At 35.9% G+C, this 72,089-nt stretch overlaps 1 protein-coding gene and 1 long non-coding RNA gene across 2 annotated transcripts; one reads left to right on the top strand and one right to left on the bottom strand.

Annotated features, from left to right (window-relative positions):
• Positions 1-20,770: 20,770 nt before the first annotated feature.
• On the bottom strand, positions 20,771-37,453 carry LOC108713467 (mucin-2). The gene is made up of 12 exons (XM_041589612.1): positions 37,418-37,453; positions 36,497-36,648; positions 34,578-34,716; positions 33,958-34,068; positions 31,906-32,085; positions 30,635-30,874; positions 29,899-30,055; positions 26,947-27,075; positions 26,039-26,183; positions 25,429-25,472; positions 22,859-23,377; positions 20,771-20,967 (listed from the first exon to the last, which is right to left on the bottom strand). The coding sequence occupies exons 1-12, from the start codon at positions 37,451-37,453 to the stop codon at positions 20,771-20,773; spliced, it is 2,049 nt and encodes a 682-aa protein (XP_041445546.1).
• On the top strand, positions 37,454-47,325 carry LOC108713858. Its single transcript, XR_005966891.1, has 3 exons — positions 37,454-37,601; positions 39,222-39,354; positions 46,633-47,325. It is a non-coding gene; the product is annotated as an uncharacterized LOC108713858 (long non-coding RNA).
• The last annotated feature ends 24,764 nt before the right edge of the window (positions 47,326-72,089 follow it).

Raw genomic sequence — 72,089 nt, 5'->3', positions numbered from 1 at the left:
ATAGAAAAAATAGTAGCCCATCAAAAAAATTTTGACAACCATAGACTTGCATAGAATGCATTTCGCCAATTTTCGATATTTTTGCGAATTTTTGGTGAAATAAAATGGTCATAGTCGCCCATCAGTCCCTGTGAGGTCCTCAACTCATGTAATGACATTATATACAATATAGTGTTTGTTAGCAACCAACATTTTGTACTCACAACAGTCCATGTAGGGACAGCAAGGGTCTGCTGAAACAAGCTGCACTAGCTCATAACCTGGCAAATCACAGGTAACAGTCACAGGGTCACATGTAACAGGTGAACAAGATATTTTAAGGGTGTATGGATTGCATGCACAGTTTTGACAGTTTTCAGTCCATGTGCTACCAGGCTGAAAGAGTAGACACACATATTAGTTTTAAAGGTATAAACAAAGTGGGCCTCTACAACAATGTGCCCATTCATGCAAATAAATTAGCTTAATACAAATAAGAATTAAAATTAGGCTACATAAAAGATACATAAAAAAGATCATTTGTTTTTTTAGATGGGGTCAGTGACCCCCTTTCAAAAGCTGGTGTCAACAAAAAAAGGAAAATAATTAAAAACTATAAAAATAAATAAATAATGAAGACCAATTAAAAAGCTACTTAGAAGTGGCCATTCTATAACATACCACCTCTGCTACCTTTCAGATTAAAAAAACTAATGACCCTCACATTTAAAGCACTTCATAAATCTGCCCCACCCTACATCTCTGATCTCATCTCTATATACTCACCCAACCGCTTGCTACGCTCCTCTACTGACCTGCTACTCAACATTTCTCTCATTACCTCCTCACATGCTCGCATTCAAGACTTTGCAAAGACTGCACCCCTCCTCTGGAATGCTCTCCCACGTTCTGACTTTCTCCCAACCTTTCTGCTTTCAAAAGATCTCTTAAAACGCACTTCTTTAGAGAAGACTACCTCCACTCTGCTTAACTACCAAATGCAATACCACATACAATACCACATCTCTCACCCATTCAATTCTGATCTTGCCCACTCCCACACCTTGTGTCTTATTATCTTCCCTTTAGATTGCAAGCTCCTTTGCACAAGGCCTTCCTCACTTTTTGTACCGGTATTGGTTGTAATGTATATAACTCCATATGTTCTATGTATATAATTAATGTGATTTAGTTGTATAAACACATTTACTTTACAGTGCGGCAAAATATTCTGACACTATATAAATAAATGTTAATAATAATAATAATACTAATACTTATAAAAATTCTCTGTATTTCACCAAAGTTGCTGCTAACAAATCAGGCATTTGAAAATATGGGGTCTGAGCAGTTACCAACACAATCTATGGGCACTACTGGTCATTGTTTTGTCATGGAGAAGTTTAGTTGGGCTTCTTGTTTTTCTTATTATGTATGCTTTTTATTTATGGACTCCTCCACATGTTTGCTGGATAGGAAGGTTCCTCACTGGAATGTGCTGCTTTAGAGGCCCTGAAAACACAAAGCTTTAGCAATACGCATTCTAGTGCTTAGCCATTCAGGCCATGTCCAATGGTGATTAAATTATGAACAGAACCAAAGGGGTTACTGAAGGTGCCAGGGACTGTGGGGAGGAGCCATATTTAAAGTCAAACTAAACCCTATGCCTTCCCCCTCCACTGCCCCCCTTCAAGCTCCCTCCCACAGCCTCTATTATATTTAGAAGTCTGCTGAATTGCACTAAATCTGCAGAGTTGTGCAGCGGAACTCAAAGAGACCATCTTCCCATGTCTTCTGTTAGAGTGGGGACACAGATCTTGAAGGAACATGCACAGTTCAATCCATGCCCTGAATTGGCTTCTACTACATATAGTATGCTCCCGCAAGATCAAGATCGGCAACTGACAGAAAAAGACAGAGAGAAGATGGCTCCTTTGAACTCCACTGCTCAACACTGCAGATTTATTGCAGGTCAGTAGACAGAGAGACTTCTGAGCAGAATATCTTGTGCAGGGAGGAACTTGGAGGGGGATGAAGGAGAGTTTGAGTATAGGTGGGGTTTTGTTCTCCTTTATTGGGGAAAGGATTTCTGGAGTCTGTAGTCCTTCCTTCTTCCCTCAGGATCCTGGAGAGCTACTGGAGATCTCCCACCCTCTCTTCCTTAGGTTTCAAGTGTTGTGCTGTTGTATATGTTGGGGTTGCCATTATGATGCCTGTTGCTATTCATTTCAACTGTACCTGTTTTAGGTGTTAGTTATTGGGAATGGTTTCAGTGTTGTCACAGCAGTTAGGGTGGGTATAAATTGTTTTCATACCATTTGGTATATGTTATCTTGATTAACTGATATGCCCACCATGACAGTGGTGGCTGGTATCTGGTTAACATATGGATGGATATGTCATAGCAAGGACAACCTCCACCCCTTAAAGGAAACTATGGGCCCTGTGTCTTCTTTATTATTTTTTCAATCATCATATAAGCAGTATGTAGCCTTGGCTTTCACCCCGGAAATCACACAAAAAAGAAAGAGCTTATGGTAATTGCCCCACATTTTTAAAAGAAGATGAGTGAAACCTGCTAAGAATTGTTGTGGTTCTTATGGCTATGGTCTTTTTGCTGGCACTTAGAGATGAATTAACCACACCTTCAGGCAATTTGTTAGTTGAAATTCCTGTAGAGGTTTGCTGTTCATGACTTATGTGTAATTTCAAATTAATTTATTTCTAAAATTGATTCAAAATGAATTTGCAAAATTCATCTTCAACTCTTGATCGTAAATGCCCACATTAACCTACAATATTGTCTTCTAATTAAAGAAGGTTAAGAATACGGGAAAAGGTTAGAAAAATCCTGTTTCTCTAAAACAAACAGTAGGAGCCTTACATATTTGATTTGCTCCATTCAGAACAAAGACAACTAGTTGTTGTCCACCAGCATTAGCATCTTAAGACCACCAGCACTAGCATCAGTAAAGAGTATGGTACTATAATGAAAGTCATACTGTATATGGTATTTATATGGTAGATTGTATGTAATAATAATGATAATATAGGGGTATATAAGATTACTGATTAATACAATATACATGCTATGATTTCAGGTACTGTGAGCAATAATAGGTGTATAACAATTTCAGAACAAGCCTCACTCACTTGAAATTAAATTGAAGGAAAAACAGTAGACACCTAATATATTTTAGCTAGAAGAGCTCTACCAAATGTAATTCAAATATTGACAATACAATCAATTTGACTGTGAATATTATCTTGATATTCAGTGAGTATTATTGATTAGTTGACCAAATAAAGGCTACTTAATGCACTTAAAGTCATTCACCACCAACATACCTTTCTGTAGACTAAATCAGGTCCCAAGCAAGCTATAGCAAAAAAATTCAAGAAGTTAATAATATTAATTACATTTTCAGAGTAATTTGAGTAATTTTCTGTAATAACAAGAAATCTTAAACAGGACCTATATCTGCAAGCACCTGGCACAATGTGTCCAGAAACTATCACCTCACTTTGTGCAATGGTCAGTCAAATTCATAGAAAATTATTATTTTGGATAAACAAGTCTCTGAAGGTGTGATGGAGAGAGATAACATACAGATAGAGTACACTCTACATAGACATTTAGATGAGTTTCACGTGTTTTTGATAGATTTTAATTTGATTTTTGATTATTTTTACATGCTTTTCCATCAGAATGGAAATTATGATACAGTATATTGTGCCAAGGTGTGCTGAGTTTTGCAGAGAAATGAGGTTTGACAACAAAATAAATAATTTACAATGTGAAAGGCAGGGTGCAATATGCCAAAAAAAATGGCACAATGCACCATGTTTTTACACTTTACTCCCTTCTTGCCACCATTGATGAATTGCCTATCTGCACATTATTTCAAAGCCCAGAGACCTGCAGCCATCTCCATGAATACAACGCTGCCATGCTGTATTCAAGAGGGGTTGGCAGTGGCAGGCACATTTGCTTAAAGTAAGCATGGGTTTGGTAGCCAGCAAACAAAGCCTTAAAGCAAAGTATTGATGTTCATTTTTATTGCTGTAACCAACCAAAATGTATAGAATTTTGACTGCTGTTGCCCCCAGAAAAAAAAACAGACTGTGATTTCAGTTTTATTTTTATCTTATTATTTATTATTCTTTGTTTTCAGGCCCTCTGCTATTAATCTTTCCTTCTGACTTCCATACTGAATTTATCTCATATTTTTATAAAACCAAGCTTGACCAAACTCCCATCCATGATTGTATCTTCATCAATCAAATAATTCGAAAAAATCAGGAAAAAATTGGTAAAATCGAGCAAAAACTCAAAACCTACAAAATTTTCAGATTTGACGTGCGACACGCTCATTTTAAACCCCATTTTTTGGGATAATCCGACAAAATCCAGCACAGATCACTATATCTTCAAATTGTAAAAGGAACATCTGACATTGAATTTTACATGACCTTGGCAGGTTTAAAATAGCAGATTCTTTTTGCAGCTTCGGGGTATAATACATCTCAAAAAAAAAAACTCAACCAGAAAAAATCGAGGTTTAGTAAACAACCCCCTTAGAGTCTTTTATTACATTACCACCTAAGTGTTCAGTGTAAGTGGTCCGGATATAACCGGGGGGCCTTAAAAAAGTTCGATCAAACTAGAATCCAGGATTGGACCTTATTTATTATAAAAAAAAAAACACAATTTATTTGGATCTGGGACAAATATGAAAAAAATCAAGCGCAAATCAAACGTACAATTTTTTTGGGGCCGAAATAGTTGGATTTTCGGCCTAATTCCAATACAGACCAAAACAAAAAATAGGATATGGACCTCTCCCATTGACTTATATACAACCTCGATAGGTATGAGATGGCGGAAATTTTTCTATAATAATAAAGCTTTAAAAATTTAAAAAAATTTCCACAAAAAAATTGGATTCTATAGTAAAAAAAAAACTGAATTTTTCAAGTTTTTGGCATTTGGACTTAATAAATAAATAACCCACTAAATATAGTCACAAGCAGTTGAAAATGAAATGGCAGTTATAGAGGCTTATGTATGCATCAACTTTCACAACTGAAAATTCAAGTATCATAGAAAATATTTCAGTTTAGATGCTAGGATGGGTTTATCTAAAAACATTTGGTTTATTAATCAATGTAATTCCTACTAATGCAAGTGAGCAGTGCTATAAAATAAAATTATGAATGTTAAAGAGGTGGCTCACATTATCACATTAGTCAAGCAAAATGAACTTTAATTACACTGTATAAATTATTTGAATCTTGTTTCCATCAGTCTGGGAATTCATAATTATTGAAAGCAGGCAGGAGCCATTTTGTGGACACTGTTATTAAGGCAAGCCTTGCATCATCTCAGAATCTACACAATTTAATGCTCAAGAGAACAGGGGATTATGTGGAAAGCAGTGACATCTAAGAAGTGCTGAATGGAAAGTGAAAGTAATTGTCTGCCCCGCCTCTATGCTATTGGCATAGAGGAGTGGCAGACAATATTTGATTGACAGCTGAGATTTTTAAATGAGCTTACAACAGTGATGAATGCTTTAATAAAAAATAGAAATTGGATTTCATGTTTAATTTGAAAAGGACTTTTATTATCCAGATTTTTGTGTCTGGGTGACAAGTCCATTTTAAGTTAACTTTTAATATGTTATAGAATGGCCAATTATATGCAACTTTTCAATTGGTCTTCATTATTGATTTTTTATCTTTGTTTTTAATTATGTGCCTTTTTATTCTGACTATTCCCAGATTTTCTAAATAAAAAAATGCTCTGTAAAGCTACAGATTTTTTGTTATTGCTACTTTTTATTACACAGCTTTCTATTCATGTCCTCTCCTATTTATCTTCCAGCCTCCTATTCATAGAAATATATGGTTGCTAGGGTAAATTGGACCCTAGCAACCACATTGCTGCAATTGCAAACTGGAGAGCTGCTGAATAAAATGCAAAATACCTAAAAAACTACGAATAATACAAAATGATAACCATTTGCAAATTGAATCAGAATATCACTCCCTACGTCATACAGATAGTTAACTCAACAGTAAACAATCCTTTTAATATATAACCTCCACAACATTTGCATTGTAAGCAAATTGAAAATCAGATATAAAATATAGTGTAATTTATTTTATAGGACAATGCTTTGAATCTAGAACTTCAACATATATGAGCTTACGTGGACATTGGTAGAAGAAACAGCATCCTTTCTCATCATAGATCCTCTGCGGCTCCTGATTACTTTCACATGTTATTTTTATTTGAGCTTCACAATACTTAAAGTTAACAGAAATGCCACCACTGGGAGTACATGATGCATTAAAGCATTCACTGATTACAAAATTCTGAAAATTACAAAGTTGAAAAATCAATTGCATGAGGAATACAAACATTAAATTAATTACTAATAAAGCTACATCAGGTTAAGACCAAATGGTAACCTAAGCAGATCAGAGATTTAATGGCCCATTTATGTAACTGAAAATTTACAATTTTACTCCAGGATACCAAATGATACAAAGCAAGAAGCCAGTACTTTAGTGCTTCTAGTGCAATGATCTTGTAGAACCGAAGGAGCCCCATGTGATAAACTTGGGACAGTAGCTTTTTACTTACTCCTGATCTCAAACCACAATAGAAAATTTAATGTATTGCAACAAAAGGAAACTCATTCCAGTTATTGAAGGCTACCAACTGCGTAATTATAAATAAACTGAAAGAATAAATCTGGCCATAGACGCAAAGTTCTGATCGTACGAATCGAGGATTCGTATGATTTTCGGACCGTGTGTGGAGAGTCCCGACATTTTTTGTTTGGCGGAGATTGGTCATTTGGTTGATCAGACAGGTTAGAAGAGTTCTGTCAGCTGCCGATAATTTCTCTGCATGTATTGCGGATCGTACAATTTTCAGAGGGAGACTGTCACTAGCTTTTGTCGGACATAACTATCGTAAAATTACTGTCAGGGGCAGAACATTAGCTGATCTGTTCTTTTGTACTTTATTTGATCGGAATGGTTAGTGGCAGGTCGGGAGATGGGGAAGTCTGATTCTACGATGATTCATGCGATCGGATCTTTGCGTTTATGGCCAGCTTTAAGGTAAAATAAAATGTTGTGGCAGTGTACCAAATTAAATGTCTGCCCTATGTGAGGGTGGGGATACATACCGCTCTGGATATGATAATTACATTTGTGCAAGATGCAACATTTTAATGCAAGTTACCATGTATTTTATAAACAATGCTATATTTTCCCCTAGAACTCCAATATAAACCATCTTTACGCTTCTAAATTGACTGCCCGGATTTCAGAAGTCAAAAAAATGGGTAGGATTGTGACCTGGTTGACAAACAATTCACCCAAAACAAGAAAAACATTTAAAAATCGTATGCACTTAAATGCTATTTGCAAATAAGCCTACCCTGCAGCTTGGACCTAATGCCAATATGTGTTCAGACTAATTTGTTGAATCTTGTGCAAGATGCACTGAGAAGTAAAAGGGAGTCCTGCCTTTGGTAGGTGTTATTTCAAGAATTCCATTGACAATGATAAAGAAAAAGATCAGCTCTACAATTTGTGAATGATTAACCAACACAAAAGTAATTAGGACTGACATTCATAAACAGTGCTGGGCATGGCCTGAGTATGCATTGTTAGTCAAATAAAACTATTTCTACTACTACTGCTACAACTTCTAATAATAAAAAAGTGCAGATTTGCTGATTTTATGCATAAGGTGCATAGTAGTGATGGGCGAATTTATTCTCCAGGCGCAAATTCACTGTGAATTTCCTGTGAAAATTTTCCGGAAATTTGCGCGAAAATTCACTAACGAATTTTCGCCAGCGTCAAAATTTTTTTGATGGTGACGACAATTCTGTTGCTGGTGACAATTAAAGGATGGCCATTGACTTAAATGCGTGTCAAATTGTTGCATCGCCTTAATTGTCGCTGGAGTCAAAAATATTGACTCCAACGACAATAGTGGGAATAATGTGAATTCCAATCCCACCGACAGTACAAAGTTGAGCTAACAGAATCATACTTAAGTGACAGTTGTTAATTTTATGCTTTGAGGCATAAGTAGCTCCAGCACAATTATGCTGCAATGCCAGCTATGAATATTGCATTATGGATCAAAAAAAACATTTCAATTAGCTCCTTTTTCACTAATTATGAGCTTTAATGCCAGTTGGAAACTAATATAATAAAAGTAAAGGCAAAAATAGACTATAAATACAGTTGCCCTTAATTGCTCAGCATGTAGCATTATTGTCTTAGTAATAGATCCCTTCTTAAAGGAGTTGAAAACTCTACTCAAAAGTTCAATCTGCACGTCTGCCATTTACTTAAATATAAGCATTGTTAGCTTAAGAAAAATGTATAATGTTTAGAAGGCATAAAAAGATTGGAAATATATGGAAGTAGAAAATTACATATAGATGAAGAGAGCAGAGAAAATAAACAAAAGGAAAAGGAAAGAGAAAGAAAAGAGGTAGTAGAAGTGACAAATCAGCAAAAGAGGACAACATAAAGGGAGAAAGGAAGGAAAGAATGAGAAGTTCATGGGTGAAATTTTGGTTAAAGTAAAAATTTAAAAAGAAAGACAGGAGGTGGAAGAGAAAATAAAATTTATTGTTGTTTTCTATTTTCTGGGACATTACCTGGGTACTACTGGGTAAAATGTAATGAATAGTGATGGGCGAATCTAGTTGCCTGGCATGGATTTGCAGCGTATTTCCGCATTTTGCCACCTGCAAATTTTTTCAGGAAACTGCTGCCAAAATTTGTTCAGACAAAAAACGTTCTCGTGTAAAAATTATCAAGCATCAAAATAATTTTGACACCCATTGACTTTAATGCATTTGGACAAAAAAGTCGCGCATGTAAAAAAAAAAAAAAATGGCGCTCGTTTAAAAATTGTCGTACCTCAAAATCATTTTGACACCCATTTACTTCAATGTGTTTCACAGTGACGTTTGCAATCTTTTTGGTGAAGCAAAACGAGACAGATTCAACCATCACTAGTAATGAATAGGCCAATGATTTTATTCTACACAAAACTAGTCAGCAGTAGGCTCTTGAAGCACAGCAGTGGAGATCTTAACTATGCATTAAGGACAGTTTTAAATTTAGTAACCAGTTCTGCAAGGGAATAGGTAACAATAGGTTGGCCTCCAATGCAAAAAAGTAAAAAGTCACTTTAGGAAGGGCCCATCACACAAAGCTATACCCAAAGACAAGAAAAGACCCAAAGTCTGGCAGCACTGCAGAGTATTTTTGAATGTAAAGCTTTTTTTTGCACCACAGTGTCTAGTGATGACCTCACTATGTGCATCACAGAGAAAGATGAACAAATTTTGTCACAGAAAGCTGGAGCCACACTGAGTGGCAGAGGGGATCAGTACACTCATTACCAGGGATGTAAATACAGAGGAAGCAGACCCTGCAGCTGTAGTGGAGCCCAGGAGGTATAGGGCCCCATGAAGCCAAAATAATGAGCGATTTCAACTTATATTGGTTAAACAGTACAATCTCTTGATATGTTGGGGCCCTAAAATTAACATTTAGTTACTTCACTGCTCATTACATCCGCATGCACATTAACTTATTTTCCACACCCAACTATATAGCCACAGCTTAAACAATTAAGTATTATGGACTCTAAAATATCAGGTTGTGTATATGACTGTAAAGAACCAGATTCTATAATGTTTGCACCACCTAGTAGCTTAGTCAATGGTTTATGTGCATTGCTATAAAAATGTCTTTCTTTGCTTCCTGTACCTTTACCATGTGATCATGTGTAACACCAGGAAAAGATTAGTTTAGCTGCCATCTTTATACTGTTCACAGCTAGGATAACACCATCTGCAGTAATCCTACCCCATCCAGCCTTGTGGTAGCATCATTACTTATGAATTTATAAATGCTACTATCCACAGTTTTTAATGTATTTGTCAGGATATGACATACTGTACAGCTTTACTAAGAACTGTTATTTTCTATTTTCTCCACTTTTACCCTTCACTTTGTAAATAAACTGGAGCTCACCAATTACCAATCTCAGTGGATTAATGAAGGAGTTTAGCTGCATGTCAAGCTACACACTACCCCAGAGTAACACGTAGTGAGTGAGGACAGAACATTAACAATTGACAAGATTCAATTAAAAATAACTTACTTGTTCTCTAGTAGTAAGGTTCTGATCTCTAAAAAACTCTGTGGTTTTTGAAAGAAAAGTTGACTCTCTAACCGATGGTGTCATTGTGAATACAGTGCTGGCTGATGTCTTTGTTGGTGTTGTGCTACTTTTGATTGTTGATGTCACAACTGCAGTTTTTGTTGTTGGCATTGTTGTAGAATGTGGGCTGACTGATGTTTTCCTTGAAGTTGTTGTTCTTACTGACACTGGAGTGGTAGATTTTGTCATGGTTGGTAAAGTGGCTGATGTTTTTGTGCTGGCTGAAGTCTTTTTTGTTGTGGTACTTTTGATGGTTGATGTTATAACTACTGTTTTTGTCGTTGGCTTAGTTGTAGAATGTGGGCTAATTGATGTTTTCCTTGAAGTTGTTGTTCGTAATGACACTGGAGTGGTAGATTTTGTCATGGTTGGTAAAGTGGCTGATGTTTTTGTGCTGGCTGATGTCTTCCTTGGTGTTGTGGTACTTTTCATTTCTGATGTCACAGCAACCGTTTTTGTTGTTGGCTTAGTTGTAGAATGTGGGCTAACCGACGTTTTCCTTGAAGTTGTTGTTCTTAATGTCACTGGAGTGGTAGATTTTGTCATGGTTGGTAAAGTGGCTGATGTTTTTGTGCTGGCTGATGTCTTCCTTGGTGTTGTGGTACTTTTGATGGTTGATGTCACAGCTACTGTTTTTGTTGTTGGCTTAGTAGTAGAATGTGTGCTGAACGATGTTTTCCTTGAAGTTGTTGTTCGTACTGACACTGGAGTGGTAGATTTTGTCATGGTTGGTAAAGTGGCTGATGTTTTTGTGCTGGCTGATGTCTTCCTTGGTGTTGTCGTACTTTTGATTGTTGATGTCACAGCAACCGTTTTTGTTGTTGGCTTAGTTGTAGAATGTGGGCTGACTGATGTTTTCCTTGAAGTTGTTGTTTTTACTGACACTGGAGTTGTAGATTTTGTCATGGTTGGTAAAGTGGCTGATGTTTTTGTGCTGCCTGATGTCTTCCTTGGTGTTGTGGTACTTTTGATGGTTGATGTCACAGCAACCGTTTTTGTTGTTGGCTTAGTTGTAGAATGTGGGCTGACTGATGTTTTTCTTGAAGTTGTTGTTCTTATTGACACTGGAGTGGTAGATTTTGTCATGGTTGGTAAAGTGGCTGATGTCTTCCTTGGTGTTGTGGTACTTTTTATGGTTGATGTCACAGCTACTGTTTTTGTTGTTGGCTTAGTAGTAGAATGTGGGCTGACCGATGTTTTCCTTGAAGTTGTTGTTCGTACTGACACTGGAGTGGTAGATTTTGTCATGGTTGGTAAAGTGGCTGATGTTTTTGTGCTTGCTGATGTCTTCCTTGGTGTTGTGGTACTTTTGATGGTTGATGTCACAGCTACTGTTTTTGTTGTTGGCTTAGTAGTAGAATGTGGGCTGACCGATGTTTTCCTTGAAGTTGTTGTTCGTACTGACACTGGAGTGGTAGATTTTGTCATGGTTGGTAAAGTGGCTGATGTTTTTGTGCTGGCTGATGTCTTCCTTGGTGTTGTCGTACTTTTGATTGTTGATGTCATAGCAACCGTTTTTGTTGTTGGCTTAGTTGTAGAATGTGGGCTGACTGATGTTTTCCTTGAAGTGGTTGTTTTTACTGACACTGGAGTTGTAGATTTTGTCATGGTTGGTAAAGTGGCTGATGTTTTTGTGCTGCCTGACGTCTTCCTTGGTGTTGTGGTACTTTTGATTGTTGATGTCACAGCAACCGTTTTTGTTGTTGGCTTAGTTGTAGAATGTGGGCTGACTGATGTTTTTCTTGAAGTTGTTGTTCTTATTGACACTGGAGTGGTAGATTTTGTCATGGTTGGTAAAGTGGCTGATGTTTTTGTGCTGGCTGATGTCTTCCTTGGTGTTGTGGTACTTTTGACTGTTGATGTCACAGCAACCGTTTTTGTTGTTGGCTTAGTTGTAGAATGTGGGCTGACTGAAGTTTTTCTTGAAGTTGTTGTTCTTACTGACACTGGAGTGGTAGATTTTGTCATGGTTGGTAAAGTGGCTGATGTTTTTGTGCTGGCTGATGTCTTCCTTGGTGTTGTGGTACTTTTTATGGTTGATGTCACAGCTACTGTTTTTGTTGTTGGCTTAGTAGTAGAATGTGGGCTGACTGATGTTTTCCTTGAAGTTGTTGTTCGTACTGACACTGGAGTGGTAGATTTTGTTATGATTGATAAAGTGGCTGATGTTTTTGTGCTGGCTGATGTCTTCCTTGGTGTTGTGGTACTTTTGACTGTTGATGTCACAGCAACCGTTTTTGTTGTTGGCTTAGTTGTAGAATGTGGGCTGACTGACGTTTTTCTTGAAGTTGTTGTTCTTACTGACACTGGAGTGGTAGATTTTGTCATGGTTGGTAAAGTGGCTGATGTTTTTGTGCTGGCTGATGTCTTCCTTGGTGTTGTGGTACTTTTGATGGTTGATATCATAGTAACTGTTTTTGTTGTTGGTTTAGTTGTAGAATGTGGGCTGACTGACGTTTTTCTTGAAGTTGTTGTTCTTACTGACACTGGAGTGGTAGATTTTGTCATGGTTGGTAAAGTGGCTGATGTTTTTGTGCTGGCTGATGTCTTCCTTGGTGTTGTGGTACTTTTGACTGTTGATGTCACAGCAACCGTTTTTGTTGTTGGCTTAGTTGTAGAATGTGGGCTGACTGAAGTTTTTCTTGAAGTTGTTGTTCTTACTGACACTGGAGTGGTAGATTTTGTCATGGTTGGTAAAGTGGCTGATGTTTTTGTGCTTGCTGATGTCTTCCTTGGTGTTGTGGTACTTTTTATGGTTGATGTCACAGCTACTGTTTTTGTTGTTGGCTTAGTAGTAGAATGTGGGCTGACCGATGTTTTCCTTGAAGTTGTTGTTCTTACTGACACTGGAGTGGTAGATTTTGTCATGGTTGGTAAAGTGGCTGATGTTTTTGTGCTGGCTGATGTCTTCCTTGGTGTTGTGGTACTTTTGACTGTTGATTTCACAGCAACCGTTTTTGTTGTTGGCTTAGTTGTAGAATGTGGGCTGACTGACGTTTTTCTTGAAGTTGTTGTTCTTACTGACACTGGAGTGGTAGATTTTGTCATGGTTGGTAAAGTGGCTGATGTTTTTGTGCTTGCTGATGTCTTCCTTGGTGTTGTGGTACTTTTTATGGTTGATGTCACAGCTACTGTTTTTGTTGTTGGCTTAGTAGTAGAATGTGGGCTGACCGATGTTTTCCTTGAAGTTGTTGTTCTTACTGACACTGGAGTGGTAGATTTTGTCATGGTTGGTAAAGTGGCTGATGTTTTTGTGCTGGCTGATGTCTTCCTTGGTGTTGTGGTACTTTTGACTGTTGATGTCACAGCAACCGTTTTTGTTGTTGGCTTAGTTGTAGAATGTGGGCTGACTGACGTTTTTCTTGAAGTTGTTGTTCTTACTGACACTGGAGTGGTAGATTTTGTCATGGTTGGTAAAGTGGCTGATGTTTTTGTGCTTGCTGATGTCTTCCTTGGTGTTGTGGTACTTTTTATGGTTGATGTCACAGCTACTGTTTTTGTTGTTGGCTTAGTAGTAGAATGTGGGCTGACCGATGTTTTCCTTGAAGTTGTTGTTCGTACTGACACTGGAGTGGTAGATTTTGTCATGGTTGGTAAAGTGGCTGATGTTTTGGTGCTTGCTGATGTCTTCCTTGGTGTTGTGGTACTTTTGATGGTTGATATCATAGTAACTGTTTTTGTTGTTGGTTTAGTTGTAGAATGTGGGCTGACTGACGTTTTTCTTGAAGTTGTTGTTCTTACTGACACTGGAGTGGTGGATTTTGTCATGGTTGGTAAAGTGGCTGATGTTTTTGTGCTGGCTGATGTCTTCCTTGGTGTTGTGGTACTTTTGACTGTTGATGTCACAGCAACAGTTTTTGTTGTTGGCTTAGTTGTAGAATGTGGGCTGACTGAAGTTTTTCTTGAAGTTGTTGTTCTTACTGACACTGGAGTGGTAGATTTTGTCATGGTTGGTAAAGTGGCTGATGTTTTTCTGCTTGCTGATGTCTTCCTTGGTGTTGTGGTACTTTTTATGGTTGATGTCACAGCTACTGTTTTTGTTGTTGGCTTAGTAGTAGAATGTGGGCTGACCGATGTTTTCCTTGAAGTTGTTGTTCTTACTGACACTGGAGTGGTAGATTTTGTCATGGTTGGTAAAGTGGCTGATGTTTTTGTGCTGGCTGATGTCTTCCTTGGTGTTGTGGTACTTTTGACTGTTGATGTCACAGCAACCGTTTTTGTTGTTGGCTTAGTTGTAGAATGTGGGCTGACTGACGTTTTTCTTGAAGTTGTTGTTCTTACTGACACTGGAGTGGTAGATTTTGTCATGGTTGGTAAAGTGGCTGATGTTTTTGTGCTTGCTGATGTCTTCCTTGGTGTTGTGGTACTTTTTATGGTTGATGTCACAGCTACTGTTTTTGTTGTTGGCTTAGTAGTAGAATGTGGGCTGACCGATGTTTTCCTTGAAGTGGTTGTTTTTACTGACACTGGAGTTGTAGATTTTGTCATGGTTGGTAAAGTGGCTGATGTTTTTGTGCTGCCTGACGTCTTCCTTGGTGTTGTGGTACTTTTGATTGTTGATGTCACAGCAACCGTTTTTGTTGTTGGCTTAGTTGTAGAATGTGGGCTGACTGATGTTTTTCTTGAAGTTGTTGTTCTTATTGACACTGGAGTGGTAGATTTTGTCATGGTTGGTAAAGTGGCTGATGTTTTTGTGCTGGCTGATGTCTTCCTTGGTGTTGTCGTACTTTTGATTGTTGATGTCACAGCTACTGTTTTTGTTGTTGGCTTAGTAGTAGAATGTGGGCTGACCGATGTTTTCCTTGAAGTTGTTGTTCGTACTGACACTGGAGTGGTAGGTTTTGTCATGGTTGGTAAAGTGGCTGATGTTTTTGTGCTGGCTGATGTCTTCCTTGGTGTTGTCGTACTTTTGATTGTTGATGTCACAGCAACCGTTTTTGTTGTTGGCTTAGTTGTAGAATGTGGGCTGACTGATGTTTTCCTTGAAGTGGTTGTTTTTACTGACACTGGAGTGGTAGATTTTGTCATGGTTGGTAAAGTGGCTGATGTTTTTGTGCTGCCTGACGTCTTCCTTGGTGTTGTGGTACTTTTGATTGTTGATGTCACAGCAACCGTTTTTGTTGTTGGCTTAGTTGTAGAATGTGGGCTGACCGATGTTTTCCTTGAAGTTGTTGTTCTTACTGACACTGGAGTGGTAGATTTTGTCATGGTTGGTAAAGTGGCTGATGTTTTTGTGCTGGCTGATGTCTTCCTTGGTGTTGTGGTACTTTTGACTGTTGATGTCACAGCAACCGTTTTTGTTGTTGGCTTAGTTGTAGAATGTGGGCTGACTGACGTTTTTCTTGAAGTTGTTGTTCTTACTGACACTGGAGTGGTAGATTTTGTCATGGTTGGTAAAGTGGCTGATGTTTTTGTGCTGGCTGATGTCTTCCTTGGTGTTGTGGTACTTTTTATGGTTGATGTCACAGCAACCGTTTTTGTTGTTGGCTTAGTTGTAGAATGTGGGCTGACTGATGTTTTCCTTGAAGTTGTTGTTCTTACTGAGATTGGAGTGGTAGATTTTGTCATGATTGATAAAGTGGCTGAGGTTTTTGTGCTACCTGACGTTTTCTTTGGTGTTGTGGTACTTTTGATTGTTGATGTCACAGCACCAGTTTTTGTTGTTGGCTTAGTTGTAGAATGTGGGCTAACTGATGTTTTCCGTGAAGTTGTTGTTCTTAATGTCACTACAGTGGTCGATTTTGTCATGGTTGGTAAAGTGGCTGATGTTTTTGTGCTGGCTGATGTCTTCCTTGGTGTTGTGGTACTTTTGATGGTTGATGTCACAGCTACTGTTTTTGTTGTTGGCTTAGTAGTAGAATGTGGGCTGACTGATGTTTTCCTTGAAGTTGTTGTTCGTACTGACACTGGAGTGGTAGATTTTGTCATGGTTGGTAAAGTGGCTGATGTTTTTGTGCTTGCTGATGTCTTCCTTGGTGTTGTGGTACTTTTGATGGTTGATGTCACAGCTACTGTTTTTGTTGTTGGCTTAGTAGTAGAATGTGTGCTGACCGATGTTTTCCTTGAAGTTGTTGTTCGTACTGACGCTGGAGTGGTAGATTTTGTCATGGTTGGTAAAGTGGCTGATGTTTTTGTGCTGGCTGATGTCTTCCTTGGTGTTGTGGTACTTTTGATGGTTGATGTCACAGCTACTGTTTTTGTTGTTGGCTTAGTAGTAGAATGTGGGCTGACCGATGTTTTCCTTGAAGTTGTTGTTCGTACTGACACTGGAGTGGTAGATTTTGTCATGGTTGGTAAAGTGGCTGATGTTTTTGTACTAGCTGATGTCTTCCTTGGTGTTGTGGTAGTTTTGATGGTTGATGTCACAACTCCTGTTTTTGTTGTTGGCTTAGTTGTAGAATGTGGGCTTATTGATGTTTTTCTTGGAGTTGTTGCACTTGACAGTGTGGTGATAAATTTTGTTGCAGTTGGAGGAGTGGCTGTGGATGTTTTTATGCTGGTTAATGTCTTTCTTGTTGTTGATGGTGTGGTTGATTGAGCAGTACTAGTAGATAATTTTGTGCTGAGTGTGGTTGTTTTTGGAGTAGCAATGGTTGTTTTGGTTGTTGAAGCTGCAATGCATGTATTAAAAGAAAGAAAAGAAAATAATAATTTAAGATTAAATAATTAAATATTTAAAACATAAACTGTTTATGTATGTGGAAAGGGAAAGCCAGGCAAGTACATGTTTAAAAATGCTGCTACATCCTATTCAAACTACTACATCTGGGATTGATGACTCAGTGTCAAATTGATTCCTTTCTACTGTGGGTGTAAGTGGTAGGGCAGTGGCACATGTTAAGAATTTTCCCATGATTAAGCCATAACACTGTGTGTAATATGTTTAATGTAACAGAATATGCAATGGCAAGTCATTTTCATGAGACTAGTGCAGATTTATTCTGAAAATTACTTGCCATTGTACATTCCATTGCATAAAACTTAATACTCGCAGCAATTCAGTTTAATTGAGAAATGCCAAGGGAGAGGATTTTATTCTTGCGACAATCCTAACGTTATGCAATTGCAAGTTAGTTTTTGGGATATTTGTTGCCTGCAGTAGCGCAGATTTACTAATGGCCAACAAATCTTACCGTGTGCCTTCTTTCTCTACCATTGTGACCTACTTTTGTTATGACTATTTTTTTGTTACTAGTAAAGGACACAGAAGCATTCCATTGGTGTATATTTCTTTACTTTTAATACCTTGTGAATGCTTTATCCAAAAGTTTATAAACATCTGCTGAATTTCAACTTAATAGACATACCAAAACCTATTGCATGCCTCAAGTGACTTTTTTAGACTGATGTAAAATCAGACTAATGACTAATGAGAAATCCCTCTACAAATATCATTACTACTTGGCTACAACTCTATGGATTCAACAGAATTATAAAGCAGAGAATGTGATACAGATGCAGCCACTTTGGTTTGTCTGTTTGACACAGAATAACTAAACACAGATATCCCATTTATCTCATTTAACACAGAAAACTGTGTCACAACATCCCATCTAATTAAAGCATTCACCATTGTGAACAATGGTGCTTTGGTATGCTAATGAAAAGGTTAAATGCATTAAATGAGTTAAGATGACTTTAGATAACCCAGTTTCTTCAATTAACCCTGAGTCATGACGCATTTAACTCACAAATCCAAGTGGCTTCATCTGTAGGTTGACCAAAGTAACCTCATGCATAGCAATACATTTATGGGTACCCCCAGGAAAATGTGGTTATTTGCAAGGTAAATCAAAGGATCCCACAGATTCTTGTCCCTCTGCCTCTGAGACATTATTTCTTATCACAACTTTCAACAGAATGTAATGGTTGCATTTAAGATGATAGGAATTTCCCTTATATGTAATCAATAAAGTACATGACAGTGCTGTGTTTTTCTTTATAGCTCTTTTTCTGAGGTGGGGGAATTTGTAATACCCCATCTCCTTCCATACCCCATAATTGCATATTAGTTATTCAAGTGTGCAAGTTAACAATGTCTTTATTTTTGGATTATATGATAAATTAGATGATAAATTAGAGGCTCTTCGTTGTTATTAAGCTGTTAGACACTCTGCACATCTTCACATAGGTGTGTCAGACCACACTCTTCCCCATGGGTTGTTGCACAAAATACACCCTCTCTTGAGGTCACAGTATCATTTGTAGCAGTTTAGCGGATCTTAGTTCTCACACCTATCCTTTGTCACCCAATAGCCTGGCTTTATGTTTGATGGCAGTGACTGTATCCCTGGTAAAATCCCTATCTGTATTCTTGAGAGAGGAGTGTTAAGTTACAACACAAGCATGCACAACATACTGTTAGGTATGCTTTTAAAATTGCTTTACCTTTGCCCCTATCACATTTGAAAACATACTATTTTATACTAAACCAGTTTTTTTGGCGAGGGGGGGGTGTAATGATACAGACACATTTGTAATTTGGTAATGTGGTATTTAGGATTGCTGTGTCTCCAATTAAACTTCTTGCAGAATGAAATGTAGTAGATATTAACTATAAGAATTACCCCATCCATGTACTTTCATGGCTCCATTGGGCCACACTCTTATTTTTACTTTAAGACACGAGCAAATGGTATTTTCAGGTTGCTATGCTAATTAGAGATCCTCCAACACACTGATGTCCCTAAACAAGTATGAGTATCATTTTATAAGGTCCTCCATGATAATCAAATACAGGTATGGGACCTGTTATCCAGAATGCCTGGGGCCTGGGGGTTTCCAGATAACCAATCTTTCTGTAATTTAGATCTTCATACCTTAAGTCTACTAAAAAAACATGTAAACATTAAATAAACCCAATATGCTGGTTTTGCTTGCAATATGGATTAAATACATATAAGTTTGGATCAAGTACAAGGTACTATTTTATCATTTCCGAGAAAAAGGAAATATTTTTATAAAATTTGGATTATTTGGATAAAATTAAGTCGATAGGAGACAGCCTTTCCATAATTCAGAATTATTTCTGGATAACTGGTTTCCATATAAAGGATCCCATACCTGTGCTTTAAAGAATGATGTGACTTCTATCCTTGAATTCCTATTAATGACTGGGGAAAATATTATTTTAAGTGGTATTAATATATATTTGAGGTCAAGTAGAGAACTGCAACTAACACATTGTAGACAGACACCCACCAATAGGTATGCAAATTGGTGTCTGCTATTCCTGATTCACTGGCAAGGTGTGACCTAGAAGGCTTCATATCCAGCACACCACTACAAGTGAGCCAATAACATCCATAGTGCCCTATGTACTTGTTGCTAGTCAGTGTAACATATGGAATTACCACCAGGTCCAGGCCTGTGGTAGTTGTATGGTTCCCTAGTTTCCTTGTGTTCCTTGTGGAGCTAAATGATCCCATTGCTAAGAACATATTTGCAAGTAATGCAGACTATTAGCATGCACTGAAAAATATGGGATATATCAATGTTATTGCATTATTTTATGTATGGTTAAGTGGCTCAGGTTCTAAAAAATTCCTCTGTGGACAAGGCAATTGGAATTATAAGATGAAATGAAAGAGCAGGTAACCAGCAGAAATACAAAATAAAGAAAATTAAGCACAATTTTATGTTATACTGCATGTGTGCCCTGGAACCTTTTGAATTTCATGTGCTAAGAACCTTGTATTTAGACATAACAAGGTATGGCAATGAAAGTTTTTTCTAAATTCTATTTCTCAATGTTGCCAAACACATTCCCCATAGCAGCAGCTACCATCTTAAAACAATGTTTTCTTTAAATCAAAATGTTTTAATGATTGTTATTTTATTTATTTAATATTAATGGTCTTATTTATCAAAAAACAAATCGAATTTGTGAGGTTTAAAAAAAAAAAAACTTAAATGTTAAAAACTATTGAATACAGTCATGGAAAAACTGAGATACCTATAATGTGTGAGCTCCAAAAAAAATAGAATTTGTTAGTTTACTGAGAAAAACTGGAAAATTTGAAAATCTTAAATTAAAAAAAAATGCTTGAATTGCAAGCATTGATTCTACATAAACTCACAAGCTTTTAGATGCTGAAGTTTTACATTCTAGTGTTTTGAGTTTATTGTGTTTAATAAATACCAAACAGTCAAGTTTTTAAAAATATAATAAAAATGTGTGCGTTTTTGTGCAAAAAAAAGTGACTCTTGGCAAAAATTTTAATTCAAATGTTGATAAATCACCCCCTTACCATTTTAAACCTTGTATAGGAATGAAGTGGATGCATTTTTAGCTATAGAGGAAGCAGACCCTGCATTCTGATCCTCCCACGGGGTCTCCTACCTCTATAGTTATGCCACTGATTGCCCACCCTTCCAGAGTAATCAAGTGAAAATATTCAAACCTGAAGAACAAACATACGCACAAGGATACATTAAAGGGACATCTGGACACATTTTATGTCCCCCCCACCCATGAACCCCATAAAATTTAACAATATTCTTAAATGTTTAATCCACCATACCTTTTGGGGATGTAGGGGTAACAGAAGGCATAGATGTTGCTTTTGAGATTGTAGATATTGTAGACACAGCGGTTGTTGTTGTTCTATTGCATGGTAATTTTTCATTAATTATTTCACAGGTATGACTACATTTGACCAAAGTTACACAGCCATTTTCATCGGTCATTGTGTATATTATACAATCTGCAACAGAAACAGGTAAAATATTTATGGGACAACTATCCAGACTGTAAAGTAAGGCTGTGTGCCTTTCCTACCTCTACTACTAAACCAACCTGAATAGTGTTCAAAACCAAAAAAGTACTATTAAGGAGATCCAATAAGAGAGTGGCCAAAATTACTGCACCTTCCAATCTATAAAAAAGTGGGCACTGTTTACAAAAAACCAAAGTCATAAAACATAATTTTTATTCTATGCAAGTTTAAAAGCTCACATCTTTAACTAACTAAGGAGTACAGTGCAAGTAACTCTTAATTAGGTATTCTTTTATGTAACGGGAGTAACAGTGGACTTTAGTGATGGGCGAATTAGTCCAGTTTTGCTTTGCTGCAAATTTCGCTAATTTCCTGCGAAAAACGGGTGAAAAATTAATGAAACGCTAATATTTATGCCAGCGACAATTCAGAAGGAAAATCCACATGCTTTCGTTTCGTAAGAGGGCATTAGCATTATCCAATATCCAATTCACCTGTGGCAAAATGCAAACATTTGCCCTGAATTCGCACCTTGCAAATAAATTCGCCCATCACTAGATACTTGTAATGACAGCATCATTTGGACTATGTTATCTGAGGTAGGCTTGTATCCTTCTAAGAGGTTTCTTAAGTGTTGAACCATCAAACAACACAAAGTTTGGTAATGGAGTTATGGTACCTGTGGGCTACTACAAACTATATTTTAAATCGGTCACTTTGTCTTAGAACATCAGATACAACATATCAACTTAATTCATTAAAGGAACACTAACACCAAAAAATAAAAGTGTTTTTAAAGAATGACAATATAATGCACTGTTGCCATGCACTGGTGGAACTGGTTTGTTTTCTTCAGAAAGACCACAATACTTTATTTTAACATGATGCTGGGTAGCCATGGCGGCAGCCATTCAAGCACAGGATACAGAATTGATTAAAGATAAGTTCTGAAGAATCCCACTGTATACTACAGAGCTTATATGTTATCTGCAGTGTATCCCGTGCCTTTTCTCATTTTTTTCCAGCTTGAATGGCTGCCCCCATGACTACACAGCAGCTTGTTTATATAAACTATTTTGGACTTTCTGAAACAAACACACCAGTGCATTATATTTTCATTACTTTGAAAGACTTTAACTTTTTGGTGTTACTTTTCCTTCAAGGAGGCATGGTTCGTGTAAAGATTTCCAGTACAGTATATGATCAATCTATGGGTAATTGAAGACCAATTTTACAAGAAACATAAGTTCTCACAATCCTTTTTGAGTAAAATAGAAGTAGTTGTGTATATAATAAAATGTCCCTGAAATAAGACATACTGTAGGTGGGGAAGGCAGCTCAGGCCCTAAATAAGTGTGAAACGACGCCAGCGTCTCGTTTTTGACGGCGGCGCCCATTTTTTTTTTGATGCGGCGAAATTTTTTTTGACGCTGGCGAATTTTTTCGGCCGAATTTTCGCGGGCGTTTCACGAATTTATTCGCTGGCGGCGAATCGCGCAAATTCGCTGCGAATTCGCGCCTAGTGAATAAATTCGCCCATCACTATTTGTGGCTGATGTTCTAAAACTGGTTTAAAAGGTAGTTTGAAGTGAACCGCGGATACAATAACCAAACAAGTAACCAAATGGTAATTTGTCAACAAGTTATTGTTATAACGTGTGCAGCTATGTAGAGACTTTGCACCTCTTGTAATAAATCATTACTATACAGCAATACAATCCTATATGTAGATGTTATTTGGATAGTGTGCATAGTGACCCATTAAACTTAACTGACATGAATGGGAAATGGCAGCCAGTTACCATATTAGTAGGAAGGTTTATTGAATACATATAAATAATAAAATAATAGGAAAAAATAGAGCTTAAGCAAATCTTACCCGGAGGATATAATTTTCCATCTGAAGTGCATGCACACTTAGTTATAGCAGTTCCAGTTGTAGATTTTATTGAAGTTGATAATGTGTGCAATGTAACTGTACTGGCATGTTTGGATGTAACAGATGCTGTTATGGATGTTCTAGCTGAAGATGACTGTGATGACGCCAGTACCGTTGTTGTGGTAGGAACAATTGTTGATGCTTTACAGGTACTGGGTTGGCAGCACAAGACTTTAATCTTATAATCAAAGCATTGCCCATAAATTTGTTTTTCATTGTGGCATATTAGACCGACGCTGGCATTACAGATTGCTTTTTGACCCATTTCTGCTGGGGTGGATGGAAACTCAACAGCCTGACATTGTATATCCCTGGGTACATCACAGATCTTATAGCCTTTCAGCCGTATAGCTTCAAGTATTTCATAGTCCCCACCATATATATCACTTGTTGGAGTGCTAATATCGATCCAATCAGACCATATGCAGACTTCAGGCTTACAAGTTGTTGTGGTAGATACTATAATGGAAAGTCGTAAATTTTAACCAAGAGCTGTAAAATGTTCCTTAACAATATTTAAAACAAAATGTGAATTAATTATATACATCTGGTGTTAATTTATGTGTGCATTTTAAGCAGTTTTTAAGATGCTAGCAGTATTTAAAAATAACAAAATATTTGCAGTTAGCATTACATGCAAAAATGAATTAACCAAGATTTAGTATCCAACAGACCTTTTTGTGTTGTAGATGGAACTGAAACCCTTACGGTGGTTGGTATTTGTGTAGTAGTACATGGGTAAGTATTTCCGATAATTGTTCCATTAGCGCCACAGATAGCAGTCAGACAGATATCTTGACCAATATAAGTACTGGATATTGTTTCATTGTAAGCATATATTCTTCCATTGTAATCACAATAACAAGCTGTAGAACAAAAAGCAATACTTTGATATTGTCATGTTGAAAAACGAACACATGAGTTTGTTTTTGATTCAAGGGATGATGAAGTCTCTTTTTATACCATAATAGTAAACAAATGTTCTTTTCTGTTTTTATGTAAAATGTTAAAATGATTTTAATTAATTTTAAATTATATATAACAGGTCATAACTACATCATGGTTAAGTTATAGTCACAAAAATAATTCATATTTTACAATATAATATACTTTAGAAAAAGACATCGGGGCAGGCTTAATACAATGCAAACAGGAGAATTCCAGTCAGGAATGTGTTTAATTCATTATCAATTATCAAAGAAGATCAAAATTCTCCAGAACCGAGTCAACTGCGAACTGAGTCAACTGGATTGTGTCCAAAAAAGAAAAACAAACATTGAATTAATCTTAATGCAAGGCTCGTATATGGGAAAATTCTAGATTGGCTCTTATATGGGGAAATTCTAGGTTGGTAAAAAAAAAAATTAGGCACATTATTGTAAATGGAAAAAAAATATTTGTAAATCTCAACTGCTTTTTATAGATTTATTGATTGCTTTTTAGTTGGCCATCAGTATCTCTTTGTGAACAGAGAAAAAGAAACCAGTTGAAGAAAAACTATTTACTTAGAGCTACAGTAAATTCAAGAAGTTGAAGAGCAACACAAGCATGCAAAAAGTTCCTGGGGTGCCAAATATGGGCTGTGGTTAGCTATTTGTTAATTTGTGGACTGGCAGCCTACAAGAGCCTCTGTTTGGCAGTACACCTGGTTTTCATGCAACTAAAGCCAGGGCCACTCCTGCCATGAAGCAAGATGAGAAACTTGCATCAGGTGGCATGGAGCAGCCAGTTACCAGGGGAAGGCAAAAAGCCGCCTCTCGTAACTTTAAGAGCTGAATTTCCATTTTTTAAAACAGAACTTTGGCTCTGCTAGTGCAGCAAGCACAATATTGTTCACTGCACTAGCAGTGCACTTGACCCCTCTTAAAGTTACTGAATAACTAAGAGGGTAGAGAACTGCAAAGCTGGAACTAGTGTTCTTGCTATTATGTAAGACACCCAGTCATTCCAGGCTTATTTTGGCTAACTAACTAAAGTGATATTTTTTTTTTATTTCCCACAGCTAATCTATTTTACACTGAACTGTTACTTAAGTTTCTGAATTCAATTCTTAGATTTTTATGGCACTTTTTTTGCATAAATATATATATTTACACCTGAAAATAATATTAATGTTTATATAAACAGATTATCACCTTAGCATAAGGCTAAGTCTCCCAAGGCCTTATGGCCCTGTTGAATTGCATGGCCTTTAACAGTGATGATTGTAGCTGATGCTGGCCCTTGGATTGGTTAGTAAGTTTTCTACTTGCCTATACTTAACCATTTTAAATTAATTCTGCAATCTGCCTTCTGTCCCAGAGTTTGTCCTTGGCTCTGGTTTTTACTTCCTATTTACTGATCCCACACTATCTAGACAGTCTGGTTTTCTAAATTGGGTTAGATTTTCTTTAGGTAAGGGAGTTGAACAGTCGTCAAGCAGTCAGGAATAAGTTTGGGTATTTAGGGCCATTGCCTTATGAGAATGGGTCACATTCTACCCTCAGCTGTTCAGTGCATTAGTAACTTACCATATAAATCATACTTGCAATCAATTGTTCCCATTGCACACTGACTGTAACAGAAATATGGAATGTAAGTAAACATATTGTAATATAGAAATTACATCAAAAATGGAACATCTATAGTATGTTTAACTATACTTGCAATGTATTATAATATGTACTTTACTATAAACAGCATATATATCAGTTAAACAGTCTCACATTCCCTTGCCCACCTGCAACATTTGTAAAAAAGAGCTTCTGTTAATGGAAGATGGATTAGTACAGTCTTTTGCCCTCTAATTATCTAATTACGTCATGTTTCTGTAACAGAAATGTCCTGCTGATTGGCCTTCCACTCAACATTCTTTCTCTGCTACACTCTATAACTAGTATGGTTAACAGGCACATCCCCCTTGCCAAACCATTCACTGGTTCTCCCTGCTGTAGTGTAGATTGTAAAATGCATCCATCCAAGAACATACTACTTCATACTACCCCCTGCTCTGATGTGAAAGTATTCTTGAAATGAGCCTGTGTTTTAGAGTATGTGAGAGTACATAGGCATTTAGCATAACTAGATAAAATGTGTTTAGTAAAAAACAAGTTTTTTTGTGGGGGGTGGGTATTGACTTACCAGCTCTCACAGTTGTTGCAGGATATTACTATTTCTCCTGGCTTATAGTATTTACCCATCTGATCATAGCAGCCACACACTGCTTCACATGTCATGCCAATTTCTTCAAAGAATGGCTTGTTGGGTGGGCAACTTGGGTAGCAGCCTTGAGAGAAGAAAGAACATATTTTATATTTGATAGAAAATATATACATTGAACTATACCCAGCATGAAAAATTCAGGCAGAATTTTTCCATTGGCTTCTATTCACTTGAATCACATGGTTACTCATTATTAACCATTTAGTCCACATGCTCCTCTGCCTAGAGGTTGCCTTGCTTAAACACAGGGGTGCTTCGCCAATGAGGCAAGTTGAGGCTGTCGCCTCAGGCGGCAGCGCCCCACTAGGCACCAGGGGCAGCAAAAATGCTGCTCCTGGTACTTTAAGAGTGAATTTCCGGGGGAGGGGGGGCAGCAGTAACTGCTGCTGCCTCAGGCGGCGGAGGGGCCAGGATCGCCCCTGCTTAAACATAGTATATTATAATGAGATACATTACAGCTCTGTGGGCTTTTCCTCCCCTTATGAATACACTACATATGATTTTGTTAATCGAATCTAAATACCCTTAGAAATAAGAGGGGGGCTAATCTCATATGTCTTCAAGTTTAATCAGTAAGATTATTTCATATTTTTAATTCTCTCTTTTGTTCTCTTCTCTTCTATTGAATACATATCCTTTTTCCTTCCATCTCTGCTGATATTCATATGTAATGCATCTTTCAAAATTAACTGATCAAAATAATTATATCATAGTTACACACTGAATAGGAACCCAATAAAATACATCAGTATAAACAGGGATCACTTTTTGCAACACAGTCAAATCGCCAATGAATTAAATTAACTAAAGTAAATACTTAGGCTTACCTTCCACTTTAAATAGATCAGTTGTACATATTCCAGAAGGGTTTTGACAAGTCTTCATACAGGTTGGTCCACATGCTCTGTAGTGCCATTCACAATTTCCTTCCTTGTTATAGTAATCACAGAAGACCGCTGTAGAGACACAAGAAATGCATCGGTGTTTATCATACGAGAGTGCTTGCTGCACATGATACCTGATTTAAGAAAATACTGCTAAATACTACTAATACTTCAAACTGTTGTGCAAAGGCTACTAAGCACAGTGCTTGAATTGGGCCTAAAAATGTGAAAGTATGGTATGTGAGCTGCTGGAAAATAATAAGCCCCACCCACTAGGATAAACCGCACCCACTGATATAATAAGCCTTGCCCACTGCAGTGGGAGATAGAGGGGGAATGGACCAACAGATTGTGTACCCTGATACACAATGGTATGACTGATATGTGGAGTGTTCAACATTATTTATAATATCTTGTTCTATAACTCTCTTGCAGGTACAGAAGTACGAATTACTGTAGTTGCATCATTTGATATGAATGATACTTCTAGCAAGTAGTTGTAATTAAGTTTTATTAAACTGGTGCACAAAAAAGCATTGAGAGCCTAACATATACAGTATTACACTAACCCTCTTAATTAACAATATGTTTAACCCCATAGTATTGTTAGGTAGGCACAGGTTTGTGCAGTCCCTTGTATAACTGGTTTTATTTAAATACAGGTATATTTGAGGCATTTCATGCATCTCATGCATTATATGTTACCTGAAAAAAGGAATTTGGTTAAAGGACACTATGGGGCACATTTACTAAGGGTCGAAATGAATTCGAAGTGATTGAATTTCAAAGTAATTTTTGGGTACTTTGACCATCGAATAGGTCAAATTCGACTTTGACTTCTATTCGAATTGGAAAAACTTTGAATATTCAACCATTCAAAAATCGAAGTACTGTCTCTTTAAAAAACTTCGATTTCGACACTTCGCCACCTTAAACCAAAAGTCAAAGGTTTTTTTTGAAAATCGTTCGATCGATCGATTAAATCGTTAAATTCAAACGATTTATACGAACGATCGAATGATTTTAATTTGATCGAAAACTGCTAAATTTAATTTTAAAAAAAACTTTGAGTGCTAGCACTTTGATATTTGACCCTTAGTTAATGTGCCCCTATTGCTCTATTTGCACAAAGACTGGTTATGTACTTTTGATGGACAATGATACCTTATGGATATTATTGATGGACATATGTTATGACTTTAAAGCTGCTATAGGCCGTTACAATTATGGATGGACATATCAGCTGAGTGGAGTGTATTTGTGCACTTAATACAGAGCACATAGAGGGGCCAAAAACATGTTGTGTAAGGCACTACAATAAACAGCTTTATCTGTGTTCCCCCTAAACAGAGTCAGACTGGGATGTCAGGCACCCACCAGAAAACCAGAGGCTGAGGGCCCACTTTCCAAACTATTATACCTCATTTCCTCACTCAACAGGGCACATTTACTAAAGGGTAAAGTGGCTAACGCTAGCAACATCCGCAGGGACATCGCCAATTCACTAACAAGCGCAGATGACAATTCGCTAGCGAAAGAGACCATCGGTAGCAGTCGTTCACACTCTATCAGCAGGCGACTTTTCACTCAGCAAATTCTCTAAAGTGCGGATTTTACTGAACGTTACCTCTTTCGCCAAAGTTGACTTCACCAACTCAGACCAGGCAAACTGCTAAAATGAAACTCATTTTCCTTAATCTTATGTCACTTACATCATATTATGTCTGCCGAAAATGCATTAAAATTGAAAAAACACTGGCAATTTTTCCTTTTTTTAAGCGGGATTGCCTGCAAAAGTCCTAACAAACTTTTTTGGGTTAACATTTTTCCCCAGACAATTGAGGGCCATGGAACATTTTACAGTGGGCTCATGTCTAGGACATTATATGATCTCTTTAGTCTTTATTAAGGTTTCTTAGACATTTGTAATAAAAAGTGGGCACTTCAAGCATTTGCACCTATCTCTAATAAAGACGTCCATACAACTTTAATGTACCCGTCCTATTCAAATTGATCTAATCGTAAGATTACTAGCGTAGATTACTTTTCACTAGGCATAAACGCACATAAGAAGTATCGCTAGTGAAAAGGCACCAGTGTTTGGCGCCCAGGATGCAACTTTGCATTTTAGGGGGTCATTTACTAAACTCTGAATGCAAAAATCACGAAAAATTTGTGATTTTTTTTTTAAAATCTGACTATTTCTGGAATTTATTAAACCCAGAGGATGGAAAAATCTGAATCAGAAAATCCGGCATTTTAGACCTGTCGAGGTTGCATATAAGTCAATGGGAGAAGTCCCGATGATTTTTTGAAGTGTGCTGGGTTTCACGCAATACCCCGAAGTTTTCAGGCAAAAATCTGAATTTTCGTGTGAAAAATCCGAGAAAATTGTGAAAATCTAATAAAATCCAAAAAAATCTGGAAAAACGGATAAAAAAATCTTGAAAATCGATTTTTTTACCGCAAAGCAAATGTAATAATAAATAAGCGCAAAAAACCCAAACGGATTTGACCGGATTTTGTAGCAGAAAATATTGAGATAACTTCGGACTTTGATAAATAACCCCCTTAGTGTATTAGTGTAGTGGTAATGAATTTGCACCTGGCGAATCGGTGCAAAATGTGCAAAGTGGTAGCTGGTGACAATTTGCTCTTTCTTAAATCTGCCCCAATCTATTTATTCTCCTAGTCTGTTTTCTCTACATACTATACTCTATTCTTCCATTATTTAGCCTCTTTGTTCCCATAAAGAAATAGGGAATGACCATGAAATAGGCCAAATGATTAGAAGCCAGAGGCCCACTGACACCTGGGCCCACCAGGAGTTTTCCTGGTACCCCAGTGGGCCAGTCCGCCCCTAAATCACTTTTGTTTATTTGCTTAAATACTCACGGCAAAGATTTGGATTTCGCCACTCAATGCAGACACATTTTGCAAGGCATGCCTGTGCATACATAGCTACAGCTGTGCAAAAACAAGCACAGTCCCCTCCTTCATTGCAACCACAGGAATCTTTTACACAGGCATCATAGTAGCTGTATGGATCCACCTATATAAGGAGAACACGAGGTTAACTGCCATTCTCTTTTCATACAATTCCTGTTGTCTTACTGCAGAGGTAATGCTTACAATTTTAACAGTAAGTGATTATAGGACCTTCAGTATAGGTATTTTAGTAAGTGCTGTATGAGTGGCATTAAAGTAGGGCTAATACATTCTCATGATAATGTCTGATAGACAGTAGATATTGAGTTGGAGGAAAACAATAACAATGCAACAAAAAAAACAGGATTGTATAGAATTATTTTTATTGTTATTATTATTATTAGTCAAATAAAGATAAGGCAATATTATTAAGTAAAGATGAGGCAATATGGTAATATGGTAGTGTGTGTTGTGTGTTTTATGTAATTCAGAGGGATAAATCATGGCAGTTCCATTAATATCATATTAAAATTTGTAAATACAAGTTATAAAAAGCAGTAAGTAGTAATCTAATAATACTTCTTAAAGAAATACAGGATACAATAACTACACAAACAAAATTTTGTATTGTAATTCTGCCATAGCTTTATCTTTCCATACATTCATTCAAATGTATTAATCATTTTGCAATTGACAGCTGTACCTGAGAATGACAAGGCTGGAAGGTATCACTTAGGATGATATTACATGTCCTCTGAGCCCATGTTTTCCTAAATGGGTTGATTTCACAAGGTTCTGGAACAGATGTTATTTCTGGACACGTTGGATAGAGTTTCCAGCTGTTTCCAAACTCTATCACATCAGCTACTTGGAAGTGGCCTCTTGTGTTAAAATCATTTATTGAGTTTCCATCATAATTACCACAGAGCCCACAGAGCATATTCTGTTATAGGAATAAAAAAGAAAAAGGGACAGTAAGTTTATCAATATTTAAAAAGAAAATAAGAAATAAAAATAATTAAAGAATAAATAGGGAATGATGCACCCCTGATGTAAAATAGGATCACTGGAAGTCGCATTGGAGTCCCATGACCTTATAAAGGCACAACACTGAAAGCTGAGTGCTTTATACAAGTCACGGAACTCAAAGTTTACTAATAATATCCCCATATTTTAAAACAGGAGGAACATTATGTGTTATAATAGTAAAATAATAATAATATTTAGTCTCGTGACACAAATTACTGTATATATATCACTAAATACCAAGCATTATTTTATTATTTTTACTGTCCAGGTGGCACCACTAGTTGTGAACCCTAGTAGTATATGTCCCTAAAGAGGAAATATAAATGTATGTTTATAGATGCCTTTCATCAGTGGTTAGTGGTATTACATGAATATATTTCATCACTGAAATTGGCATATCAATAATAAAAATATAACAATATATATAATAAATATAATGATATAAATAATGATCAATAATATAAATACCTGGAGTTCCATGACCTGTATAAAAACATTTAGCCTACATCCCTGGCCTTATTTGGTTATGAAACTCTTCAGTAGCTTGTAATATCATATTGTTTTACATTAGAGGTTATTTTTTGGCATATACATATATTTTTGTTTGTTTTAATTTTTTTTTGGAAACCTTGCATTCCTCTCTCCAATGTAAGAAGGTCCTTGGGGTTTCCAGATGTTTCCAGATGGTTTTCCAGATGTAATTTCATCTCCCTGAATAGACATTTTACAATTTAACTATTTTTGGGTGGGTGTCTACCTTTTTACCCTTACAAAAATGTCAGGCCGTGATTTCCTTGGTGACAATTTCTTATTATCATTTAAAAAAAAGAAAACGCTTTAATTGTGGTGTACTATTTTTCCCCAGTTTGTTTATTGCTGTAACAATTACCATTAATGAAGAAAAATTATGTAGTTCTTAAATAAGACAGTGAAACTCAAACTTACTTGAAAACCTGGAGTAACTTTGATAATGATGCTGGTCTTCTTATCCCACACGAGGACTATTCCATTACTCACTTTAATGATCAAATAGATACTGGAATTTCTAATTTGGAAAGGTGAGTCCAGCTGATCTCCATAATTAGTCAGTTGCATGTTGCCATCACTAAGAACAAGTCTGAAATCCTTACACGGGGTGTATAAAAAATACGTTTAGGATTACGTTTGGGCTGAATAATTTTGTAATTCATCTGTTATCAATAGACTAAACCATGATAATTATATTAGAATAACTTTAAATTGAATATCTTGATTGGAAAGTGAGTATTTAATGATTGTTTAAATATATTGACACAGGATGCTCCCTAGGTTGCCTGGCATAATGATGTGCCTGTTTATGGGTGGGAAAGGGGATGCCTATGTGTCTTCCTCAAACCAGCCCCTCAGAAATACAGTGCTGTCTAATGGTAGCAGTAAGAGAGTGTCCTGGTTCCTCTTCACACCAGTTAACCATCTTAACGTATCTTGAAAGCAAGACCTATGTCTTGAAAGAATTATGTGTTATTTTTCCATATGTTCTGCTCTGGACATGTGGTTACAGTGTATACTGACACCGGTCAGTGTGGGTGAGATGTATAATATAGGCAGCCCTGTTAAGATCTTGATAACTCTTAATAAGCAAAGGCAAACAAAAGATGTGCATTAGACTTTACTATCTTATAACCTGCAGATTAACCAAAGACAGGTCGGATTGTGTGCACATTTACCTTAGTTATTCTTATTATGGTTCTTGTTATTATTATACCTAATATGTATTTTTCTGCGTAATATAACTTCTATAAATTGAATCCTATATAATTCTATGCAATATATGTTATTGAATAATTAATAATTTACATACTGTACTTATTTTCGTGTAGAGACCCATAGGTTTATTAGTATTATGATTATTATGTCCCTATGGCTTTAAATCCCTAAGATTCCATAGGCCCATGCCCATGTATCTAGTTAATTAATTTACATATTAGTGCTATTGGCCTACAGTCCAATGACTACTTCTTGCCTACACTTTAACATAGTGCTTGGTTTGGGGTGGCCATAGGTTGCTGACCCAGTTGCATCTGTTCAGTTGAGCCTGAGCTCAACATGACCCAGTAAAGTTGCTCTGCCCTGGTGTACCTCTAGTTATAAGTCGGGGAGCAAGGACCCCGTGAAGGAGTCCAGTCAGTGGCAGGTTAACTCTTTCATAACACTTTGTAGGAGAATGAGAGGTTAATTATAATGAGCAGCCTGTGCTCCAACAGGGATTTTTTGTAGATAGTAGCTCTCCCCTAGGCTCTGAATCTGCCTAAAGTGGAAGAACTGCAGCTGGATAGGGAATCAGGCTTAGATTTATTCTTCCTGATCATTCCTCTGCAGGGGTGCTTCGCTAATGAGGCAAGTTGAGGCTGTCGCCTCAGGCGGCAGCGCCCCTCTATGTACCAGGGGAAGCAAAAATGCTGCTCCTGGTACTTTAAGAGCGAATTTCTGAGGGAGGGGGGGCAGCAGCAACTGCTGCTGCCTCAGGCAGCCGATGGACCAGGATCGCCCCTGTTCCTCTGTATGGGATCTGCACCATGATGGAGCATTCCAACCTAGTGGTGCACCTTAAACTTCCCTAGCTGCATCACCATGGTGTACTGCTCCTGCTGAACTATCCTGGCATACTTAACATCTGCAATACCTTGCCTCTGTGGATCTGTGAGTATAACACTGTGGATCATTTGTCTTTGACAAATAAGCTTTGTTCTGTTTTGCTGCTGCAAGAACCTCCTGACGTTCTTTTATTTTATTTATTGACACAGTTGCCTATGTTGCAGTTGAGTTGCAGCTCCACTACACATTTGTCTTTAATCTTAGTTTGGATCAAATACAGTGTACTGTTGTATTATTACAGAGAAAAAGGTAATCATTTTTAAAAATTTTAATTATTTAGATAAAATGGAGTCTATATAACAGGTTTCCAGAAATGGAACCCTGACCTTTGCTGTGTGTAAAGTGAATAATATTAGAACTTACATTTATCAAAACAGTAATTGACTTGGAGCAAGTTGTGCCACTGGTACCACATTTGGTATTCTCAGAGATGATTCTGAATGTTCCATTCAGTACATTATATCCACAGTAGTCCTAGAAAGATGGATACAAATAATATCCTTGATTAAAAAAAAGTTCAGTTAGTCCCAGTTTCATAGCCAAAATGTAGACCACATGAAGGTTACATCATGTGTGTGTAGATGAGGCATGCATGATTGAATTCTCAAAAAATTGTTCATGTCATTATCCAGTGGATAAAAGCCACATGACAATATGGTTTCTAATATATTTTGACCAACCATGGAAGCTGGATTCAACCATCTGGAACTGAGTCCTGAATTCAGAATATTTCTAGTATATATACTAGTGAACTTGCAAAAAGCTTAATAGTTGCAAAGAATTATGAACAGTGATGCTACAGATTAGATGCTACAGTTTAGAAGCTCCACCCCACCAAAAGATATAATCATTATCTGTGCAATAACCCCTTTTTTAATTTGTATTGCTATAATGTTAAATACCAGTATATTGTATTATTATGTATTATGAAAATTATATTTTTGTAGTCAAGCTGTTTACTGTATATGCACATTTGTCATTACCTGCACCAGAGTATATTCACACTGTCCATTGTATCGGTATTGTTTACCATCAAAAGTTATATAGTTTCCTTCTCCATATACTGTGCATTCTGTCATAACATCATTCTGTTCACATTCCCATTTCTGGTTATTACATGTGCTGTTGGTATAGCAAAAAGATATTTAGCAACATGACTGTTATTAAACCCTTATTACAGTAAATTACAATCCTGAATGTGTATAACCATAATTTGGTTACTGTCTCTTTAAATAGCAATTAACCGTTGGCAATCCAGGGCCCTGAGTTCCTTTTGCATATGACAAGTACTGGGAACTTTAATTTACAGCACAGTGCCTCCACCTAGGTAACACTAAGGAGCACACCTCAGGGAATTTCCACTAGAAAAATAAAACACACACAGTTTGCAATAAAACAAATATAAACTTTATGTGGACTATGAACCCCTGGCACAGACTCTCAATGCCACAGTCCCACACTGGCGTATCAATGCAAAATCACTCCATTTATCAGTTCAATGTCCCTTCCCCAAGAGCTGTTATGTCCCCAGGTAGTGCTACCTGCCCCATGGTAGGTACCTTTCCCTTTGAAAGTAGTAGCTGCTCTCACATGGCAGGTACATGCACAAGACCTGTCCTCGCCCTGGGGAAACACACAGTAGGCAAAATATCCACAGGCAGGAGATAGAAACTCACTCTCCCAAATGCTCAAATACTTTCTCCAGCAGAGCAAAATGCAGCCTTTCCTTCTCCTTCTTCCTGGAACTCCTTTAAGCAGTCGTGTCACTCTCCACAGATCTGATTCTCTCTAGTTGCTGCAGCAGGGGTTCCCCTTTCTAGTTCTGTGGGAAACCCTGTACATTTGGTTCCAAAGTCAGGCACTCCCTCTCTCCCAAGGATGCACTGGGGTGCCCAGCCAATCGGATGGCTCTCCAGCCTGTAACTGGGTGATGATGTCACAGACAGAAAAACAGGGGAAGGCTTTGTCTGATCAACTACATATGTCCAGTTTATTATTGAATGTTAGAATTGGTCCAGATTTGTCTAGGGTGTCATCATAGAACACTGTACTATCCAAAACTATATTACTATAATTATCTGTGCTTCCTGAATTCAATGGGTAATACGATTAAATGATCCTATAAGTAGAATAGACTTTCTAATTTTTGTAGGGGTGGTTGGTGGACCCCAGTATAGTAATATAGTAGCTGTAAGGTATTGCTTTAGTTATACTGAAAGCTGCTGATTACATAAAGTATCACACACTTTTGTAAAGTGCATCAGTCAAGGTTTGCATACTGCAGATTCAATATACTACCCAGTGGAGCAAATTTAATAAAGGGCAAAGTGGCCTTCGCTAGAGAAAATTCAGCAGAAATCCCATCCACAGAGACATCACTAATTCACTAACAGGCGTAGAGGACAATTCGCTAGCGAAAAAGTTCATTGCTAACAGGTGAATTTTCGCTCAGGCGAACGATCATTACTTCGCAAACACATTTATACATGTACTTAATAGTTATTGGAAAATGTATTCGCCAGGCATGGCTTCTCTTTGAATTTCCGAATTTTTCCACTTACACATTTTTTCGTGAAACTTCTGCTGCAAAAAAAAAATTGTCGACAAAAAAATTTGCTGCAACAAAAAAGTTGTGTGTGTAAAAATTGTCACGTGTCAAAATAATTGTGACGCTCATTGACTTCAATGCATTTCACAAATTTTTCGCCGTTCAACGCATTTTTTTTTGAGTTTTGCAAATTTTTCAGAGAAGTGAAACGGGACAGATTCCCATCACTAGTGCTGAAAACTGATATAACATAAACTGATATAACATAAACATTTTGTCATCAACATTTCATCACTAGTGCTGAAAACCGATAAACATAAACATTTTGTATATCTGTATATCTTAATCACATACCACATAGAACAGCCAATTCTGGTACTCTGTCTGTGATCATATATGATATCATTGTGAATGCAAGTGCACTGGTCACTGGTGACACAACCTCCTTTGCCATCAGCCAACATGTTTGTAGGACAAACGCATCCTGAGATACAATCAGTGCTGTACTGTGAAAAGCAAATTAACCAAACATATTATTCCTATTAAAATGGCTTTACAATAATCTAAACCTATGTTAGAACAACATTTTTTAAACACTAAGGGGCCAATTCATTAACTTTGAGTGAAGGATTCGAAGTAAAAAAACGTTGAATTTCTAAGTGTTTTTTTGGCTACTTCGACCATCGAATGGGCTACTTCGACCTTCGACTACGACTTTGAATCGAAGGATTCGAACTAAAAATCGTTCGACTATTCCACCATTCGATAGTTGAAGTACTGTCTCTTTAAGAAAAAACTTTGACCCCCTAGTTCGCCACCTAAAAGCTACCGAACCCAATGTTAGCCTATGGGGAAGGTCCCCATAGGCTTGGCTAAGTTTTTTTGGTTGAAGGATAATCCTTCGATCGTTGGGTTAAAATCCTTCGAATCGTTCGATTAGAAGGATTTAAACGTTCGATCAAAGGATTATTCCTTTGATCGTTCGATCGCAGTTTTTGAGCAAAATCCTTCGACTTCGAAGTCGAAGGATTTTGATTCCCAGTCGAATATCGAGGGTTAATTAACCCTCGATATTCGACCCTTGATGCATCTGCCCCTTAATTTGTTTTTCTGTTTTACATGCTGTATTTGTATTTGACTGCAGAAACACAGTTAATATATAGTAAAAAAAATAAATTATATATATATATATATAACAAGTTGGAGGGGAGATTTTGTGATTGGCAGAAATGTATCTCCCTTCTTTAGGTTCTGAGTGATCCCTTTAAGAAACACCTGAGGGTTAACCAGCCAGTCGTGTGGTCTGGACATCCAAGGGGTGTTTTAAGGGAGTGAGCAGCAGATGTATGTGGATCGCTAGGAGCTACATGAGGGAGCTGGCTGGGTTTTGTGAAATGGCTGACTGACAGAGCCAAGCCTGTTTAGTCTTTTAGGGGACTGAACACTAAAAACTGCTGAAGTAAGCTATTTCTGTTATTGTTGGACTTTTCTGTTGCTGAGTGAAGCTGTCTTTTCTGTTGCCATTGATTGACTGTTTTTTCTTTCACCTTGGAGTGGCCTGCATTTATGATGCAAACCCTGCTGTGATCCCCCTAACATTCAGATATAGATAATCTATCTATGGCTATTCCATACTCTATTTAATGTTGTGATTGTATACCAACTATAGTCTTGATAAAGGTCTTAGATGGAGACCGAAACATTGTCCTGTTTTTAATGGTTTCAATAAGAACAATTTAAAAAAAACAGTTTTGAAGGCTCCTAGTGTGCGCCTACTAATTTTGGATTTTTTTTTTGAACAGCATATGTGGGTAATACCCAATTTATTGTCTTAAAATGATGAGCAAAAAACTAACTGTAAAAAACAAACAAAATAAATAAAAAAAAAAAAAAATATATATATATATATTGTAACAGAAATGCTGGGAAATTGGTTGAAGGGGTGTATGTATCATCCAGATTTCTGTCATACTGTTTTTAAGCAACCAAGTAAATGTACATTTTTTCACGGGTCTGTGGCTAGCTGTAATAGCTGGAAAAAGGACCCGGTTTACAAGAGTGTTGAGTGTTGGGCGGGATCCGATTCCAGATGGACGGTCCGGGTTTGCCCAACACCTGAGAGAGGAACAGGTGTTCTCTCTCCTTAAGTAGGGAAGGGATTGTGTGTGTGTGTCTCTCTCTCTCTCTCAATCCTGGGGAAAAAGAGCAGGCAGTGCAGGCCTGTGTGAGAGAGCCAGATTCATGTGAGTACGTGCTGTGCCACAAATACGTTTTCTGTTAGGTGCTGGATGTTAGATCCTCACCTAGTTAGTTAGGAGCTAATTGTTTAGTTAGTGCCGGACAGGCAAGGTTTTATTTTCATCTTTGTTTGTTTTGATTCCTGTCTTCCTGCCAACCAGACAAATAAAACATAAAACTGGTTGCGGCCAGTTGCACATTACCAACCAGTTTTGTGTGGACTCCAATACTGCTGTGCACCCGTCTACCCCCAGGAGACGACGACCCTGTTACCTCAAATGTGTTATTTTTTCTACCTCTCCTGTTTGGAGAGGTGTAAAACATTTATGATGGTTGTTACTATATGCCTAAATTGCTGTGGTATAAACTGACAAAAAGCAATTGCACCTAAATGATCTCTATTTAAAACAATGGTGTTTGCTTTAAAAATGATAGTTCTTGGTCATTGCTTGATTTAGAAAATCGGTTGCAGAGCATATAAAGAATACTCACACAGGCAAAATGCAGATTTTGGCAGCTATTTAAACACTCAATCCCTGTAGCTCCTTCAGGTTCCGTAGAGCAATTAAAATAGGACATAGGAGATATGCAACCTGCAAGATGATATAATAATTATATATACAGTCCAACACTTAAAGCTTAAAGTTCTTTAACGCAGATAACTGAACAAACTTATTACATAGTCAAGAGAAGTTACCAATGAGAATGCTGTATGCCAAGCAGTTGTCTTACATAAAGTGATTATTGTGTAATTTTGGTTGTGTATATATATATAACTGTAATAAACTGTAATAAAACATAAGAATGGAGGACATCCAGCTGTTTATTTGTTTTCTTACAGTGTTCCAGCTCCAGTTGGATTTATAAAGAATCAGAGCCATCTTTACAGAAATCAGGAGGAATTATTATTGGTGGATACTTTTCCATTCAAGCTAAGCTGATGGCTAGGGAAAGCTAAGGGAAATTTGTATCAGGTAATTTTGATTTAAGAATACAATGACTTGCTCTGATAATTGCAAATATCAGTGGATATATTGCACTACAGTAGCACAACTGCATGGTAGCAGCTTTATTGCTATTTTTCTTTAACCACAAACACTTATACTTGCACATTCATGTACAGGAATAAAACAGATAAATATATTAACTGTAACTGGGGTTATATACAGTACGTCAGATATTAACTGTGTAGTAATTATAGTCCCCAAGCTTCCTTTACTTTAAAGTTTGACTTCCTCACTGGCAAGTTGTTACAGTTCTGTAAAGCCTCTTAATGATCTCAATGCAGTCTGTGAGATGGTATCATCCTGTCAGTGTCAAACATGACCTCCTACCAAGGTACCAAATCGAAACTCTCAAAGCAAAAATGAAGGCACTCATTAGTTCTGCAATGACTTGGCAGGGTCAGGATTAAACAAACTTCAAGACAGAGCCCAATAAGGAGTGCAATAATAAAACAGATCAGAGATAACCAAAGTGTTTAAGTTTCATAAAAGTGGCACCAAAACTGGTATTGGGGCCCCTAAATTCCAAGACACACTTCTATTCAATAATAAATATCTGTTAGCTGTATAGCACTGTACAGCAGATTGGTTGGCTGTACACATAGGAACTGGTAACTGTGGCAGATCTCTGACAAACACTGGAGACTTGATTTCTTTCTAAAATCTAAAAGGGTTTAGGAGCTATTCCAGGTTCCAACAAATCTACACCTGACAATAGGAGGAGTAACAATAGGCAGCACCAGCAGTTGGACATACATGTCCACTCAACTGCATGAAAAAAAACAGGGACTTGCTGGGAGGCTGGGTCAATAGGGGCATAAACAGAGCCACCAGTTTTCAGAGAGAAAAAAGAAGGGACTACTGTACTGTATATCGCATATTCTGCTCAGTCACTCTTCTGCCATGATTTGGACTTTTACATGTGGTTGGGACTTTGGAACTGACTTTTTATAATTTCATTTCCATAGAATTTGATGTTGTGTGATGTCATTGGACTTTACTTAATAAAGTGAAAAATGCTACATGGATTTCTCTGCAGTGTTTTGACATGCTTCTTAAAGATCATTTCCTGACAGTAACAATTAGCTGTGTATGTTTAGGTTTTTTATGGATCCAATTTACTAAAATTTGGATTTCCTTTTTTTCACAAACCCAATTTTTTTTATCAAAAAATTTGTAGAGATTTATCTCTACAAAACTTGCCCATGTAACAGCAGTCCAGGTCCCATAGAAGTTAAAGGGAGCTGTGCAGATCACATTGGTCCTTTTTTTTTAACCGTTTAGTCTTTTAGAGGTTTTCATATTTTGTTTTCACAAGTAATTGTCCGTAAAACTAAACTTTCTAGAGGTATTAGAGATATTATTTTTTTTGGATCATTCAGCACTTTTTTCATTTGCACTTTTTTTTACAGTATATTGGGATGTTTTAATAACTTTCTTGGCATTCAAGGTTTTAGAGAAAGAGTTTAATCGTGGTTTCAACAAGTACTAATAACAGAAAATGTGACCTTTAATAAATAGGCCTCCAAGCAATCAACTTCAAGACCACTAAAACGTAATTGTGGTGTATATAATTATGAGGTAGAAAAATGAAAACAAGAGTTTTATGAAATATCAGCTATTTCATTTCTTACTTGTTATTTTCTGCACAGCATCACACGCCAGCTTTCCATTAATGCAAGTACTGAAAAGAACAGGATCAACAATTATTAGCTGATAAATACATGTATAAAATATCAACAAATGAGTTAGGATGAAAGCTAGGAAGCCATCCCAACTTGTGTGAACAAAACTGTTATTCACTGACTCCTATAGTTTCCATAGTTATTTTTATTTATTTATTCCACCATGTCATGCCCTCAACCATCATATCTGTAATGATAAAAGTTTCTTAACAAACAGTATATTCGTATTCTCATAAATATGTACTTAAATTATTCAGTGTGCTTACCAGGAAATTCCATTCTTGCTTGTTTCCTCTCCAGGGTTTATATAAAATCCCATATAATAACATGGGCAGTCCTTTTTCATCACACAGTTCCCATTTTCTGCGAGGTATGTGTCTTCCTTGCAGACACACCCATCAATGGGTGTAAAATTCACAGAACAGGATAGGTCTTGATGGCTCAGAGACTTGCAAGTGGGCTGGCAGGAGGCAACTAGCTCCTGGTAGTACATGGAATTAGGACAGTCAATTGCATATGTGGCTAAGAAATAAGAGAAAGCAAATATTTTTTTGTTTTATTTGTAAGAAACAAAGAAAGAAATATGAAAACACAAAATAATGATGCATTAAAGGGATTCTGTCATTTTTACAAAATGCATCAGTTAATAGTGTTCTTCTAGCAGAAGCCTGCATTGAAATCCATTTCTCAAAAGAGATTTTTTTTTTTATATTTAATTTTAACATCTGACATGGGGCAAGACATATTGTCAGTTCCCAGCTACCCCAGTCATGTGACTTGTGCTCTATTAAAAATTCAGTCACTCTTTACTGCTACACTACAAGTTGGAGTGATCAGCCCCTCCCTTCCCCTAACAGCAGAACTGTTGGAAGCTAACAAGATAACCGCTCCCTAATAGATATGTGAATAGCACTCAATAGTAAAAAAAATAGTAAAGTTTTACTGCAACTGCTTCAGATACAGGAGAAACAATAGCCTGTCTGAAAGTAGTTCCATAGTGAAGTGCTGGCTCTTTCTGAAAGCACCTGACCAGGCAAAAATATGGCTGCCTAAACACCAATATTAGAAGTAAAAAAAAAACATTTATTGGTTCAGGAATAAACTGATAAATGGTAGAATGAATTATGTGCAATATACACAATGTAATAAACACTATACCATAAAAATCATGACAGAAGATTTAGGACTAAAAAGAAAATTGGTTTGTTCAAAGTAATTATTTTTTATAAACTGATTGTTAATAATTATTTTAATAATCCATAACAGTCCAATGTTTTAAACTAGAAGGCTGATTTATTATTAGCTGAGCTCTGGGTTCAATAAAGAGATGTCAGAAAAGAAAGTTCTTTAATTCACTCTGGGATTGATAGTTGTTTTCTTCCATTTGCTGGATTTTTTCTTACCATGCTTGGGGGCTACTGTATGTAATAAAAGGCATAAAGGTTGCCCAGGAACAGTAACCCATAGCAACCAATCAACCGGTATCATATATCACCTTCTTAAAAGAAAACATCTTATTGGTTGCTATGGGTTTCTGCTCCTGGGCAAACTTTGTGCCTTTTTATTACATATGGAGGATTGTGTTTTGTCCAAAAATAAAATGTTTGCCAGGTAAGCTTTTTGAAAACAAACAATAATAGTATAAATGAGCAAGTTAAAGAACTCCATCACATTTTATGACATTGTTTCAGTCAAACCCAAAGCTCTGCTAAAAACAAATCAAGCCCAAATTGTCCTCAAATGTTTAATACATACTAGGTGGATCTTCAAATTGATAATGAAGTTAAATTGATGTAGTTAAAAAGTATTTGTTTAAGCAAAAAATATCACAGCAAAGCCTTATGTGTTTTGTGCCTTAGGGGCTCTTAGTCATAGGCTGACAAACATCAAAACATGTAGTCATATTTAAATGAAAAAGGACCAATCAAAAACATGTATCTGACAACCAATGCAAAGAGACAGTGGTTGGAACAGGTCAATCTTACCGCATAGTTCTTCTCTCCATCCTGTAATTATGACTCCTTGTTCAATGCAAGCCCGCACATATGATGAGAACACGGCACACATACATGCATACTGCTTTTTGCACAAGCATGTATCATACAAGCATGTCTGAAAACAAGAAAGTGCACTGTTATATTGGGCGATGGCATTTTTGGGTTGTTTTAAGCCATACATGATCTTATGCCTTATTCATTTTGTTCCAAAAACTCTGCAATGAGTTATTTCCCAAAAACGCTGTATGTGAAAACAGTTATAGCGATGTGTGAATCTGTCTAATTTCGCTTTGCCAAAAACTTGCGAAACATAAAAAAAATTAGCAAAATGCATTGAAGTCAACGGGCATTTTTGTTTCTACACAACTTTTTCCAAACCGTGCCAAATATAGCAAAACTTTTTGCTCATTACTATATCATCACCGCATCCACAGTAGTGGATTTCTACTATGCAAAGAGGCAACTGTAAATCATTATGATCCAGAAACACCACTGCCTTCCCTAGGCTCAAGTTAATTTAAGATTGACTGGGTTAAAGTGGAAAACTGTTCTGTAGACTGACAAATCAAAATTTTAAATTCTGTTTAAAAATCATGGACACCACTATCTGGCTTGTTATCAGCACACAATTTATATGTGATGGTATGGGGGGTGAATTGGTGCACATGGCATGGGTAGCTTGCACATCTGGCAAGGCACCATTAATGCTGAACAATATACACAGGCTTTGGAGCAACATATGCTGCCATCCAGACAACATCGTTTACGGGCAGAGTAACTTATTTTAGTAAGTATTACAATTTCATTCTGCATGTATTACAACAGCATGGCTCAATACTAAAAGAGCCTAGGTAATAAACTAGTCTGCCTGTAGTTCCGACATGTCACCCATTGAAAACATATGGTGCATTATGAAAAGAAAAATGCAACAAAGGAGTCCCCAATTGTTGAGCAGCTCAAATCAGGCAAGAATGAGACATTTCAGTTTCAGATCTACAGCCATTGGTCTCCTTAAGGGTAGCACTATACGGACAACTTCCGTGCGCTTCTGTCGGATCCGACGCTGGGTGCCAAAGCTCCCGCGTCAAGTCAGATGCGATGGGAAACAAAGTTAGTAATACAAAAGTCGAATGGTGTTGCAGCCATCATCCATGTCTGATGCAGATGTTGCATGAATCGTTTGCATTCGACAGTCGCGTCGCATCGGATGAACGCTGCAACACCATTCAACTTTTGTATTACTAACCTTGTTTCCCGTCGTTCAGGGTGACTGTGTTAGATTGCGTCAAAGTGCAAGCTCAGTCTATTTTGGCAAATTGGACATAACTGTGGTAGACAAAGCACAGTTGCGCCAAACAAATCAAACCATTGCACCCACAATGTTGCTAAAATTCAAGGAAACATATTCTACTGTGGAAAAAAAAAAGGTGACTGTGCTCGAAATGGCATTTTGCACTCTGCATCAAGGTAAGTTAATGCACCCTATAGGGTTTGTTCTCATTCTGTTTTTATTTTCATTCTACACAATGTCCTAACTTTTTTGGAAACAGAATTGTACTTCCTAATAATATTTTTACTAGTGGAACTTACAAACAGGTAGTATCTTTTAATAGCCATCCACTATATTCAGGTAAATTTATTTTCAGATGCTCACTCAAGGTTATTGAGAGTAAGCACAACACGCTCAGAGTACGGTTAACTCTGGAATTCACCTGCAGAGGTTGTGTTAAATTATTTTCCACAAAATAATCAACAAAATGTAATTTGGCTAAATGAACCTAAACATTTTATCACCACTTTTTTTAGGGCATAGTAGAAAGGGACCCTGCATTTTGTGCTATAAAAGAGGAACAGAATAGTAAACTTGCATTAAAAATGACATATCTGTCTGTACCCTAGTAACAACTACAACTTATAGATTGACATACTGTACCGTAAAATAATCAGCTGGATCAACTTTACTATGGCAAGCAGCAAAATATCCTGTTCCAGAATTCAGATGAGAACACCACTGTTGTGCATATGGCTCTGTTCAGGAAAATAACAGACAGTGGGGGTCATTTATAAACTTTGTGCAAGGCAGATTGGTTCACAAAGTGAATATATTTGCCCTGTGCATGGTTATATTTCTAAAGCTGAATAAGTGTGGTGCAAACAGAATTGGAAATTTAAAACCCAGCATCCATTCACACACCCCTCCATATACTACCATAAACTATATATAGAAATCTCTATACTAATTATAGTTTATTATACTGTAACACTAGCCTATGATATTATGCATCTCCAAGTAGGGATGTAGCGAACAGTTCGCGCGAACTTCGACCGTTCGCGTCCGCCTAATGTTCGCGAACGTTTGGGAACGTTCGCAATTTGAGTTCGCGACCATTCGACCGCTAAAATCGAACGATTTCCATTCGTTCGACCGATTTCCATTCGTTCGAACGATTAAAATCCCTCGACCGTTCGATTCGAATGAAAATCCTTCGATCGAACGATGAAAATCCTTCAAACGTTTGAATCGAACGAAAAATCCTTCGAACGTTCGAATCGAACGATTTAGCGGGTGTTCGAAGTTCGCAAACTGTTCGAGAACCGTTCGCATTTTGCCGGTGTTCGCGAACGGCGTTCGCGAACACCAAAACGGCAGTTCGCTACATCCCTATCTCCAAGTAATCATTCTAGCCCCTCTTAAAAACACAGAATCAGCCATCACAACTTCCCCCTGCAGTGCATTCCACAACCTCACTGCCCTCATTGTGAAGAACCATCTATGCTTCTTTAAATGAAAGTTCTGTTCCTCTAGTCTGAAGGGGTGGCTTCTGGTATGGTGATCCGCTTTATTGAAAAAGGTCCCCTGCCATTAGTCTATAATGTCCTCTAATGTACTTAAAAAGAGAAATCATGTCCCCTAGCAAGCATCTTTTTTCCAGAGAAAACAACCTCAACCTTGACAGTTGACAGTACCCCATATAATTTAAGTCTTCCATTCCTTTAACCAGTTTAGTTGCACATCTCTGCACTCTCTCCAGCTCATGTATTTTCCTTAGAAAATGCTAAACATTTTTACGCAGATACTTTTTATACAAAAAAGATACATAACATCAGCTGCATGCTTACCATTCATAAAGTTGTTGGTGCATGGGTCAGTAATCACAACAGGAACATGTGGGCATGTTAGAAGGCTTCTCCAAGAGAATGTAAATATACTGAGATCCTGTACGGTCATGCCATCTGGTGTTATAAAATCATCCTGTTGTTTGCTGTTGTAATTCCCACATAATCCTAAAAAGGAAAACACAATTGAGGCTGAAAGGATTGCCTGGGGGAACTGTTCCACTATCCAATGAGAATTTCTGTTTTCAAATAAATTTGTTTTAGTTCACCTAAATAATAATATCTGTATCTTTTCATTTAACCTATCCTGTCTCTGCTGAACATCAATATGCTGCTTGTGTCTCAATTTTAACAAATCAGCATAGCCATGATAAAAAAACAAAAAGTAAAATCACTATATGTGTGACACCCTTTTTAACTGTTCTTATATATCCTATATTTCCCTACAGCTCTACTGGGACCAAAGTGGGACACTGGAATATTGCTGATGTGAGATGGCATGCCTTCATGGACAGCATGTACCTTTAAGAGCTGAACTTCCAATTTAAAACTTATTTCTGTGCTTTCTCAAGCTAAAACATTAGCTATTCAGATAGATAAAACTTACTTATATACATTGTAAACTATGTACAACAGAAACCTTTGAGGGCAATAACCCTCCTCTCTTCTCTCTTCATATTACCTTTCTTCCCTATAGTTCACCACTGTTTATTACTAGTTAGGGCCTTTCTGAGATAAGTATAGCAGATACTGTACCCTAAAGTAAAAAGTAATATAATTAAATACAGTAATTTTAGAAATAAGAAGGAATGATATATGCTCTTTTACTGTGAAGCATGATTCACTAAGGCCAGTCTATGGGTAAAAAACAATTAAGAGACAATGTGATCCCTAACAGTCTCATTTCAATTATATAACTTACCGCAGGTGAGACCAGTGTACGTTGTGATCAGGTGCATGTAGACTTGCATAATTGGTATGAGCTGGATATCCAAACGAAGACCAAAATATGTATCCACAATGATGTAGAATGACGTAGGTTGAAAAACAGTCACATTCTCTGTTTACGGGGAAGATAATTATAAATAAGTATACAGCATTACAATTGATAACTATTTCACATATAGATATACAGTCATATGAAAAAGTGTGGGAACCCCTCTCAGCCTACATAATAATTGACTCCACTTTCAACAATAAAGAGTACAGTGGTATGTCTTTCATTTCCAAGGAACATCTGATTACTGGGGTGTTTTCTGAACAAAGATTTTTAGTGAAGCACTATTCAATTGTATGAAATTAAATGTGAAAAACTGGCTGTGCAAAAATTTGGGCACCCTTGTAATGTTGCTCATTTTAATGCATGTAACTACGCAATACTGATTACTGGCTACATCAAAGTGGTTGGATTAGCTTCTTAAGCCTTGAACTTCATAGGCTGATGTGTCCAATTGAGAGAAAAGGTATTTAAGGTGGCCAATTGCAAGTTGTGCTTCTGTTCGACTCTCCTCTAAAGAGTGACAGCATGGGATCCTCTCAAAAGATGTGAAAACAAAGATTGTTCAGTATCATGGTTTAGGGGAAGGCTACAAAAAGCTATCTTAGAGGTTTAAACTGTCAGTTTCAACTGTAAAAAATGCAATCAGGAAATGGAAGGCCACAGGCATAGTTGCTGTAAATCTCAGGTCTGGCAGGCCAAGAAAAAAACAGGAGCGGCATATGCGGATGATTGTGAGATGGTTACAGACAACCCAAAGATCCCCTCCAAAGACCTGCAAGAACATCTTGCTGCAGATGGTGTATCTGCACATTTTTCTACAATTCAGTGCAATTTGCACAAAGAATATCTGTATGGCAGGGTGATGAGAAAGAAGCCCTTTCTGTACTCACGCCACAAGTCGCTTGTTGTTTGCAAAAGCTCATTTAGACAAGCCACAGTCATTTTCGAACTAAGTGCTTTGGACTGATGAGAGAGAAATCGAGTTATTAAGTCTTAACAAAAAGCGCTTTGCATGGCTGAAGAAGAACACTGCGTTCCAAGAAAAACACCTGCTATCTACTGTCAAATTTGGTAGAGGTTCCATCATGCTGTGGGGCTGTGTGGCTAGTTCAGGGACTGGGGCCCTTGTTTAAGGTGAGGGTCGGATGAATTCAACCCAATATCAACAAATTCTTCAGGAGAATGTTCAAGCAACAGTCACAAAGTTGAAGTGATATAGGGGTTGGATATTCCAACAAGACAATGATCCTAAACACACTTCGAAATCTACAATGGCATTTATGCAGAGGAAGAAGTACAATATTCTGGAATGGCCATCAAAGTCCCCCGACTTGAATATCATCGAAAATCTATGGGATGATTTGAAGCAGACTGTCCATGCTCGGCAGCCATCGAATTTAACTGAACTGAGAGATTTTGTATGGATGAATGGTCAAAAATACCGCCATCTAGAATCCAGACACTCATCAAAGGCTATAGAAGGCATCTAGAGGCTGTTACATTTACAAAAGGAGGCTCAACTAAGTATTAATTTAATATCTCTGGGGTGCCCAAATGTATGCACCTGTATAATTTTGTTATGATGCATATTTTCTGTTAATCCAATAAACTTTGTCACTGCTGCAATACTACTGTTTCCATAAGGCATGTTATATATTAAAAGGAAGTTGCTACTTTGAAAGTTTAGCCAATGATAAACTGTAGATACATACATACATACAAGCATACATGAAAATAAAGATAGGAAAGATAATCATTAAATATCAAAAGAAAGATAAATATACAAACATTGACACGAGTGATAACAAGAATATAACTAAAGGGTGATATTGGACAAGTGACATTTTTCTATAGCCTTAAATGCTAAAGACCGGAGACCATGGTCAATAATTGTGGGAAGATCCACACGCTTCAAGTTTGTCTGTGGACTTCCAAGATGACTACCGAGCCACTTTCCATTAGATATACAGTACTCATGAATGTTGCACTGTAAGTTTGATAAATATGTAAAATACCCTCAGGATTACTAGCATTTATAACGCATGATTACACAAACCAAAGGGTCCTTTATTATCAATTTATTTTGTTACTCACGTATAAAAGCAGGTAGCTCAGCTGTTTCCGAATTAAAGAGCACCTCCCCAGTGTTTGTTATTACCACAATCTGTTTAAAAATTTAAGATTAAAAAATATTAAACATATGCCATACAGCAAATACATTTGTTAGGTTATGAGACCATGATAAATACTATAATAAAATGTATAGTCTACTTTAGAGGTGATATTTACAGCCTGTGTATCTGCCATATCCTATTAACACCATACTATGTCTGTAGGCTGCCAGTTTTAACCCCCTCCATGATGATTTTAATAGCTTTTAAACACATTGTGAGCCTGTGAAAGTCTATACAGTGTTGGCCAGCAGTAAAACAGTTGTTACTTAAGCTGAAGCTGCAAGTTGAGCCATACATTTATCAGATGCTTGTATAAATAAATGGAAAAATAAATATATTCTTAGTGTTTAACATTTTAATTAGGCAAACCCACATGGAAAGCAAAATATATAGCTGTGTAATGGAAACTTATATATTGAAAGACATCTTCTAACAAAAACATTATTTTTAAATGTTCTTACTGTGTTTGTCTCATCCTGGATCAGCACTACTTTTGTAAGGCAGGTCTCACCCTCATTCTGGTGACAAGACCTGAATTCACCATGTAGAGTAAACAATGAAATTTGGCAAACCTGCAATATATATTTAAAAAATAACTATTTCAGATCAATTTCATTGAATGAAAATATGTACATTTAGGGGGTTATTTATCAAAGGTCGAATTTTAGAGCTTTTGGAGCTTTTTTAGACCTTGAATGAACTTGAATGAACTCACGGCTCAAATGGTTTCTAATTTAAGAAAAACTTGAATCAGTGTAGTCGGGGGGAACTGAATTGATCGAGTTTTTTTTATCACTCGAATTGAGTCTTGTTTATCAAAATTTTGCATTTGTTCAGTTTTAGAGATTTTTCTACTAGTAACTTCTTCTAGTCACTTCTTTAAGCAAAGTATGTATGGGGGGGACTTTTTAAAGCAAAGAATGATTTTAAAATTGGAAAAGGACCTCTACCATTTCAAATTCACTATAGGGCGTCTGCGAAGGCTTCGACACATGTCGAGCCACTTCGCCAGGAGTAAATTCGCTACCACTACATTAACTTTCTAAAATACAAATTTTGTGCCTCTGCACCTGAATGCTGGCTACATTTCGCTAGTATTAATTTGTCAGCATCAGAATTTCATAGCAACCTTTTGCTAACATTCGTTTCTGCCTAGCGAAACTTCATTAGTACTCTTAAGCTTAAGTCAATGTGAATGTGAATAGGACGGGTTCATATAGGTCTTATATACATTCGACTTTATTAGAGATGTTGGTGCAAATGCTTGAAGTGGCCTCTTATTATTAAAATGTCCAAAGAAGCCAAATAAAGACAAAAGAGATCCAATGATGCCCTAGATCTGAACCCACCCTAAAACAAATGTGACATGCCCCTCAAATGGTAAAAAAATAGGTAGTTTTAATAGTTACAACTTTTAAAGACAATCCCATTTTAAAATATGAAAAAATGACATTGTTTTTTTATAATTACCGTATATACTCGTGTATAAGCCGAGTTTTTCAGCACCAAAAATGTGCTGAAAAAGTCTTCCTCGGCTTATACTCGAGTCAGCGAGCAACAGCCCCCTACTGCTTCACGAATGTCTGAGCTACTGACCGGTGTCCCGTGCCCCGCAACTTTGCGCGTAATCGCTCCCCGAAAAGACTCAGAAGGGAGAGTAGAGGGAACCAGCTCCGTACGAACATCTTCCTGGTCGTGCGCAATGACGTTATCACGTGCCACACGTCTGCGCACAATGTCACTGCACGCGGCTGTGCTGTTTGCGCCTCTGAGTGGACGTGGACTGAGCGATAAACAGTCCCCTGCTGCTTAAAGAACGATGCACTGCGATCTTCGGTTCTGGATGCGAATCTGACCTAACCCTGAGGATAACTATGTGACTACCGGTATCTTTTATTCCTCTACTATCCTGCCAATGGGAATGTTTTAACATTTTTATGTCTTATATATTTGGCAGACAGTGAGAAATGCAGACAGTGAGAAATGCAGACAGTGAAACACTAACCAGCCATAACAGGCAGGATTATTGTATTTTTTCTTTTATTGCAAATCCTCCACTTACTTGGTAAATTAAATAATGAATTATATAAATAATAATCTGTCTGCTGACTAAAATAAATAATAATATGAGCCAATTCAGTCAAACAGACTTGAGCAAATGCTACAGCCTGCAGAGATTTTTTTTAAGAAGGGTTTTTTGATTATTGAACTTACTAGTAGCTACTGCATTTCTCACCCTAGGCTTATACTCGAGTCAATTAGTTTTCCCAGCTTTTGTAGGTAAAATTACGCACATCGGCTTATACTCGGGACGGCTTATACTCGAGTATATACGGTATTAGGACTTTTCTGCATACTGAGATAATATTGAGGAGAATGTAGCTTCATCTTATCAGTTTGCCAGGTCTAAGATGTTGAAGAAAACTCTGGTGAAAGACAATGTTCTGTAAAAATTTGCACTTTAGTGAATTTGCAGACTAACGATTGTTCGACTGAGTGAAAATTTGCCTGCCAATAGGGCGAGAAACTTTGCTAGCAATGTACTCTTAACTAGCAAATTGACCTCTACACCTGTTAGTAAATTGGCGATGTCCCTGCGGATTGGATTTCTGGTGAATTTTCGCTAGTGACAGCCACTTTGCCTTTTAGTAAATCTGCCCCTTAGATTTTTTTGTGACTTTTACGAATTTTTCCTGTTTTAGAGCAATTAATCTTCATTAACCACAAAGGACCATTGACAACAACTAAAATTGTGCCTCCAAACTCTGTTTGTTCCTTTTTAAAAGAAGAGTGCTTCTCTATGTTTAATAAGTAGTTCTATCTCCAAAAGCATGAGCGTCCTATAAGAATAAGTTTAAATCCAATGGTAGCTAACAACCCTATTTATGGACTTTCGGGAATGCCTACATTACTTGACAAAAAAAGAATATCTTTGTAAACACCTTGTAAAAGAATTGTCTAAAAGTTAATTTGCATTGGACAGTAATAATGCAGATGATTATTAATATAAGCATCAATTATCTGGCAAAATTTCCTGGACAGTCAAATATAATTCATAATGAAAGAAAAATGGAACTGCTGGAAATCCTTTTCAATTGCAACATTCAATTGATTTTTCCAGCAGACTTGTATTGTGATAAATGAGACAGATTTTTAAAAATTTTTTAAAGAAAAGTGAAAAGTTTTAGAATGTCTGGAAAAGTTTCCAGAATGTTGGGAAAACTTTCAAGTGGTAATTATTTGGACCACTTTGAAAAATGCCAGTTTTTACCAGAAAATAATTTTACAATTAGACTTTTTTGATAAATCGTCCCTAAATGATGTGACTCCAAAAAAAATAACACTGCAATGTTTTTTGAGTCCATTTCTTGCACCAAGCCTACAATTCACATTCAGATTCTTCTAATAAAGGATGTTTATGTAAACAATGGCATCTGGTTGGGGTATAAAATAAATAGTGATGGGCGAATTTATTCACCATCCATAGATTCATGCCCAATTTCCGTACTTCACCACCCATGACTTTTTTTTTCCGAAACTGCTGCTAAAATTTGCTGCAACAAAAAAAGTTGCGCACATTAAAACTGTTGGGCATAAAAAAAAAATTTTTACGCCCATTGACGTTAATGCATTTGGACAAAAGTTGCGTGTGTAAAAATTGTTGTGCGCATAAAAATTATTTTTATGCCCATTTTCTTTAATGCATATAGACAAAAAAGTTGCACGTGTAATAATTGTTGCACTTCATAATTATTTTGACAACCATTGATTTTGAATGCATTTCAAACATTTTTCACTAATCACTAAAAATAAATATTAAAGAGCATTCAATTGAATGCAGCCATCCAAAACTGGCAAATAATGAAATTTGTATGTAATAGAGTAACACTGTGGCATTATTAATATGCAGAATTTATAAATAGCTGTGTAGCAGCACAATGAACACCACCAGTGGTTATCAGTCTAATAAGACCAATAACTTAATTGTACTTCTATTATAAAGCACAGTGCAATAAATTAAGATTCAATTCATCTGAATAAATTAATTAGAAACAATCCCACAGATACTACCAGTGATTAAAAAATTCCTAATAAGGTTCTATTCGTATCATGATTATAGTGCATCAGGGTTTCTCAAATCAGTTTATAGAGATCAATTATTTTAATTGCAATACTGATAATGACTAAACAATTAATAAGAATAAGTGATTAATTTATAAAACATCAGTTAGTTTAAAGTGCAGTGCCAATAAATAGTAATTCAATTCTCATTCCAGTTTGATTCCAATGGTATAATTAATTCAAAGTAACCATTAAATAATAGGATACATATTAAATCAATCTGCTCAAATTCATGAAATTATTAGAAGGAAAACAAATAAAAGAAGGTGGAATTGTCCCAATTTCTACTGCCTAATTAATTCTATCGCTGGGACACCACAAAGGAGGAGAAGGCAGAGTAACCGGGACTGTGATCTTAAATTTGAAATAAGCCCTAAGCTGTTATAAGGCTATTATATCCTGAAAAAACACAAATCCATGGCCTGTTGTGATTATAGTAGAGAATGAGGATAAAGAGAAGTAGTATGCGCCGAGCAGTATAGGTATTTTCGGATTCTTTTTAAAATTCATATGCAGTCTAGGAGTTTTTAAGGATTAAAAAGCAGAGTTTCGCCAGCAAGCTTTATCAAGGCGAAGATAAAGCTGCAGTATATACCAGGCTTTTTGTTTGATTTAAATATCAAGAATGCATTAATACACATGGTTAGCATTAAAAACATAAATGGGCTTATGACATGTTATAGTTAGAAACAGTGGGAACTGAATAGCAATAAATCTGTCAGTTCTGAAATGTATCCTTTAAGCACCTACAACATCCATACCGATTTACTAATGTTTCTTTTATCAGCCTGCAAAATTGATAGATTTTGCCTCTTTCATTTTATAGTATTGTACAGGTATGGGATGCATTATCCAGAACCCGTTATCCAGAAAGCTCCAAATTATGGAAAGGCTGTCTCTCATAGACTCCATTTAATTCAAATAATACAAATTTTTAAAAATGATTTCCTTTTTCTCTGTAATAATAAAATAGTGCCTTGTACGTGATATCAACTAAGATATAATTGGAAGCAAAACCAGCCAATTGGGTTTATTTAATGCTATGAAGACTTAATGTGTGAATGGAAAGATCCATTATTCAGAAAACCCCAGGTCCCTTGCATTCTGGATAATAGGTTCCATAACCGTACAAAACATCAGGGTTTATGGAACATTTTGCTGTTTTTACCTGTGATAATATATATGTGCATTCACCATGAAATGTATAACGCCGACCATCAAATGTTGTAAAATGAGTTCCTCCTTCTACAGAACAGACTCCAGGACAAGGTTTATTTTCACAATGCCATAGTCCATTTGAACAATTACTGCAATAATCATTTGCAAAAAAGTGAGCATAGATATAATTATGTAAGAACATGTGGTATATAGAAATCAACAGCTTTCACTGCTTTAACTCTTCAATTTAATGGTGATATTAGTTTTCATTTTAGAGATGTCATGAGAAAAAGACATGGTAAGCCAAGCTATTGTTGTTGTTATCCTTAATGTCTACTGATCATAAAAAAATACATTTTATATTAAACAAAGCTTAATCTATAAATAAGATATAGAGGCATATTTATACTGGTAACATTTTGTTTCATTTTTCACATTCATAAATGGGTTTCCCAACACTTTAAAAATGCCCCAGACACTCTGAAATCTGTCTCAACATTCTGAAAAATTTTCCCAACAGTCTAAAACTTATATCCAGAATTAAAAAAAACTAATGATATGGATCATTAAAGAAGCATTTCTTCACTTTTTTACTTCATTGTATCATGGTGGCCAAGCTCTTCCAAGTTTGATCCACATTTAAAGTTGACTGGAATTAGAAGTTTCTCACAAAGTGGAAAATGTATCACAATGCAATTTGCATATTTTCTAAAATTGGAATTTTGAATTCTGCAAAAATTCAAATGAACTTGGATGCAGTTTTTTACAGCATAATTACAATTAGGGATGCACCGAATCCAGGTTTGGGATTCGTCTTTTTTCAGCAGGATTCGGCCGAATCCTTCTACCCGGCGAACCAACTCCAAATCCTAATTTGCATATTTATTTTGTGACTTCTTGTCACAAAACAAGGAAGTAAAAAATGTTTTTCCCTTCCCACCCATAATTTGCATATGCAAATTAGAATGCAGATTTGGTTCGGTATTCGGCCCAATCTTTCGCAAAGGATTTGGAGGATTGGGCGAATCCAAAATAGTGGATTCTTTGCATCCCTAATTATAATGAACTTCAATTGGAAAAAGAAAAAAAAAAGAAAAAACTTACACCAAATTATTATAAAAATTATTAAAATCATTGCACCAGAATCACATTCTGCTCCAGGTATGGGATATATTATTCAGAATGCCCGGGACATAGGGTCTTCCTGATACGGGATCTTTCCATAATTTGGATTGTTTTACCTCCAAGGATTAATTATATGTTATTTGGGATCAAGTACAAGCTACTGTTTGAAAAAGGAAACAATTTTTTACAATTTTGATTTATTTGATGGAATATATGGGAGATGACTTTGGAGCATTCTGGATAACTGGTTTCCAGTTTCCGGATCCCATTCCTGTATTCTAATTCAATTCTGTATAAATAACTGGTTCCAAGTGTTGCCTTTTTACGTGCCTTCTGCCCTGCCTTTGTCCATAAAAGTTAAATATATTAGTATAAGTGAAGTAGAGCCAGGCACAAACAAAAAGTTTCGGGCAAAACCCTTTATCAAGTTACTTTTTGCAGTAAATCTGCAAGTGCCTGGCTCTACTTCACTTATACTAATGTACTCTAATTCAATCTGCACCAAAAACACATTCTACTATTCTATTTTGATCTACATAATCTTATTTTTTTCCATAGCAAATTAAACATGAAACACAAAATTTTTTTTTCATTCAAACATCCATACCTGTTATAATGGTGTTTAAATAATAAATATAGTGTATGTAAAGTTTATTTTACTCAACTAACATGATAGAAAATAATTTGGAATTATTTCTTAGGGTGACAGGTCCCCTTTGAAAAAAAATTGAATTTTAAAATAACTTACATTTTTAAAATATACTTCCTTTGACTTGTGCATTTCCATCTTTTCTGTCCAAATTCTGCCTGTACTTGATAATAACAGTCTATACAGTATATAAATGTGTAAGACCACACTCATTTAATCTAAAATTAAGACCATGGCTTTATCGAAGGACTTTCTCATGCTATCTTAAAAACTATGGGCACTCAGAAATATTGAGTATTTTTTTTTTTACATTACTACTAACATTTAAACTCGACCAAACATTATTTAATGCCCTTTTATTCACAATAATAGAAGTACCAATGTAAATATTGGATAAATATATTTTACCAGTTTTGGCAGGGAAGGTTGATAAGAGACCCTGGTGGGTAGTTCTGTCCGGAGTACTTGCAATGGCATTCTGATTCTGGGATACAACCTGTCTCTCTTACATCATCATATACTGTGCCTACAATCACAACAAATCAATATTAATTTTAGAATAATTTACAATAAGTAAGAGAAGAAAAGAAAACAAGGGTAAAGTAGCTTTGAAAAAAGACCACTGCAATAGTGTGATAGTATAAAATAAATTTTTGCTTTTGTGTTGCTTGTTTTTTGCTGTTTGGGTAAGTCAAAACTTATTTCAACAAATGTGTTAAAAACGTGCCATTTTCCTCATTTGGGCGATCAACAAGATTGAGTAAACTCAAAAGATGCCAGAAAAATCATAATTAGTGTTTTGTTTGTGTGAATAAATGAAGTCACAGATCATTTCAAGCAATAGATGAAGAGGTCAGTTGAGCTGGATGAGGTAAATTATCTTCAGTTAGACAGAAAATCTCTATCACTGAAAACTTTGGGAGTACACTATGGGGTGAATTAAAGCAAAAAATCCCTTACATTAACTAAAATGGGCCAATACAGGCTGCTGACTTACATAGTTAGATAGATACATAGTTAAATTGGGTTGAAAAAAGACAAAGTCCATCAAGTTCAACTCCTCCAAATGAAAACCCAGCAGCCATACACACACCCCTCCCTACTTTTAATTAAATTCTATATACCCATACCTATACTAGCTATAGAGTTTAGTATCACAATAGCTTTTGATATTATGTCTGTCCAAGAAATCACCCAAGCCATTCTTAAAGGCATTAACTGAATCAGCCATCACAACATCACCCAGCAGTGCATTCCACAACCTCACTGTCCTGACTGTGAAGAACCAACTACTTGCTTCAAATGGTCACTCCTGACAGTCATCACTGACTGCTGTCTGATCAGGAAGGATAGAAAATGGATAGGAAATGCTACTGAGGAAAGACCCTATTTCATCAGATTTTTGGCCCAGGGGCTAAATGATTGGTTACATATGATCAGACCCAATACCTGGGTGGCTGAATCAGGCAGTTTTAAATGAAATCAGGATGTCCCCATGCTACCATTGCTATTTAATACAGTTGAAGACTGGAACCAGACTTTACTAATAGAATGATTTAGGCTTGCATTATTGAAGGGTTGCATATTCATTATAAGCCACTCATTATAAGCTTCTGAATGATGAATTCCAGTACAGTTTCCAGACCAGATAAATATACAAGAACAATTATGAGGTACAAATTGAAACTGTGGCTAATAAAATGAAAATAGAGAATTGTTAGGGATTTGCTTTGTTTATCTTTCATTGTCAATTTATTTTTTTCAGACCAGAATATTTAGATTTTGGAAGCAATTACACTTACCATTTGGGCAAAAGCAGCCAGTGACACATTTCCGATCACATGCTATTAACTCTTGATTGCTGCAGCTCCTTTCACAGGATGAGCCACATTCCTTGTATATCATACTTTCAGGGCATGGTAGGGCTAAAAAGAGTCAAAGTTGAAACACTGTTATAAGTATTACTGTATAGTAAGTTTTATAAAAGTTAAGTTTGTTGTCTTGTGTTATAACATAGAATCCATAGTGGAAAAGCTAAAATAGAATGTTTGTAAGGGTGAATATACCTATTTTCCTTGGTCTAATATTAGAAGAAAACATAATTATTTTGTTGTTTACATGTTTTTCTGCCAGTGTGTTTTAAGTGGTGAAGAAGTGCCATATTTAAAAATGTATTGATCACTTGACCTTATTTGTAACGTCTTTTTAATCTTCATCTGTGATAGATATATATATATATATATATATATATATATATATATATATATATATACCAATAGTTTCCAAACAGCACTCCCTTTAGTGAAAAAATGTAATCTTTATTGTTACATGGTATCTTTTTCCAACGTTTCGATCCCTATTGGGATCTTTTTCAAGGGAGTGCTGGTTTGGAAACTAAAAATTACAGTGCACCCTCCTTATCCTATATTGCCTCGGAGTGCGGATACCCATTGGACAATTATATATATATTTATATATATATATATATATATATATATATATATATATATATATATATATATATATATATATATATACACATATGTGACATCACTTCTTGTTATGCATTACCTCCCTGTTCACCTGTTCTTCATGGCTAATATACTGCTATAAAGAGTGCTTTGGGTTTTAGATAGTGATGAGCGAATTTGGGGCGTTCACGAAACGGCAAAAAATTTGCGTCTAGTTTATCACTAGTTTTAGACACTAGAATCCCCTTGAAGAAGGACTTGGTGCATACCTCCCAACATTCAGGAAATGGAAAGGACAAAAAATTGTGTGACATTTTTTTTGACCATGCTCATTTTATGGCCACATCCCCTAATTCACAATTTTACAAAATATGGCAGGTTATGAAAGTTTGAACACATTTCTGGTCTTTTTAGTGCAATGTTGTATGTGTTATTACAGTTGTGCTAATGAAAGTAAATTGCCTTTTAAGCTGCTAGTCTCAGTTCTCCCAAGAGACCTGTTTAGCTTACAATTGTTTCTTTGCTTATCTTAAATTGTTGCAACAATTTCCAAGTGCAGCTGCTGAATAGGGATGGGTGAATTTTTTCGCCTTGTTTAATAACTTTGTAATTATACATTGTTGTAATTATTTGCTTTATTAAACCATTTATTGGCATACCTTAAGGGGCAGATTTATTATGGGTCGCATTGAAAATTTGAATATGCAATTTTTTTGTTTATGGTCAAACTATCAAATTCAGCTAGGGAATTATCCAAACTCGATTAGAGTTTTTAAAAAATGTTGAATTATATTTTTGAGATTTAGCTCTGGCCCTTTAAAGGAGAAGGAAAGCTACGGAGGCATTTTATTGCCAATAGATTAGCTGCAATAGTGCAAGCTAGAATGCTATATTTATTCTGTAGAATGCTTTACCATACCCGTGTAAAAAGCTCTAGAAACTCTCTGTTTGTTTAGGATAGGAGCTGCAGTATTAATGTGGTGTGACATCACTTCCTGCCTGAGTCTCTCCCTGCTCTGGGCTCAGATTACAGCATAGAAGGGAGGGGGGGGAAGAGGAGCAAACTGAGCATGCTCTTGCCCAGGGCAATGAGGTTTAAGCTGAAGGCAGGAAGTCTGATACAGAAGCCCATGTGTACACAATAGAAGGAAAGAAATGCAGTGTTTCTTTTGACAGGGGACTCAGAGCAACATTACTTTGGGGGTTTACTGGTATATTTAGATGGACCTTTTTGATAAGGCTTACTTAGTTGTAACCTTTCCTTCTCCTTTAAGAATTATTTCTATATTATAAGACTTTTTTTGTCCGAATAATTTTCATTAACAATTTCGCCACACAAAATTTTTTTTGGCGCATCAAATTTTTCATCAGTATTTTTTTGTCATAGTTTTGAGATAACATTTACGGGTGGCGAAACATGAAAATTTGCTGTGAATCCATGCCTGCCGAAAGAACTCAAATCGAGTTTGGACTAATTCAAATCGAATTCCATTCACATTTTCGGGTCGGTAAAATTTGTTTTTAGTGATGATTTAGTAATCAGATTTAGATATTCGATTTTCTTTTATCAAATAACCCACAGTCGAATTTTGAATATATTTGAATTGAAGGGAGTTTAAAAGAAACTCACATGAATTTGAAATTCAAACCTTGAGAAATGTGCCCCTAAGGGGCAGATTTATCAAGGGTCGAAGGTAAAATTTAATTCGAATTTTAGAGGGTTATTTGTGAAATTCGTTGAATTTGATTTTTGAAATTTATCATGTACTGGCCCTTTAAGAATTAAAATTTGACTATTTGCCACCTTAAACCTGCTGAATTGCTGTTTTAGCCTATGGGGGACGTCCTGGGATCAAGTTTATTTTCCACAAGTGCTTAACTGCAAATCTCCTTTATCCTGTAAGGGTGGTGTTTTTCCTAAAGAAATAATTCAGCTATTTACTACTAAAGGTATCAGCACATGTGGTATACCACATTGCAGGATGGGTAGTTATTTTTTTAATTTGTTATGCTGTGTGTTATAAAAAAAACGTATTCTTTCCTAAACCTGTTTTAAAATTGAAAACATTCTCCCATAAAAACGTATTGTAACTAAGGACCTCTGAATGTTTCACAGAAAAAATATTTATAATGTTCCTTCTAAAATATACATTAATCAGCATGTACATAGGTTGTAACACCTGTAACTACTCTATAAATTTGTTGCAACTTGATTTGCATTGTTTCTTAGAACACTTCGAGTGAAGGATTCGAAGTTAAAAAACTTCGAATTTCTAAGTTTTTTTTGGGCTACTTCGACCATCGAATGGGCTACTTCGACCTTCGACTACGACTAAGGATTCGAAGTAAAAATCGTTCGACTATTCGACCATTCGATAGTCGAAGTACTGTCTCTTTAAAAAAAACTTCGACCCCCTAGTTCGCCATCTAAAAGCCCCATAGGCTTGGCTAACTTTTTTTGATCGAAGGATATTCCTTCGATCGTTGGATTAAAATCCTTCGAATCGTTCGATTTGAAGGATTTTATCGTTCGATCGAAGGAATAATCCTTCGATCGTTCAATCGCACTATTTGCGCTAAATCCTTCGACTTCAAATATCGAAGTCGAAGGATTTTAATTCCCAGTCGAATATCGAGGGTTAATTAACCCTCGATATTCGACCCTTAGTAAATCGGCGCCTTTATATATTACTGCCATTATCTTTTATATAGTAGCAATTTTAGGGTTATGTATACATTTAGGGGGTTATTTACTAAACTCTGAATGCAAAAATCAGGAAAAAGTCGGGTTTTTTTAATAAAATCAATTTTAAAAGAATCAGGAATTTTTCAGAATTTATTAAACCTCGAGGATAGAAAAGTCAGAATCTGGAAATCCGGCATCTCAGACCTGCCGAGTTTGCATATAAGTCAATGGAAGAAGTCCCAATGATTTTTTGATGTGCGCTTGGTCTTGTGCAATACCCCGAAGTTCTTAGTTTTCAGGTAAAAATTCCAAAAAAAACCCGGATTTGATCGGAGTTTGTATCAGAAAATATTGAGATAAATTCGGATTTTGATAAATAACCCCCTTAGGGTTTCATATAATATATGAAAAGGTTGTCTATTGTGTAAACTCTACTGGTCTCGTGCATGAAAGCAAGCATGTGATTTTCACATTACTGATACTTACGGCATATTTGTGGATTCCTCCAGTTCTCTGGTATACCACTTGCAATAGCACATTGCCGGGAGTATTCCGTTATGGCAGAGCAAAAGCAAAACTGGCTGAGTTGTGGACTCTGTCCACAAAGACAGTTGGTATAGGAACATATCTGGATGAAGGCTTCATTATCAAAATGGGCTGCACAAGTTGACATCTCACTGCTTTCCAATATAGCTCTGCATGTTTCATTCTGGAAAACAAAAACGCAAAATGTCAGATGTAACTATATACAAAGGTGCTATAAGCAATAACATGTACTGCATTTTTTCCATAGAAATAAAGACAAGCTGAGAGTTTTTATTACTGCATATTTAGAACAAGATTGTAATACAACCTCTGTTTAGTAAATTAGTCCATGATCTAGGTTGGCAGGTTGCCACTAAGTTTGTTCGAATCACCTGATTTTGTATTCAACCATAAAACTCCTGCTCAAATCTTCTGCACTACATTCTGAACTGCATTTTGCAATTTTCATTTTGTTTATTAAAACTTGCCGCGCCAGCACCTCTCTTTTACCCTTAATTATAACAAGGTCAAATTATATCTAATACGAAATATACAGAGTTTTGTGTATTACTTATATATAATATAATATGTAGAGCTATATCTGGTGATAGCTACAAGATGACTTGTTTCCTGTCTCTAGCATAATCTTCTATCAAGTTTATTTTCTTTACTCATTTACCATATTAATATATGTAACAATCACATTTGGGAGTTTGTAAGAAAGTAAAGATCATATACTCAACTGGATCTCCTATAATATAAATGTATATTTACAATAACAAGTGCAGTGTATAAAGTGCAATTTCAGTATTCTGCATTTTTATAATAATTTAGTGTGATGGCCCTGGAGCTACTGTCATCTATTTATTTAATTTCTATGGCAGTATACAGATAACTGGAGAATTTTGCCCTTTACTTGTTCTTGACGTTATGTTAAGACCCAGCATAGTATATAAGGGTGTTATGTCAGACATTGGTAAGCCATATCCACCAATAATTGGTTCAAAGGTTTTATTCTGCCACAGTTTTGTTGAGTTCTCAGTTGGGTGACCTTTAAAGCTTCCTATTGCTTCTCTGTTTGCTCCTCCATCTTAAGCAACTAAGGATATATATATATATATATATATATATATATATATATATATATATATATATATATATATATATATATATATATATATATATATATATACACACATTAGAACCCCCCCCCCCCCCGATTTTACAAATCGTGTAAAATCAGGGAAATGTAGTATGCACAATATATAGGTGGGACCACAAAACTGCAATGTAAAATGTGGGAAAACTTAAAATCTTGGGATGTAAAATCGAGGTTCCACTATATATATATATATATATATATATATATATATATATATATATATATATATATATATATATATATATATATATATCCTTGACAAAGGCCCCAAAGAGGGCCGAAACGTTGGAGACACTGTGAGTTTTGAATAAATCATTGAATTTTTTGGAAAACAGAGTGCTGGTCCTTTCTTCAATTTTATATACCTAATTTTGACCAAGCACCCGGCAAAACGAGGTGTGCGGGTATCACCTGTGATTTCGTTATATATATATATATATATATATATACACACACATACATATTTACAACATTTTTCAGAGGGGATGCTTCTAAAAAATAAAAATGTATAGCTTTCTGTGGCCAAATGACCCTAAGGGGTTGTTTATGGCACATTACATTGAGGCTTTTTTTATGCAACTAAAGTGCAAGCCATGAACGCACTGTTTTCATTTGTGGGCCTCTGCATGCCACCTACTTTGATACTTCTATGTGTATTGGTAATCAAACTGTTTATTAGGCCAATGGCATTCATATCTATGACATGTGGGAGAAAAGGTGCAGTAAAATTAAAGCATAAAGAAAGAAATAGAAGTTAAGTTAATTTCAGAAATGCTACAGAAACTGTTTGCTTTAATATAGCTTTGTATTGTGGTCTATTGGACTAGAAATATATACCTAAATGATTTTCTGAAGTCAGTTATCTCTCAGGGGCCTTCATGGCCTTGTCATTTAAAGTATTATTATTTCTGATGTGGTGCTTTTAAAATTTGTAATAATTTTTTTTATATAATTTTATTTTTGAGTGTTTTATACAATATACCTCTGATCTATTTCTCTATATATTATTTGTTTTACATATTTTTATTTATATGTCTTGTTGTAGAAGCAAAATGACATAAAACACAATAAAAGTTTTTTTTTTTTGTTAAATACATCTGTAAGCTAAAATGACCCACACCCCCCAGGAAGGACCCTTAAAGTGAAAATGCACAAAATGTTCAAAAATTATTTGCTAAACAATGTCAATAAATCGTGACATTCTGCTGAAAGTGAAAGGGTTAAAACCTGTTCTATCTTAAAACATAAAACATGTTCTGTTTATATTGGGGTTCAAATTGTTGATAGCTTTTTAAGGATTACTAGAACTTGGTGCTACTTCCAAGAGTGTGAAAATATGTTCACACCCTGGCAGTAGCATCACACACTGGTTTGGAAATTTATAAGCATGGTCAAAAACAGTGAAAGAAATGTAGGAATTAACTTAATTAAAGCACAAAAAGAAGGGCAAATAATTATACTAAAAAAGTCAATCAGGCATATAAAATAATACCTCTCACTGTATTCATAATTATGATGGGTTTAGATTTTGAATTAAATTTTTTTCTCATCCTTACTATTTTTACATTGAACTTTATAAATGTGTTGTGTGTGTTATATGATGTTATTATTTATTGCGGTGTTTAAATTAATTATGGTTTATATAAAATAATTTATATTCACTTTGCATAAGTCCTTCTGGAAATGCAGATATTTTAATGAAGTTGAAATTTTATTGGGAAAGTAATTTACTAACACCCTTTATTGTATGCATTGAAACAACTAAAATATATGTTAGTCCATATTCTGTAAACAAAAAGTTTTCTTTAAATGGAAAAAATTCTAAAGTTGTTGGAATATATAGGTATGGGATCGGTTATCTGGAAACCCGTTATCCAGAAAGCTCCAAATTACAGAATGGTCATCTCCCATAGACTCCATTTTATCCGAATATTTCAAATTTCTTAAAAAATAATTTCCTTTTTCTCTGTAATAATAAAACAGTACCTTGTACTTAGTCACAACTAAGATATAATTAATCCTTATTGGAAGCAAACCCTGCCTATTGGGTTTATTTAATGTTTAAATGATTTTCTAGTAGACTTAAAGTATGAAGATCCAATTTATGGAAAGATCTGTTATCTGGAAAACCCCAAGTCCTGAGCATTATGGATACCAGGTCCCATACCTGTATTGTATTTATGTATTCTGACAAAAAACAAAACATAGATAGTGATTAGGTTATAATTTCAAAATGGTATTTACCATAAAAAATATTCTATTGTGCCTAAAACACACATTTGCATAATAATATTATTTACACTTACTACTACGTAACATTCAGGACTTATTTCCACAGCACTTTGGTAGCATGCTTTATTTGAATCTTTCAGAGTATTTTTCAGGAAATATAACTCAAGATCTTCTACACCTCCTGCAAAACGATTGTAGGTTCCAAATTAGAAAGTATAATTAACATATAATACTGTATACACAATGTAAACATTTTATAACTGGGTGCTGCTTAAGGAGGTATCATGCAACCATAGAACTATAAAAGCACACCTAGAAGTGTGCTTAAACACAGTACTTCTATGGTATATATTAACCATATTCACAACAGCCAGCACTCGTATACAAGAATGTAGGATGCCTGGGTGCAGTCTGGTATGATAGTAAGACCTTTGGAATGCCATACTTCACGGTACTATACAAATATATATACCAACTGTGTAAGTCATTATACCTCAGTATACTAACAGTAGTAACAATTTGATCAAATTTGATCTTTGTAATTCTGAACACTTCCCAATGGCTAAATCCCCACCAAAGATTTTAGTTTAAATGCTTTTATTTTATTTCTTTTATAAACTTTTAGTTTTAAATTTTAATTCAAAACATTTTATGGGCTTGTTTTAAAATATTGGCCTTAATGTTGCTCTTTTATCTGATTGCTTAGGTCAGGAATGCCCATCAACCAGAAACAGAATTTTTAAATGTTATTTTTTATTACTATTTGTACCGTCTCCTTGTCTCAATGTCAACAATGCAAGTAAAGTTAGTTTTATGGTGATCACCCCCTTTAAGACTTCTTTGAATGATATCATTATTTGGATAAAATTCAATTAAGTGAATCAAAGATAGAATTTGTAAATGAGATCTTGCAGTGGTAATACCATTCTGCATGCTTCTTCTAGTCACCAGAGAAGCCTTATTAGAGGGATAGCAGTTGGCTAGTTCTGTGCAGGAACTGTTCAAACAAAAAGACCTTTTACAATCAGGTACTGGACATGGGCAGAAGATTTTTGGAGAGGGAATATAAGCATGAAACTGAGCTGAAAGCATTACAGAGAGCTGCAAATACTGATAGAAACAATCTTTTGGATACTAAAAGATCTAGAAGGAATGAAACAGAATGTTCAGATAAGGTTTCATTTATTCCCAGATTTAACAGACAGTTCTATAGGGTTCAAGTCATTATTGTGAAATATTTACCAATGCTGTATGTGGATAACGTTTTTTATAGGATATTGAGTTCAGGTATTAACACCATTTCTAGACGAACATATACATTAAAAAACCTATCACCAAGTATGTTTAGTGAAACAAGTGTTAGGTAGTAGCCAATAGTTTAAGGAGTATCTGGTGGTAACATGTGTGGTAGCTATAGGTGCGTTACTTGTCAGCATATGAAAGTCTTTAGGTAATGTAAATCGACTGATACAGGCAGAAGTTTTTGCATTAGGAAATAAATCAATTACAATATCTCTACAGTTATTTATTTAATAACATGCTTTAAGTCTTTGGGTGTATGAACAGAGGAGAGAAGAGCAAGCTGTAGAAAAGAGTATTGCAATGAGACATTTTGCACAATGCAACAGGAGTGATATAAACTTCTTTTCAGTACAGGGGCTTGAAAAATTGAGACTAGGGATAAGAGGAGGGGATTTCATGGGCCTCTTACCTAAAAGAGACGTTTTTTGATACTCTATTTGCATACATGTTTGCCTTTGGATCTTAATTATGTTCTATGTCACATGTTTTACATAATGTATTTTACTGATGATTTTGTGTTGGTTGAAGTTTTTGTAGTTCCCTAATTTTTTGGCAAAGCTATATTTGCCCATTATGCCGTGATGACTTCTACTACATCAATGAGACCATATATAAGTGCAATATACTGTACATAGGATTCAAGTTATTTGGACTTTATTACTATTATTCATAATAATAATAACTTGTAATGTAATTGGATTTTACTACAAATATAATACCTAATTGATGTGTTAACAAATTAACAAATGTGTGAGCTTGTTAATTGCGAGTTATCACTAACCATGATTTTTTTATGTAGAAATGGGTGAGGCTATATTTGTTTAAAGGGATTCTGTCATGATTTTTATGGTGTAGTTTTTATTTCTAAATTACACTGTTTACACTTCAAATAATTTACCCTACCATGTAAAGTGTATTTGTCGTACCCTTTATAATATTGGTGTGTAGGCAACCATCTCAGGTCATTTTGAATGGTCATGTGCTATCAGAAAGAGACAATGCTGCAATATGGAATTTCTTTCTGACAGGCTATTGTTTCTCCTACTCAATGTAACTAAAGGAGTCACAGTGGGACTTGGATTTTTACTATTCAGTGCTGTTCTTGTATCTACCAGAGAGCTGTTATCTTGTGTCAGGGAGCTGGTATCTGGTTACCTTCCTATTGTTCTGCTGGACGGTGGGAAAGGGAGGGTGATATTACTCCAACTTGCAGTGCAGCAGTAAATAGAGACTGAAGTTTATCAGACCACAAGTCACATTACTGGGGGCACCTGGAGAACTGACAATATGTCTAGTCCCATGTTAGATTTCAAAATTAAGTTTAAAAAAATTAGTTTGCTCTTTTGAAAAATGGATTTTAGTTAAGAAGTCTGCTGGAGCAGCACTATTAACTGATGTTTTCCCATGACAGTATCATTTTAAAAAGATGCTGACTCTATGGCAGGGGTCCCCAACCTTTTTTACCTGTGAGCCACATTCAAATGTAAAAAGAGTTGGGGAGCAACACAAGCATAAAAAAGTCCCTTGGGGTGCAAAATAAGGGCTGTGCTTGGCTATTTGGTAGCCCCGATGTGGACTGGTAGCCTACAGGAGGCTCTACTTGGCACTATACTTAGTTTTTATGCAACCAAAACTTGCTTTCAAGCTTGGAATTAAAAAATAAGCTCCTGCTTTAAGGACCCTGAGAGCAACATCCAAGGGGTTGGAGAGCAACATGTTGCTCGCGAGCTACTGGTTGGGGACCACTGCTCTATGGTATGTCACTGACTATGACTAAATGCCGGAGTGTATTAAACATATAAAGTGTATTACCATGGGGTCTATGTATGTTTTATTTTTAATATGGACCTTTGAATACATTTTGAGCTTTTTACAGAAGAAATTGTACTACAGGAGATCTTTTTGATGAATTGAATACAGTCCAGTCCCTAAACATTTACTCTGTCCAGTAGTCAGAATAATGATGGATAGCATTGACCCAGGAGAAAAAAAAATCTGTCTGATAAAAGGACTAATATTTATTGTGAACAATTGTACACTGTATATACAGTAGTGACAATTACTTGAAATGGGGAATTTAAAAGAAACTGAAATAATTTCTGTTTAGGGAGACTTACCACTGTCACTGAACTCATTGAAAGCAGGAAACCCATTAAAATCACCACATACACCACATGTCTCATTCATGTACTTTTCATCTAGTTTTACCTAGTAAGAAATAAAAAAGGAAACAATTAGTTTAAGGCAAACTATCTTTTTCAAGCATGCCATAATAAAGCTAATAATAATTGACTCTGCTGTGGCAAGCAACTTGGGATATACAAGCCTGTTTTTGTTGTGTTTTGGTTTAGATGTACTTTTAAACAGTGGCTAGCACTTTCAAACCTGATGTATTAATTATGGTCCAATTGAACAAATAGTCATTATACATACAGTAGTCTAGATGAGGTAGATATATACCTTTCTGGTATATTTTCTGATAACATTTTAAGGATTAATTTAGCACTAGCAATACACTTATAAAACCAGATAATGTAAGCATTGATTTAGGCATACAGTATTTACCTAAAGTAAGGGGCAGATTTATCAGGGGTCGAAGTGAAAATTTGAAGTAAAAAAATTCGAATTTCGAGCTATTTTTGTGTACTTTGATTAGGGAATAGTCCAAATTCCATTAGTATTTGATAAAAATTGAAAATTCGAATATCGAAATTTATCTTGTACTTTCTCTTTAAAAATTCAACTTCCACCATTCGCCATTTAAAACCTTAGCCTATGGGGAACCTCCTAGAATCTATTTGGAGTCAATTGGTGAAATTCTAAGTTTATTTTAAAAAAAACTTTGAATCAAATTTGATCTAATACAATGTTACTTCAATCAGAACGTTTCAAATTCGAACAAAAACGGCCTATTCACCCGCAAAAAAAAACCTTAATTTTTTTTTATTTCGGTTAGTCTTTTTTTATTCGAATTTCGAAGTTATTGGAGTTCAAAAAAACGCCCATTACTTTGAAATTTGACCCTTGATAAATCTGCCCCTATGTGTTCTAATGCATAAAACATGAATTTCTATAATTGATAGCCGGGATTCTTTAATCTGTTTTACAGATTAATGCACCTGTGGTGTCAAAGGAATATGTTCTTAACTGTACAGTACTATTTCTAAGTTTGTGGCATAGAAGTGGTCAAACTTATTTGATTTTATTAAAAAACTTTTTTGCAAATAATGAGAATTTAAATTCTAATTATCTGAACTAATATTTGAGAGTTTCATCCGTGCAAATAATCTGAAAAACTCAAAGCTTCTGTATTAGTTTGAAGGTTGATCATACATCATTGACTATTTTGTTTTTTGAGTCTTTTACACAGTCCCAATTAGTCAAAATTAAAGGAATAATGTAATTCATAATATTTTTATTGTATTCTTGTAGAAAATTTTATTTGTTCTCAATTTTTCATGATTATGGTTTTGCAATTCAAGTTTTTTATAATCTACAAATCGAGAGTTTCAAGTACTTGAATAAAGGGACTGATTTTTATTCTACTTAGTAAAATGGTTAATATTAAAGGTTTAACCACTGCTATTATTACAAACATTCCATTAATTTTAAAATGGTTTCTGTCATGAAAATTGTAATTATTCAAGATTTACAGCACCCCATTTGGTGGGGAGTCAGTGGTAGTTCTCAAATTCAATGTATACCTGTAACCTATCAGCAAAATTCCACATCACTTCAACTCCCGGTGTGCTAAAGATTACAATAGAAAAGCCAGAAGTATAGATCTTCAAATTTGTCTTCTGAAAAGGAGTTTTAATTCTGTAGGGAAACAACAAAAGAATGAAAATGGCTAAATAAACGTACATGTCATTGTTAGTTAGTTTTATTGTTCAATACAGTGCAGGTTAATTGTTACTAATTCCAAATGATCAGTAATGTAACAAAAAGGTTTTTCCACCTTTAAAAATTTCAGTATTTATGGTATAAGCTCAAAATCATGCTGTCAAATAGTTATCTAGAGAGTTATCTAGAGTTCAGCATAAATATACATTGTGGTCTATTTTATTCAGTCTGTGGCAAATATAATAATAGAGGGATTTGTTATTCCAGAATATAATGCAATTGCGCTGTTTGATAATTCACATTACATTTAAATTCAGTTTGTTATTGTAGTTAAGTCAAGTTAAGTTAAGTAGCATTATTGTTTTATATTTATTTTGCCATACTTTTTTCCTCTGACAAAAGTTAAATTTAGAATACATACTACATAACTATAAATTAGATGGTGAGTGGGGCATTACATTCCCTTTCTCAATTATTCACCCCTTGAATTTCTCCATATGTCTGGAATACAATATTTGATTGGCATTGTTTAATATCTGAATTATACAATATTTGTAACCATGAATATGCTTTATATGTGGGGCACAAATGTTAATTAAGCTAAAAAGCAGACATTGGATGCATAAGTATTCACCCCCTTGAGTAATGCTTGGTAAAACCAAAACTGGACATTTAGGTTTTTAAACCACTCAACTATCATGAACCTCAGTCTCATTTGTTGTTACCCATGTTTCCCTCAGTGCTGATCAGAAATCCCTGTGGTGATAGTGTTCTTAAAGTGATTAGCAGTTTTGGCTTTCTGTCACATATAGCTTTCTGTAGCCTGTATCTTCATTGTTGGTTTCATCAGACCAGACATTTTTTTTCCATGTTTGCTCCCATGTTGTCCCCCATATATCTTTTGTCAACTTCCATATGGGTTCTACATTGTTGGCAACTGGATTTACAACCTGCTACTCTTCATGGGCATCATGTTACATCTGTATATTTTAAATCCCATTAAAAATACGCTTCTGTGATTTATAAACCAGCCATGAGCCAGAATTTTTTTAAATGTAATATTTTAATGAATGAAGTAAACATGTAAAGGGGATATGGTCAGTTTATAGTACCTTACCTTTTTTGTGTGTAAAATCTAGGAATTCTGTGTACACTGTATGGGGCACATTTACTTAGCTCGAGTGAAGGAATAGAATAAAAAAAACTTCGAATTTCAAATGATTTTTTTGGCTACTTCGACCATCGAATTGGCTACTTCAACCTTCGACTACGACTTCGACTTCGAATTGAACGATTCAAACTAAAAATCGTTCGACTATTCGACCATTCGAGGGTTAATTAACCCTCGATATTCGACCCTATGTAAATCTGCCCCATGTGTCATTTTTGTGAAGTTTTTAGTATAAATGCAGTTTTCCTTTATTAACTTTTGCTGGTTAATAACTCAAGTTCAAACA

The sequence above is a fragment of the Xenopus laevis genome, chromosome 4L (assembly GCF_017654675.1).
Source record: "Xenopus laevis strain J_2021 chromosome 4L, Xenopus_laevis_v10.1, whole genome shotgun sequence".
Taxonomy (NCBI): domain Eukaryota; kingdom Metazoa; phylum Chordata; class Amphibia; order Anura; family Pipidae; genus Xenopus; species Xenopus laevis.
Note: the sequence above shows the minus strand (reverse complement) of the source record. Positions and strands in the feature narration are given on the sequence as shown.

Excerpts from the sequence above, each read along its gene's own strand:
- LOC108713467 (XM_041589612.1), bottom strand. The coding sequence starts at position 37,453 with ATGTCCAGACCACACGACTGGCTGGTTAACCCTCAG. Across the intron at positions 32,086-33,957 it reads CAATTACTGTTTTGATAAAT|GATTTCAGACTTGTTCTTAG; the intron begins GTAAGTTCTAAT and ends ACCCCGTGTAAG. Across the intron at positions 26,184-26,946 it reads TGATCTATTTAAAGTGGAAG|GCTGCTACCCAAGTTGCCCA; the intron begins GTAAGCCTAAGT and ends TCTTCTCTCAAG.